The 65,557-nt window shown below is 42.1% G+C and overlaps 3 protein-coding genes across 4 annotated transcripts; all 3 read left to right on the top strand.

Annotated features, from left to right (window-relative positions):
• Positions 1-12,452: 12,452 nt before the first annotated feature.
• Positions 12,453-17,977, top strand: LOC121714170 (potassium voltage-gated channel subfamily A member 3). Its single transcript, XM_042099372.1, has 2 exons — positions 12,453-15,404; positions 17,725-17,977. The coding sequence occupies exon 1, from the start codon at positions 12,570-12,572 to the stop codon at positions 14,124-14,126; it is 1,557 nt and encodes a 518-aa protein (XP_041955306.1). The 5' UTR covers positions 12,453-12,569; the 3' UTR covers positions 14,127-15,404; positions 17,725-17,977.
• Positions 17,978-25,339: 7,362 nt separating this feature from the next.
• Positions 25,340-31,405, top strand: kcna2b (potassium voltage-gated channel, shaker-related subfamily, member 2b). Its single transcript, XM_042099369.1, has 3 exons — positions 25,340-25,494; positions 26,169-26,639; positions 27,423-31,405. Exon 3 carries the CDS (start codon positions 27,577-27,579, stop codon positions 29,062-29,064), a length of 1,488 nt encoding a protein of 495 aa, XP_041955303.1. The 5' UTR covers positions 25,340-25,494; positions 26,169-26,639; positions 27,423-27,576; the 3' UTR covers positions 29,065-31,405.
• Positions 31,406-41,671: 10,266 nt separating this feature from the next.
• LOC121714183 (potassium voltage-gated channel subfamily A member 10) lies at positions 41,672-57,007 on the top strand. 2 transcript variants are annotated; one of them, XM_042099392.1, is made up of 4 exons: positions 41,672-41,712; positions 50,606-50,712; positions 54,697-56,604; positions 56,857-57,007. In XM_042099392.1, the coding sequence occupies exon 3, from the start codon at positions 54,848-54,850 to the stop codon at positions 56,558-56,560; it is 1,713 nt and encodes a 570-aa protein (XP_041955326.1). In that variant the 5' UTR covers positions 41,672-41,712; positions 50,606-50,712; positions 54,697-54,847; the 3' UTR covers positions 56,561-56,604; positions 56,857-57,007. The 2 variants fall into 2 exon arrangements, with proteins under 2 accessions (XP_041955326.1, XP_041955325.1); XM_042099391.1 differs by having other exon boundaries at positions 54,697-57,007.
• The last annotated feature ends 8,550 nt before the right edge of the window (positions 57,008-65,557 follow it).

Below are 65,557 nucleotides of genomic sequence, written 5' to 3' on the forward strand. Positions count from 1 at the left end.
TCTTACTGGAAGAGTCTGAAGTTTTGAAATGCATCTGTAATCAATTCCATTGGCATGTTTTGCAATAATAAGGTTGCGAAGGTCGTGGGAGAGCTCTTTGCTTTTACCCATCATGAAATGTTTCTTGTGTGACACCTTGGTAACAAAAAACCTTTTTCATAGCCCATATGTACTAATCCAGGTTATATTAATTTGCACAGATAAAAAGGATAATTAGTCTCTTACTACTAATAGATTCCAGCTTGTTCCTTGCCATTCCTTGCCTTGGTGTACTGCTTTTTCTTAGCTTGTTCAATATGTTTTTCCTGGGTCATTCCACTTTATTACACATAACTCTACTTATTTGTTACTTTAATGTTTGGATTGTTTTATATGTGTGGATTACCTGAGTTAATACTATTGTCTGGTGAACATTTCATGCAAATAGCCTCACTGGAAGTGTGCTTACTGAAAAAAACGTAGGGCCCAAGAGGACACTAGCTGCTGGCTGCCTTGTGTGATTTGCTACTTTAATTCTCTCTGTTTGTGTATGATAGAGACTTATTGTGTTTCTTTTCTCAGACAGGTAACACTGTCTGAAATCTCTAGCAAGATGAATTTTAGTATAGAAATCCTTCCTGGATTTCAGGATGCATGGCTTTATGTTGGCTATGGATTGATAGATAGATAGACCGGGACTGGCCTGTAGTTCTGTGTGCATGGTAAGGTACTCAAGAGAGTGAGTGTCATGGTGAAGGTGCAAAAATTAGTGCAAAAATTATTACTTAAGTGAAGCATTGAACAGTTCAATGGCCCTGGGGACAAATGACTTCCACAGTCTGTCTGTTGTGCAAGGCAGTGAGCGAAATATCCAGCTGATCAGGCTCTTCTGCTTTACAATAGTGGATGACACTCATTGTCCAAAATGTTGATCAGTTTGTTCAGGGTCCTTTTGTCAGATATTGAAGTGATGCACTCCAGTTCAGCTCCCACTACAGAGCCAGCTTTCCTTACCAGCCTGTCAAGTCGCCCAGCATCCTTCTTCTTTGTGCTTCATCCCCAGCATACCACACAGCATAAGAGGGCGCTGGCAACTGGAAGATCAGACAGACTGGTAGAACATCCTGAGGAGCTTGCTGCACACATTGAAGGACCGCAGCCTCCTCAGGAAGTACAGCCTGCTCTGCCCTTTCTTGTAGAGTGCGTCAGTGTTGGCTGACCAGTCCAGTTTATTGTCCAGGTGGAGACCCAGTAGGTGCTTACCACCTCCACATTGACCTCATCAATGGAGACGTAGCAGAGCGGGCTTAGACCTGCGGAAATCCACCACCATCTCCTTGGTCTTTGAAGTGTTGAGTTGAAGGTGATTGAGTTTGCACCATTGCACAAAGTCCTCCACCAGGCTCCTGTACTCCTCCTCTTGCTCGTCCCTGATACACCCCATAATTGCAGTATCGTCAGAAAACTTCTGCATGTGGCATGACTCGGTGTTGTAGCAGAAGTCAGATGTGTACAGGGTGAACAGGACTGGAGAGAGCACAGTTCCCTGTTGGATGGATGGTTTAATGAGTATATGGATGGATGAATGTGCAGATGGACAGATGCACATATGGCATTCATGCATACATACATACATACAGTACATACATACAGTACATACCTACAGTACATATCTGCTTCCTTTCATTCAGATGTGTGGTTACCTCCATGCATCTGAACTGATAAGCGTGTGTGGAGGATGCAGTCCAGTGCCATACAGACCAGTCTGCACTGTTCCACTTGCCTGGTCTCTGTGTGCCCTGCAGGGCAGGCCCTGCTGCACCCCTCCCACCCCCTGGTGTCATTATTCAAATCAGGACACAAAGAAATGATTGTCATAATTACTGACGGCCAGCCTCCGTTCTGTCTAAAATTAAATCCTGGGAACAATTATGCGAGCTGAACATTGCCTGCCTTCCTGTGGCAGTGATTTGGATTCGTTGCATTAGTTTTTTTTTTTTTTTTTTTGAATATCGCAAAAGAGTAGGGGCCTGTTGGAGGATTTGGAGCCTGACTCGGAGCAGCAGCCAAGTGGAGGGAATCAATCTGCTGGTGCTGACAGAGACAGAGACAGAGACAGGTTAGCAGTGCTATCTGTTGTCTCTCTTGATTAGTTCTTCTCTTCTTCTCTCCTCTATCTACTGTACGCTTCTCTGTTCATGAGCATAATGCTCCTGTGTGTGTGTGTGTGTGAGAGAGAGAGAGAGAGAGAAGGAAGTCTACAATGTTTGTTGTCCTGCAAGTACTGCAAGTAGAGAGAAAGATGTTGGGACCTAAAAAAAGCTGGAATTTGCTGTCATCATCACTTTTTTCTGAAATTGTTGGGGGATCACCACCAATGTGGTTACATTTTTCCTTTTCCTGTGCGTGATATAGGGAGTATACAACAGTATCCGTGAGCACACTGAGCATAACCTACAGGAAAGGTCTGCCAAGCATCACTGGTATGACATGGCACGTGTTTGACTTGTGTGTAGATGTGTGGCAGTGGCCTTGCAGGACAATGTTTTGGTTGCCAGAGATAACAAAACTCTCACTCTCAGGTATGTCATTGTACTGCAAGAGTTAGTCACCAGCCTGGCACCATTTTAGCTAACTAAGAGTTATCTCTGTAGAGTGTCCTGATGGTTGTTTTCAGACTGAAATAGAACAGAACAAATGATGCATTATATAGCACACATTATCACGCTTTGAACAATAGCCATTGCTGGAGTATGTTGCTAGACATATAAAATGTGAAGTTGAATAGTGTTGCAAGGATGCAAGTACGCTGTGCAGGCATTACATTTCCTTTTATATAATGCACGTACACACAATAGTCAATTTGTGTATATTTACTATGCTATGGTACTGATAATAAATGACTAAATTAATAAATAAAGGTCTCATTTTGAGCTTTGAAAGGTCAACTCAACAGGAGACACGTTTGGTTGCTCGATTCTTGTCCAGGCCAACCAGAGAGACAGTTATGGCTTTTGTGAGGCAGTGCTCTTTGGGTGTCCATTGGGATAGCCACTTAAACTTGTTTCATTTCCAACCTGGAAGAGGGGTTTGGAGGGTGATGAGGCGGGAGACACCACAGGGGAGGCTAGAGGTGTGCTATAGACAGACTCTGACTCACCACTCTCCACTGCGCAAGACACAGCTAAATTGTAGGCCACTGTTGGAGTGCGCACAATGTGGCTTAAAGTATAAGCTCTTACATATAAAAGCAATGTGTTGCTGTTATGTCTTCACATCCTTCAACACACAAAACAAGTACATAGCTGAATGTGATGGTGGGGGAAAAGAGAGATGTGCTGTTGCCAGCTGTATCTTTCATAATAGAAAGTTAATAGAGCAAATTAATTTACTGGGGGAAATTGCTGTATCATCAAATGACTTCAATAATCTATTTTTCTAATTAACACAGGCATAGTCTGGTTTTATCTGCTACTCTGCTGTAATCCTCTGATAAGGATGTTACTTTTCAGAAATGTTGAAAACCATTGAAATATTTTGTGTATAGAGTGTAGAGATTACGGAGACAGAAGTTAATTAATGAACAGTAATCTTCAAATATGAACACTAGAAAAGTAGAAGCTTTTACATGGCATTTGAAAATGGAGAATGGGCCTCTTTTTCATATGCCTCCAAGTGGGCAGCCGTGGCCTACTGGTTAGCGCTTCGGACTTGTAACCGGAGGGTTGCTGGTTCGAACCCTGACTGGTAGGCCACGGCTGAAGTGCCCTTGAGCAAGGCACCTAACCCCTCACTGCTCCCTGAGCGCTGCTGTTGTTGCAGGCAGCTCACTGCGCCGGGATTAGTGTGTGCTTCACCGCAGTGTGTTTCACTAATTCACAGATTGGGATAAATGCAGAGACCAAATTTCGCTCGTGGGATCAAAAGAGTATATAGACTTATATATATAAGTTCTAAAATGACAGAACAGCCAGAGATGGTAATGACTTGTTTAAAGATTATCTTTCATCTGATATGTCACCTGTAACTAAATTAGATTCTTTGTGAGCAGCGCTTACCAAGGCCATTATTTTTTGAGCGTTTTCAATCAACAGCAGATCATGCCTTTGACCCCCAGGAAGACGCCTGCCAAACAGGAGAGGAGGAGGGGGATGGTGTGACCGGGAACACATGAGCCGTGTGACAAAGCTGAGAAGTCTGAGGGCAATTGGTAATGTAATTTCTGAATTATTCATCACCTAACACCTTCATGACAGATAGACACACACACACAAACACACGCACGCACACACACACGCATACACAGACTGAGAAAGGGAGAGAGAGAGTGAGAGAGAGAAAGAAAGAGGGAGTGATAAATCAAGAAAGGGAGAGAGAGGAAGACAGAGACAAAGAAAGAGAGAAAGGTAGAGAGGGAGAGAGAGAGAGAGAGAGAGGAGCAGTCAATCCTTAGGCCACCTGTACTGGCATCTCAACAGATCCGTGGTATTTATTATGGCTGAGGGTATTAATTCTGAAATCCCACATGCGTTTTAATCAGTGCAAACAGACCATGGACACACAGGGACAGTGTGAGGGCGAATAACAATATCCATTTTCAGTTCTTTTTACATAGTCAGCCTGTCACTCAAATAGCATGTGTAGTTCATGAGTTTATAATTCATGAACAATGCAGTAAAATATGCACATTACATGTATTTGTCTGACATTTGTCTAGAACCTTCAGTGGAAAGCTGACACAAAACTTAGACCACAGAAGACCAGTTAGCATGTGTGTGTGTTCCTCCAAAGGTCAAAGTCAAATTAAATGGATTGAATCTATTTATAATCCCATAATAACACTGTATAAATAAATGCTAAGTAAAGATGATGCTCTGACTTTGACGCTGACGTTGCCTGGATTATCGTCACAGTCAGGAGAACTGGCTTTGTCATGACATCTTGCGTCTTATATGCTGATGACTTGTCATCACTGGGGCTTTACTTCCCTTGCACTTTATGTGATTAGAAATTGATGCAGCATTTGACTTTAATGGGACTCATTGACTTGCCAATAAATACAGGACATGCACAATTAATTAACAAGCTATATTTATGGTGCATATGGTTTTATTGCCATAAAACAAACAACTAAGCTACTTAAAAGGAAACAATGTGTCCCTTTAGACGACTACATGTGTAAAGGCAGTTTCTGTGCTTTCCTTCTGCAGCAGTATGCTGTCAGGGGTAACGACTACAACTGAAAAGACCAATAAATGACGTAGTTGTGACGTAGGAGGTGATTTGTCACATATTTTGTCAGATGTGGTAAGTAAATGTGGGCAGCATTACACTATGGGGTAGAATGAATCTGTGAGCTGTGCAGTAGTGAAACATGATGTTTTATCTTTTACCATCCACTGTCAAATCTAATTTCATGGCTTGGTCAATAGGTTATTTTTCTCTTTCTCCCTGAAAACACAGTTTGAAACCTACCACTCTCACAAATGACTATAAGTCTTTGGCATCTATCTAATATTTGAATATGTATCAGTGAGAAAGACATTATAATCTGTCGCTGTCTGGAACATTTATGCCCTGTTTTGTGCCCACTTCTCACCTGACCTGTGCACAGAGAGCCACTGGACGTTTGAAGTCCTTTTATTTCACACTGGGGGATTTCGGACGGAGAGATGCAAAGTGGGTCTGTTCTGAGGGTTGCTGCTGGCAAAGACAGCCTGACCCAGTTACTAAACACGGATGCCCTAAGACAGCCGGGCTGAAGGGCAGAGGGGCCACCCAGGCGATGGAGCCGCGCTTGGCCGACATAAATGAGTTATTAGCGCGCTGCGCTGGAATGAGCTAACCGAGGCCTAAGCCACACCTCACAGGAGAGGGGGTTCGGAGATAATCATCACCTGCTGACCCACAGTCAACAGAGTCTCCTCCTTTCTAACCTTCAAGCCCCCCTTCCAAAACAGTTGTTTTTAATGCCCTGCAGAGAGTGTGCGTCGGGAAGATAATGACGACGCACTTCCTGAAACTGTCTGGTTAATGAGCCCCGCTTGAGGCTCTTACGGCTAGTGTTTACTTTGTCACATGGATTGTCTCTGTTTAAAATACTTAACTGTCATTGCCTGTGTGTTTATCTTTCCACAGTGTTAATTGTTTACAGGAAAGCCTACATAGGTGTTTATTTGGAATAGAGGAATGGCTAATGGATGTAGGCCAAGTTTACATCGAAAGTGATCAGATGAGATTGTAGCATCACATGAATAAGCATGAGGATTAATGATAAGGATAATGGCCCCCTTGTTTGGTTGTTTTAATTCCTCTCAACATGTTTGCTCTCACTGGTGAGGACAGATAGATCTGTGCATGAAGAAAGAGGATCTGTGCGAGTACGAGAGAGGACTAGAGAGAGATGCTTGTCCACATCTGCTCTTCGGATCCATCTGGCAAAGCTGTTTTCCGAGCAAAGGTGCAGCGCTGTGCTTTGGGGCTCTAATGTTGTCTGCACGCCACCAGTTGTCTCTCCATAACTCAGTTGTTGTGTTTTTTATTTTATTGCAGTCTGCCAAGATTGACTGAGTCGTTAGAGAACGAGCATGCAGACATATTCTTGACCCATGTCTGTGTTACGCTTGCGGAGGGAAAATAGACCTCATTATCTCTGCATGGGGTGATGGAAGGGATCTTTCAGCTCAGGGAGATGCCAACTATGTAATTCAGTATACTGGGCTTGGTTTATTAAAAAGTAGTCAATCAGCTTTTCCAAAAAGTAGTCCATTTAAAGATTTCGGTATGTTTTTTTCTTGGGTTTTATACTGTGTTGATTGGGTTGTGAAATGCATTGTGCCAATATTACATCAGATATCCAAGAAATGCCTATGTTGTTTTGTTTTTCTGATATATTTTTTAGTTCTTTCCAGGATTACCCAATTCTAACAAGCAATACGTTGCCAGATGGCAACATTGCAAATCTCTCTCTCGCTCTCTCTCTTAGAATATGCATATATGCATGATTTTTTTTTTTTTGTGTGTGTGTGTTTGTGTGTGTGTGTGTGTGTGTGTGTGTGTGTGTGTGCCGGTGGTCCAGCAAAACAGGAAGCATTTCCAACATTTCATTCAGCAGAGCACAGGAAGGGCTTGTAAAAGAATTGATTAAAATCATCTGTGTTGCCATGGTGGTGAGGCAGGAAATAGTAGGGTCTGAATTAATGAAGGTGACTGGATCAAATGGGGGCAGGCAAAGAGAAAGAAAGAAAGAAAGAAAGAAAGAAAGAAAGAAAGAAAGAAAGGGGGAGAAAGAGAGAGAGAAAGCAAGAACGAAAGACTTGACTTTCGATATACACTTTTAATGGAGCAAGCATTACACACAGACAGAAAGAGGAGAGGAGAGAAAAAAGAAAGAAAGACAAACAGCATTAATAGAGATACAAATCTTATGAAACTAGTCCAGCCAGCCATCTTATTCCTTCTGTGTGTGCAAAAGAGGAGGGTTACCTTTTGCCTTCCATGTGAATGCGGTGCTCGAGCCTGTGGGAGAGTGGGAAATCCGCTCCACTGCAAGCTGCCTAGTTGTTTATAACACTGACAGCTGTATATGGGCTTCCCCCTCTCTCTGCCCATGGAAAATTCATGTCATCCATGCCCAAGGGCTCACAAATCATATGGCATCCACTTAAAAGCTGGTGGGCGTGGGACCAGCAGCTAAAGCTCTGGTTTTGTCCTTGTGCAAGGGGGCTAAAGTGGTAAATTGAATGTTCTTGTGATGTTTTTTACTCATCAATCATATGTTTGAATTATTATTTAATGCAATTAGGATAATTGCATCTTTACTTCTTTGCAAATAGTACAATGATCCTATCTGGGACTCTTCTCCATGTGATCTGTACTGTGATCTTGCTTAGAGAAAAGGCAATGATGACAGTTTTAATGTGATATGTAAAGAATAAACAGCAAAAATAAACTTTTATCTTGTATGTTTATTGAACCAGATGGAAGAGAGAGGCAGAGAAAGGGAGAGAATCACAAAGGTTGTTTCATCCTCAATTAATATTCACGTTATGATTGATCAGTCAAACAGAATTATTAGGTAAACATTGTAACACGTATGCAGATATTCTGCACTAAGTGCAAACATGTGCCCAAAACAACAATTCCTTTCATAGCTTTCACAAATCCACCAATCACAACGTCCTTGGAGAGACATCCATCAAACCACAGGCAATACGCGTCACATTCTTGGAGTCTAACATTCCACGGGGATGTCCTGCGAGCAAACATGATCCCTCCCAGTTATTAGTGCAGGGGTACAGGGTGAATGTACGTGTGTGTTTGTGTGTGTTTTGGGAGGGCGGGTGCATAAGACAAGGTCACCTTGACAACCCTTTTCCCCCTGTCACCCCCCGAACTGAAACCTTGACCTCAAGCTCCAGCAGTTTGGAACGACAGACAGGGTGTGTAGCCAGCCTCCCCTCTGTGCCTGGGGAGTGTTTTGTATCTAACACACACACAAAAACACACACACACGTACAGACACACACACACACACTTAAGTCTCAATGTGAAACTGTTGTTAAACAGCATATTTTTGATGCCATGTGGAATTTGGTTTCATAGCTGAACCGCCTAACAGCTAAAAGCTGCTTCACCAAGTTTGGTTTTGACAATAGGTCTCCTTTGATCTGAGAGGTCTGGAAGGTGTACATATTGTTGAAACATATCTGATAGGTAGTTTTGTCCCATCCCATTTAGTGACTTTTAAATAAGCGCTATGGCAGGAGCCATAGTTCATCATGTGGCACAGACCTTTTTTGACAAAAAACAAAATGTCTTGATATATCTTTACTTACCTCTTAATGCATCTGCATACAAACCAACAGAAAATCAGTATGTAAACTATAATATTTATAACAGTGTGAGTAGATGGATATTCTGAGAATGAACTGCCTCTACAAAGCTGTACACCGGCTGTTTACTGTGTATGCTATGTGTCTTTTAAAATGGGATCATCATTAGGAACGTTATGGAAAACAGTAGAGCACAAATGTGAGGTCTAGGCATGCCTATTGACTTACCCATTGGCTTTTAAAAGACTCACATTCCCTAATGAATCTATATTTAGCAAAATACATACAACATAAAAACATCTTTGCATGTGTTGTGATGGTTGCAACTAATAATACTTTTTGTGATATAGAAGTACTGTTTGAACTGATTGAAGTGGATAAAAAGAACCCTCAGATTACAACGCACAAGGTAGCCTAATTTTGTAGGTTAATAAGGGACTTTGGACCATACTATATATAGTCGCACAAGTGGAAACCACATTAAAAAACCCTTCGGCTGTCCCTGAGCTGTGGTCCCAGTAGGACGTGTCGCTCTTTTTTCATACGTGCCCTGGATAGGAAGACAGATTTAGAAAATGTTTAAAGAGTGGCACTCACATATGTTAGGCAGGCATGGGTATGTTCTGCTTATATCTCCATGACTTATGATAAAGCTTCATCATGTAATAGATGCTACTGTATATGTACCTTTAGACTATTTATGTCTCCTCGTATGGGGATGTATAAACAATGCAACAACAGACTCGTGAATAACAATTATGCATGCAGAAGATGGCTTGACACCAGTACTTAGTTGTGAAGAAACTACTTTCTCTCATTTCCAGTGAACAAGTGCAAATGAGCAAAGTTTTTTTTTCTTTTTATAAAAAGGGCTCTTCAGATCTGGCAGAGAACATTAAACGCCAGCCCCCAACCCCCTTTTTCTGATTAATCCCAGTTTACAATGTGAGCGAAACCAAATCAAAAGGGAAGTAGATGCCCTGCAAATAGCATCAAAGTCCTTCCTGCACTGCAATTAAAGGCTGGGCTAAACGAATCTTGTTTTGGCCCCAGCAACCCCCCCCCCCCCTCTCTCTTTCTCCCCCTCTTTGTTTTTCTTTGTCGCTCAGCTCCTCATGATGGTTGTGTGAGTAAAGCAGAAGAGGTGGGCCAGCAAAGGTGCCTGAGGACATCCAATCCCAGAACACTCACAAGGACGCACAGCAGTCACACAAACACACACACACACACACACACACACACACACACACACACACACACACAAAGACAAAGACAAAGACATCTGAAGAGAAGGGAGCACACAAAATGCTTCCACCACTTCCACCACTGACGCCAATATAGATAAACAAGGAACCTGAGAATGTCTCTGGATTCTGTTGCCATTGAAAGAATCGCCTGAAAGCAGCGCTTCAGTGCCACGCGGACGCGGTCGGTACAGACTGCAATGTAGCCCATCTGTTTCCTGCTAATTAGGAGGGAGGCGGAGGGAGCAACAGGCCACCAGGAGCAGGTCAGACATTATGCAAATAATGAGAAAAAGACATCAGTAAACAACAGTTTTATTTCATCTCTGTCAGATTAAACAGAAAACAGAACTGATCCTTCACAGGCCTACTGCGAGCAGTGTGTTGATGAAACAAGCTGTTGTGGATTTCTACTGCCTATGATATTCATCATTAAAGATGAAAAACATGACTTCTAATATCTTTTTGTCACCCTGTAACCAATGTACAAGTCAAATTCCTGGAACTGTCAATACTGCTGTCTGTGTTAATTCAGGAGGGAAAATCGCATGTCACCACCATTACATATAAGGATAAACACTGCACTGTTGTATGCACAATAACCAACAGTGTGGGAATTCAGATAACATTGTAGCAAATAGTTTTGCAATAACTAGACCTGCTGAGAACAGATAGACATAATGGCTGCTGATGGCAGGGAGTTGATGGTAAATTATTTCTCTTCACTTTAATCACATCACCAATAGCAAACTTGGAGCCAACTGGCTGAAGACAGCACTGAGAGGGTAACCACATTAGCCACATGCAGCTGGTCTTGCCAGCCCCAACGTGTCTCCGAATATCAAGATAACGCTGGCTCAGCCAGCTTTAATTATTCACGCAGAGAACCAGGCCTCCATGTGTGCCTCTGTGTGGCAAGGAGGTTGTCTTTTGGGATGACAAGCTGGAGAGAAGAAAAGCCTGTCTTGACGAGAGGGACGTCTCCATAAAGCTCAAGCTTTTTCTGGTGTGATACAGAGGAGGCTTCCAGCAACAATGCAGCGGGAAGACACAGTCAGACAAAGTCAGACAAACCCATTGCAATTACAGAGCAAGAAAGACATACCAGGACGTTACATGGAGAACCATTATAACAAAAAAAGCCAATCAGATGCCAGCTGCTGCTGTATTGTCAGCTGATGAATAACTACTGCAGTGAAAGAAAGACATGATTGTCCCAAGCTAACTGACTATTTAATTAACTGCTTCTTGATCTGTATTTGTCAGCTACTGCTATAAATGTGCTCAGGGAATAAACCTCACAATCTGGTTCAGCTTTGCATTGTGGAGTTCTTTGCCTCCATTAATTCTGTACTGTACATCGAGACACCTTGGCGGCCGTTATCCCTTATATAGTTATTTACATGACATGTAAAATTTAAATATGCACTATCCATCACTTGTGCTCTATGTTATGGATAGCCTTAATTTACCTTCACCCCCTTATCTATACATTATAGATATAGTGGTTTCCTGTGAGGATCTTTTTCTAAGATAGGTGCACTGGAGGAGAAAATTGGATTAAAAGCAGAAGGTCATCTGATGCACATGAGACACAGAACTAAATGTCTTAGTCAAATTCAAATTTGCTTCAGCACAATGGACAGTTCCAATATGTAATAGTCGTTGACGTTCTTCTTTCTTTCTTTCTTTCTTCCCTCTCTCTGCAACACACACACACACACACACACACACACACACACACACATGCATGTATATATACACATGGACAAAGAAAGAGGGTGAGACAGAGTATTCCTTGCCATTCACTCTACCTGACAATGTGACGTCAGTACCACGCACATCAGTTTTTCTTTTTGTCAAGACATGTATCAGATGGCCACGTGCGCGACTTAATTTACATTTGATATATGCACTTGAGTAATTATTTTCACTTATGATGCTGAATGGAACTTTAAACAAATGCATAGCTTCGGTAGTATTTCCATGCATCAGCTATATGCATATATAAAAATATATGTATTGTTTCATAAAGCAGTTTTTGTTCTATCAGTGTGATAAAATGTATTTAAAAAATCATTACAGCAGTATATTGACACTCTTTGCATAATGCTTATAGACTATTAAGGCATGAGTGAGGATGCATGCAATAGGTGTGGAGGACCCTCTGATGCCCTTTTCATTCAAGGTGAGCGCGCATAAAGGGTGGCATATCTTTTGAGGTCCGGTGACGCGCGTCTGGGGGTCTGTGTTTTTGTCTTTTTGTCTTCCGATTGGGCGAGGGGTAGATGTGCACTGTGCATGTGCGCTCCGTGGGCGGGAATAGTCATGTTTATAAACCCCAGTGCGCGCGCCGTGGGCGGGAGGACTAGATTGAGAAAGTACAGGACGCGGGACAGAAGAGAGAGAGGAGAGAGGACGCGCGCGCGGCAGCAGCGGCTGTGGCTGTGGCTGGCAGACTGGAGCTCGTGGAGGAGGCGCGGCTCCCCTGCCCCTCCATCCAAACACCTGTATGGACGACCACCTCAGTCTCCTTCAATCGCCTCCGCCTTCCTCGACCAAACACCGGAGCAACAACCTCGTGAACCACGGATACACCGAAACCGAAACGGACATCATGACAATTGTTGCTTGTGACAACATGTTGGAGGAGACGGCGGCGCTGCCCGGGCACCACTCTTTAGAACGTTACGCACCTGACCACGAGTGTTGTGAGAGAGTGGTCATCAACATTTCGGGCTTACGATTTGAGACGCAACTTAAAACCCTTTCTCAATTTCCAGAAACCTTACTCGGGGACCCTAAGAAGCGAATGCGTTACTTTGACCCCTTAAGAAATGAATACTTCTTTGACAGAAATCGCCCCAGCTTCGATGCCATATTATACTATTACCAATCAGGGGGGCGTATCCGACGACCTGTCAACGTTCCCATAGACATTTTCTCAGAGGAGATCCGATTCTATGAACTAGGGGAGGAGGCCATGGAGAAATTCAGGGAGGATGAGGGCTTTATCAAAGAAGAAGAGCGTCCTTTGCCCACCAATGAATTTCAGAGGCAGGTGTGGCTGCTATTTGAGTATCCCGAAAGCTCAGGTCCAGCGAGAGGGATTGCTATTGTTTCAGTGTTGGTCATTTTAATTTCCATTGTTATATTCTGTCTAGAAACATTACCCGAATTTCGAGATGACAGGGACCCCATTACTGTGGCGCCCTTTATAAATGGAACTGTTCCTTACCTCGGAAGTCCTTTTTCCGACCCTTTCTTTGTAGTGGAGACTCTCTGCATAATTTGGTTCTCATTTGAACTGTTGGTCAGATTTTTTGCTTGTCCCAGCAAAGCCACATTTTCAAAAAACATCATGAATATTATTGACATTGTGGCAATTATCCCATACTTCATAACCCTCGGGACCGAACTTGCGGAGAGACAAGGCAATGGACAACAGGCGATGTCCTTGGCCATTCTTCGAGTGATAAGACTCGTGAGAGTATTTCGCATTTTTAAGCTCTCCAGACACTCCAAGGGACTCCAGATTCTGGGTCAAACTCTCAAAGCCAGCATGAGAGAACTTGGTCTGTTAATATTTTTCCTCTTTATTGGAGTGATCTTATTTTCAAGTGCCGTGTACTTCGCCGAGGCAGACGACCCCTCCTCTGGGTTCAACAGCATCCCTGATGCTTTCTGGTGGGCCGTAGTCACCATGACAACGGTGGGATACGGAGACATGCACCCAGTAACCATCGGGGGCAAAATTGTAGGATCCCTGTGCGCAATTGCTGGTGTGCTAACAATCGCCTTGCCAGTTCCCGTGATAGTTTCCAATTTCAACTATTTCTATCACAGAGAGACTGAGGGGGAAGAGCAGGCTCAGTATTTGCACGTCGCCAGCTGTCAGCCCCTGTCTTCATCGGAGGAGCTCAAAAAGACACGTAGCTCATCATCCCTGAGTAAATCGGAGTATATGGTGATAGAGGAGGGTATCAACAGTGCTTTTAAGCAGCCCAACTTCCCCGCTCAGAACAGCCAAAATTGTGTTAACATCAAAAAGATTTTCACGGACGTTTAAGCTTTTGACAGGGAACACCGCAAACAGTTTGGCCATTGCATTAGCTATTCTGTTTTCAGTCATTATGGTGTCTGTAGCCTACAAGTCAGTATGGAGGGCGCGCAGTGGGTAGGCTATATGTAGCCTATGTGCCATAACTGTCAGTATGAGATTGTAGCCTACACACCGTTTTCACACAGCTATTACGAATCAGCGTTCAAATGATCCATGTTCATTAATTCTATACAGACAATGCAGGGGTCATCAGTGTTAGTATTTTTTTGTTAAGAAAGGTAGAAATAGCCTAGGCTAGTTTATAGCACTATCATCAACGAATTGATGAGTATCAGTTTAGATTACATTATGGTTACTATAAATTCTTATAAATGAATATGGTTCAAACAGTATATTATAGCATCTAATATAGCCTGAAATTGTCCATTCATTAAAAACCGTTACCAAATTCATTTCAGTAGCTTTGTAAGATTTTATGAAGTTCAACGTACAGTTTATTACTCTATAAGTATAATTAAACTGATGGCAGCATAAATCAAAGGCAGCTTTTTATTATATGACAGGAGCTGCTATAGTAGGAGATATATTTGTGCTTGTGGATTTTTAAAAAATCAGATCAGATCGTCGGTCTTTATTTGCGGAAATTGCTGTTAAACAGGTAGCTAGGTGCTTGAAGCCTCTGAGGGATGTCTGCACATATAATCAGGGGTGCAAGACCACACAAAAAAAGAAAGGAAAAAAGCGATCTGAGAACACGGTTTCACTGGATGCCTTTAATCATGCCTGGAGTGATGCAGTCTCCATAGTGACCGTGGTTTCCTGGGTAACGCCCGCTATTGTTGCCATGGCATTGTTGCCTTTCTCTGTTTCCACAGTAACACTCCAGATGGTTTTGAAACCATGGCTTGAAAATCATAAAGATTAATTGAATAAAAGAACAGCTGACGCAATCTCGTTATAAACAGGAACAAGATTAGTAATGGATTACCTGGTCAACATATGGTTTGGTCCTCAAAGAGTAGATTGAATGACACTGTGGAAAAACAGCGCGCCCTGTCTTAGTGATGCGAAATCACACCACGACCTTTTTTGGATAAAGTGAAATTCAGGCAACACTCGTCCTTGACAAGGTGAAAATGTGAAAGTTGAGGGGAATAAAATAAAACACGGAGGCCTTCAACAGAGACTTTATGGACACGTGGACTGTGAATGGGTGTGGACCAGACTGTGTGCGTTACATCTTATACTCACAAGGGGATGCTCTTCTCACATCAAACAGGAGAGGTGAGTACGACTGCCCCGGCACTCTAGCTATTATGCTCTCGTGACTCGCTCGTGCGTCATGCGCAGGCTGCATTTGTTTTGAGATGAAAGAGTTATGGGCATGTGTGATGCCTGCTGCCTCATCGATGCCTCAAACGTGAATTCATTATGCTCTCCTCACTTCACCTAGTCGTGATTCCAGCTAAAAGCATTGTGAACTCCGCAACATTTTCCAGTATGAGCAAAAGTTCTCAGGAGTACAATTAGTATTTAAATAAGAAGAGGATTGAGATTACAGGACTAAAAATGGTTTTGAATTTACTGTATTTCAATATCAGAATTAGCTGGAGTAAACATATGTTGTTCATGCATTAAATAAGCAAACAGACAGAAGACACACCCTATTTGCACCCAAAACTACATGTTTTTGACATAATCTGATTTTGTTGAAAAATGTGTTGATAAACTCTAATCCTGGTCTTAAAATAATCTTGATGACAGAACAGTAGCTTTTGTTTGAAATATATTAATAAGAAAACATAGTGCATCACAGTGGTCTCATCCTAATCCATAATGCATCTTGTTTTACTTTATTTCCTAAGATTTGCAATTAAAACTGACAGCTATCAAACAAAATCTACATGACTGACTACTGAGAAACTGTGTTTCTTTATATCAACCATTTAGAATAAGGTCATTGTTAAATGTGCAATGGCAGAAATTACACTAAAAATGTAAACTTCACCTGACCAGCACAGTGAGTTTTGACCGATGAAGTGAAATACATTGTTTGCTCCTGTTTCAGGCTGAATGAATACAAAAGTTATATATATTTTTAATTATGCGTTTCCCACATTTCAGCGCCATTGTCTTCATTTATGAAGTTTCGAAAGTTATAGTGTTTCTGTAGTTTGTCCTGAGTTAGTTCACCTTGAGCTGACATTGGATTTATGGCCTGTTTAAAGGAATCAGTAAGTGCTGCCATCTTGTGTTATTAAATATATCAGACATTCTGCAGGTGACAGCAGACAATAAACCACATTCCAAACAGTTCCAGTCAGTTGATTATCCTGAACTCTCTCTCTGGGTCAGTGTATCACATCTAACTATTTTGCACATACTTTGCATGTTGCTTAAGTAGGTTGTAAGTGAACCATTTCATGTTGAATTGAGTTACCAGTAATTTACATGCTATAGTTACTGTGTAATCTCTGAATAATCTATTTGGTGAACGTCACAACTTGTGCTAAGTAACAACAGAGATATAGACAGTTAGGTCAGGGTGTTATCCCTGTAGATGGCAGTTTTTCCAAATATCACCCAGAAAGACTTGAGTATTGTGTTTAGAGCGATGAGGTAACTAGTGTGTCTTCATCATATTAGTAACAGACATGGTGAGCAGGTTCAACTGTCATACCAAATTAGTGATACCTAACCTAATGTCTGACACAAGCATAGAGTCTATTCATCTCTCACTCATGCTTTTGTTGTGGTGGGACTGCGCATTTCTTTTTTGACCAGTGCATTGCAGGCAAATCCAAAGTCAGATATTTATGAAGGGGTGGTAGGGGAGGGAGTTCTGTGTATCATGCAGAGCTTGTTAATTTGCTCTGTGCACCACTTGCATCTTCAAACTGCCCCCCACCCCACACACACACTGAAAAAGAACAGAAGCAGAGCCTGTTGATGTTGTTCATGAGAAACTGGGACATTGCGTATTTCTTGGGGAGCATTAGTAGGTAGGTTGCTCCATGTGCTTGACTGCACCCTCACCAGGCTGCTATTAACCCAGTAGCTGAGGCAGAGAGGCCCCGGGCTCTCTAATGCATCTCATGCCTTCCCGGGATCCCACCACCTGCATGCACTTTCATGCGTCTCCTTTTTATTGCCCCCCCCCCCCCCCCTCTGTCACACACACACACACACACACACACACACACACACACACACACACACAGACACATACACATTCACATACACATACACATACACATACACATACACATACACATACACACACACATCCCTAGACGTCTAGTCCCATACCATAACCACTTAAAGCCCCTTAAGGTATTTTTGTGTTGTATTTCTATACTCTTCTCCGGAGTTATGCAACCTGTCGTTTATGGGATTCAGTCTCAATCAGACACAACCACAGTCACCGTTTTTGTATACAAGGTTGTTTGCAGAAACAAATGAGTTCACTGGTCACTCTTCATGCTTTTTCTGATGAGAAAATGTAAGCCACTTTAGATAAAAGCCTCAGCTAAATCAATAAATGTAAATGAAATGTAAATGAGCATGCAGATGTCTGTAATGAACCATTGTTTTTATCCCACAGCATCACAGATGAGTAGATGGGTCGTCATGACCACAGTCCTGATGCATGACCTATGCCCACCTGCCAAATGGAACGGCACAGCAATGGGGGGGGGGGGGGGGGGGGGGGGGATCCGCCAACAGCCTTTCACTCCTCTTAGCCATACAGGCTTAATTGGTGCAAAAACCCAGAAGCTACAGCTATTTTACATGCCTTCATGCCTTTCTACTCAGCTTAGTGTGCCGCCGCCAGCATTACTGTCGACTCTGACAAACAAGGAAAAAAAACAAAAAAAACTCGGACACGTGTTGTTTTTTTTCCTGCAAATCTACTGTATGTTTTTGTGCCGGACACGAATCGAAACGACGAAGGGCTCGTGTGATGTATGTGCCCACCCCCTCTCTTTTTTGCCACGCTGTGTCTTCTTGTGACAGTGGAGGTAGATTGTCGCCATGCTATCTCTGTCATGTTCCATTGTGTTATGATCACAATGTGATGTCTTAGAGCTGACTGTATAAACGCATACAGATAAACTGTGTTTTGCCTCTTGGTCTGAATATTTCATTGTCTCTGTCCTACTCATTAGAAAGGCTTTTAGTGCACAACAAACAGTACATTAGAAGGGTACCAATTAGACATGTGGTGTATAACAAGAGCTCAATATCCATACTGTCCAGCATAAAATCATTTGCAGAGATCATTCATATCTGTGCATGTATATTAGATGTATTCAGTTTAGATTTGGTTTTGTACGGCAAGCATTTATGATAATAGGTATTGTTTCAAATATGCTTACCAGAAGCCCAACAGAAAGCCTGTAGAGCAGCAGACATATGTGCCAATTACAATGACCTTCCAGAGGACGGCGGTCCATCAGAGAAAGTCCAGCAGGAAGCTGAGTGCCCTTTAGGGATGGATCGCTCCTCAGAGGTCCTTGAGGCTGCAGCAGGACTTGGCACACTGACAGTTTTCTCCTCACATTTTCCTCTAGAAGCGCCATCATGTGTTTTGATCACAACGTATTACTGGGGGACGTGTGTGTGTGTCAAGAGAGAAAGGGGGGATAAATAATGAGTGAAAACACTCATGCATGCACACACACACACACACACACACACACACACACACACACACACACACACACATGTGAACATTTACTTGTCGGTAAGAGCTAAACATTTACACACCACGCATCTCATTGTTATGTTATGGAAAAAAAGAGATTATGTCCTTTGAGGATATCTTTCATCTGCTAGGCATTAAATAGCTGTATAAAAAGCTTTATGAATGGCTCACTCAAAATGTATATAAAGTGTAAGGTGACTAGTCATAAATCTAGTCATCACCATCTCTGTTATAAAGAGAAGGTATAGATGGGATAGTGCTGTTTGATACATGTAAGTGTGGTGATTCTTAGAGGACAAGCTAAATATGTAGTAATGGACACTGAAACACACTGCCACACACATGCACCTGTGTGCAGCATACACATGTGGTCAAAATTATTCCAAGACAACTGGTGTGAGACTGCAGCTTTATTCACGATACCGGGAGACTGTTACCCACAGAAAATGTCAAGTAACAATCCCACACATCTCTGGGTGAAGCCAGTTCTTATACTCCTAACACACACACACATGGAAAATCACTTCCCCCCAACAATGATCCATCCACCCAGTTAGTATTAACAAAGATAAGGATGTTACAAGACCCCTTAACCTTCTAATGGCCTAGGCTATGTTTGTGACCTTGGGGTGAAGTCAATCAGACACCCTACAGCAAACAATCTTCTCACTCTGGAAATTTCCACAGAGGGAGACTTTGGATGACACAGGGGTTATTTCTAAGTTAAAGGATGGTACCAGATGGTACCACACACACACACACACACACATACACACACACACACACACACACACACATCCATACTCAAAGAAGGCATAGAAAAGCTCTCCTTCATCCTTTACAGATGAGATCACGATTCAGTAACAAATAAAGTGGCTAGTCGTTATCTTTTTCTGTCGATGGCTGCTTCTTTGTCAGCGGTGACTCTGGCAGGTGACCTGGCCACAGATGTACTTGAGTTCAGCACCATCAGCGTGGACGCGGGGATGCAAACGGCAGGAAACGCCCTCCTGCCAGGAGACCAGATGGAGTCTGGAAACGAAGGGTCGTGTCTCTGGCTACCAGCAGCAGAGTCTTCGCTGAGAGATGCACTCGCTGCTCACATTACACTGATTTATCATCATCGTCCGCTGCTGAGCTGTGACCACAGAGGCGTATTTTATCCAAAGTGCCTCTCCGGAGAAAAAAAAAACAAAAACAAACGTGCAGAGTAAGTTCAACTACAAGGATGCACTTTCTCTTCTTTTGCAAGGTGAGTGCCATTTTGTAAGGAGTCTGGGACTTCTCTAGTTATTTTTTTGTCAGAAAAAAATATATATTTTGCTCAGGAGCACTTGACCAGATTCACTGTCTTTTATTACTGTGTTTTTTTTTACCCCTCATCTATAGTGGCACGTCTCACATGATTAACTGGTGGTGAGCCTCGCCATGGCCCTTTTGGCTATGTCCAAAATCCACACACAGAACAGATGGGCTTTCTCTTTTATTTCCTGCATGGCCTCACAACAGGTTTTAACTCTCCTCTTGGTTCCAACACGAGGAGGGGGAGTTGGAGAACTGAGAGACAGGAAACCCAAGGGTATCCCCTGCCCAACTGCTAGGGCTGGCCATGCCAAGTTAATCATGTCCCTTAGCCAGCGCCACTGATCTCCAAATCTGGGAAACACAGAATAAATTATCCATCACAGATATGGATGTTGGTATTTATTTTATAACACAATGTAAAACTGATTGAAGGAATTCAAACATTATTTTTTATTTGTGTGACGTGTTATGGCTCAAATTTCAGATAAACCTTGTGCATTGCTGAGTACAGATACCTAGCAAAAAATATATAACTTTAACTTTGTTTAGAAAATATACTCTATATATATATGCCCTAATATTTATTTGGACAGATAGGGTCTTCTTAGATCTTCTATATTCCCAAAATTCATTAAAAAAAATCTCAAAATTAAATTCATCTCATCTCTCTCTCTCTCTCTCTCTCTCTCTCTCTCTCTCACACACACACACACACACACACACACACACACACACACACACACACACACACACAAAATAACCCATCTAGCATAAATAGCAAACAAATCCTTGTTGTGGTCCACGTCCAAAACTACTAGTGACACAATGTTTTCCCTGATCACCAGCTCACCTGAGTTGTGTTCTCTTGCTGATGCCATAACTGTTTCGCAACCACATTCTTGGAAGTTGGGCAGCTGCTGAGAATACAGGCAGCAGTAGCATCTACGACACAACACCATCTAGCAACATAAGCCAAAGAAGAGCTATCATCTAGTGAATAGGGTCATTGTAAGTGGGAACAATTCACACATTTTTAGTTGAATCATCATTGCACTTGGGTTGTACTTCATAGACAGACAGAGAGAGAGAGAGAGAGAGAGAGAGAGAGAGAGAGAGAGAGAGAGAGAGAGAGTCTGTCTGTGTAAAGTTCAACTGCTTTTTAATTTTATGGGTAAATTTGGAGTGCAGGCATGCTGAGAGGCTGAGTGTGGGATGGGAGCACTCATGACAATGACCACTCCATCCACGTGCTGAGTGGCCATCGAAACTCTCCATGCCACCACTAAAACATGAATAGGTTAGTACAGAAGAAAAAATGAATGTGCAATAATTGGAAGTACTATTGTTGTAAAATATTTAGAGAAAACATTTATTCAATAATATGATTACAACATTATTATAATGATGATTATTATTAATTTATCAAATTATTTCAAGGAGATGCAAAATGTATTTTTTATGTATGTTTTAATGTATGAAGAATAATGAAATTCAAAAGAAAGTTCAAAAACAACTTCAGTCTACCGATCCCTAAGCGAAACTGCAACCACACCCCAATTCAAGCCACCTCTGCTGAGACAAGAACAAAAGTGGGTTTGTACTTGCACTTTTTATTTCTCTCCCAGCATATTCAGGAACTGCTTGTTAAGATGCTCCCCTGAGACATAACTATGTGTCCAATCCAGTCCAGACTGATGGCCGTGTTCCCAAGGACTGCTCGGGTTCAGGAGGCTTGCTGTCCGTGTTCCCCCCTGCACTCCAGCCCTACCTGTTTAGAGACGCCTCATTGCCCTGGTCATGGAGAGAGCAGCCGGGGGAAAACAGAGCCGGCTGCTCGACTGCTCGTTTGGTGTCTGAGCTCTCCTCGTCTCTGGCGTCGGCTCCTCTGGGCATAATTACTGCAGTGCAGTCAGCGAAGAGCGAGAGAGAGACAGACAGAGAGAGAGAGAGACACAGAGAGAGAGACACAGAGAGAGAGAACGACAAGGCTCACTTAACAAGCTCTATTTCCATTAGTGTTTTGTCATTTAGGAGATGCTCTCATCCAGTGAGAGTATAGTAAGACAATGAAGATAGAGATTTTCTGAGGAGAACACTTAAACATTTATGATTTTAACATTGCTACGACCACTGTTGATGGATACAGACATATACCACTTACAGTAATTCACTCTTGCATAGACATAAAGAATTATCTTGGATGTATTACAATGATACAGGAACACACAAAATTCCCCAGACAAATCTAATTTGTTTTCTCATTCAGGATAAAGATCACATATAAGACTGGCATATAAGCGTCTTTCCAAATGATCCTGTTAATCTATAGATGTGGTCTCAGGCTCTAATAAGTTTGTCAAAAAGACGCCGCATTTTTAATAAACATGCATAACAAACAACTTTATTCATGCAGACTGGCACTTTTAGTAAATAAACTATGATACATCTGTGTTTCTGCACTTAAGCACATATAGGGCTTACACATGCATGTTCACACATGCACAGTCATCTAAATGTTATCCGTGAGAGATCTCAGTTCAGGTACCTCCGGTGAATTCGAAAGATGAATGGTGATAAACATAACTGAACAATCTTCTATGCTGGTAGTGATTTTTAGTTTAAACTGTAAAATACCCGGTATTTTAGTCGTTGATTGTGATTACATAACAAGGGCCTTGTGTTCTTCCAAACCAAAATAGCAGTGCTAAAGCAGCACATTTTGGACATTAAGAGATCCATGACTCGATCAAAGGGGTCTCATATCACTGGTTCCTGGAACGTCTCCAGACTCCTGTCGTACTCGACAGCTCCGTGCCAAAGATTATTGGCGCACTGGAGCTCTGGGGCCACGTCCACGTGGGAAGGTGAGGAGAGGGCGTATGGATTTTTCCAGACGGTGGCACGAGAAAGGGAGCTGAAACTCCACCCTGAATCAATAGGGAGCATCCATCAGGATGGAGTAAACAAAACAGGAAACCCTTCTGGGCTGGAGCCCACTACTAAGTGTCTGGCCTGCGAGGAGCCCTTTCACTCCTCCGGTGCACTATATATCACCGTAAACACATACACAGCCTATAGCCTATAAATACCAGGACTCTTGAGGAGGGCAAGGTGAAGACCGTGTTGTCTCCAGTCACATTTATCCCAGATAAAGTCACGCGGTGTATGACTTATGGTCGCAGACAGTTGTTGAAAGTGCAAGTTTATGGCCTGTCAGGACGTGGATGGTTGGTCTACGGATGTCCAGGTGATGTTTTTGGAATCCCTAACCTCTCCAGGAAGTCCAAGGTTATTCTGCTGTGCTAAAGAAAGCCCCAGTGTTCATGTTCTAATCTAATATCTCTTCCTGTAAAGTACATGTGAATGACTTTTTTCCTTCAGCCCACTCACAGTGAAGCCAGGCAACAATGTGGAACGTGGGTCAAGGTAATTTCAGCGGAATAAGTGCAAGCAATTTGATACAGAGCCTGTATAAAAGTTATGTTAAGAAAAAACATCTAAAGCTTGATTTGTTACATAACTGAACACATGTACAGTATAAGAAAATAGTCCATTTTTAATTTCACCATTCATTTTGAGTTTGAAATAGAATATTACCGTTGATGATTTCGTATTATCTACAGGCACTACAGTCCATTTCATTACTATAATAAACAAAAATGAAGTTATGCGAAATATATATATATATATATATATATATATATATATATATATATATATATATATATATATTTATCAGTTGGACGTGTAAATTAGTAGTATTTTTATATACTAATGTACATGTCCAACCCCCCACACACACAAAACACACACAAGCAGAAAGTATGTTATCTACAGTAACTGAGCCTGGTCCATAACATGAAGGCTTTGGCTATGACATAGAAAATATGAGGGGCATGCACAACAGGGCTTCACTGCAGCAACTGCTGCCCCTGTTTATTTCTTAATTGCATAAAGCTATTTGTCTTCCAGACATGCAGGGTAAGAGCTCCATCGAGATCATGTGGGCTCCCCACAGAGTTGTTTAGCTGCTCCAAATCTACCCACACCCTGCCATACTCTTTCTTTTTCAATTCCACCCACCAATCAGCTTCTGGAATGGGTTCAGACCTCACTGAGCATACACAAAGCAGGTTATGATCTGGTCTGCAAGACTGATCAGCATCCTCCCCTTCCCCTAGACCCCCCCCCCCCTCCACACACACACACACACTTCCATCCCCATCCATACTCCCACATGCCTTCCTCCAGTGTACGTTCCATTAAGATCCTTGTCAAGAAAGCGATCAGTCCTCACTCATTTCAATGGGACAAAGTATGCAAAAACAGATAACTCTCCCAGACAAGCCCCTCCCTGGCACCTGGCACTGCAGGCTGTCCCTCCTAAGCCCTCCTTGGGAGAGATATTTAGGTCTGCTGCAGAGAGAGAGAGAGAGTGAGAGAGCGCTGGCTCTCTGAGCGCAGGGTAAACAACAGAAGGGTATGGCTTACTGGCAGCCGCCTCTCACTGGAGCGTCCACGGCCAGCTGAGAGCGCACTGCTGATGATGGCTCCATTATGGTCCAGTGATGGAGCTTCATTGGATTAGAGGACGACTCTGGGCAGCGGAGATCTCCAAGGCTTTTACAGGCACTTAAGGTCCTCTCCATGGTTGTCTCCCCCCTTCTCCACCTCCTCCACCTCCATTTATGTGATGGTATGGGAGGGTCTGTTGGCTGATGGAGTACAGCTATACATGAGACAGGGGAAAGTGAAACTGCTGTTAATTACATGCAGGCCATGAATCACTACCACGTTAAGGGGCTAAAATGAGAAGTGTTTAAGCATTTGCTCATAATAACCGACATGTTTTAAGGGTAGGCTATTCCCCATACCTTGCCTCACTCAAGGGATGTGTTAAGCCTACTGTACTTGTGAACAGGATCAAGCAGCATCCATGTGAATAATTAAATTACATCATAATTACCTTTTATGGATACCTTCTCATCTGTGAGTGCGTATGTTTTCTACTTAACACTTCACAACTATGTTATCTAATTAGTCTAACATTTCTAGGTTTCTTACAGACTGTGCCAAGCGCTCTAGGCAGCCGATGAAGTCATACGCGTCTCCTTTAATTTGCCCACGCTGTATATCGGTGAGGAGTGGTACAGCGCAGTGGGATCGGCACACTCCGAGGCTCTCTGAAGTCCCTTTGTATGCGCGGCATTGCCTAGCTGCAGCCTACACCGTTGATTCTAATAGTCATATCGTGTGAAATGATCAGCAAGTAGGCTAAAAGGAGAAAAACAGAGAGGCTACGATAATGACGATATTACATGGTGCCGCTTTGTTAAAAAGAAAACAATAACGGGGAAACAAGTAAGGGCATGGAGCATCCTTATCTATTTGATATTACACTATGAGGGTAGACATATATTTGCATCTTGCATACAAATAAATCTGCATGTAATGGTTTACACTTTGCGTTTTCTTTTGCATGGGCATGGTAATGCTTGGATCCACCCGAAAGTATTGCTTGAGCATGTCACTATGAAGAGACCTTTCATCTCACGGTACTTTCGGTGCTTGACTATGTGAAACAATTTAATTGGACACAAACAGTAGCCTAATTAAATTGGAGATTTTCCATTTAGCGGACTTATTAAAGCAAATCATCACAACGTGTATTTTTGCAGTAACTGTTATCACATTAGGCTACTTTTAAGACTTGTGCAGTGTGCAGTGTAGCCTAGTGTCATGAAAACAACATTTAACGCACCAGGCATAGGTGTTGCCAACAGGCTGAATTGTATTCTAAGAATGCTCTAGTGGCAAAAACTGAAAGAAAAAAAAAATGTAGTGAAACAAACAACCACGACTAGCCTACCTGAGATATTTATCAATTGTATCCTGGTAGGTTGTCAGTTAAAGAGAGTGGATAGACCATTATGGAACGCTTTGCTTTCATGTATTATTAAATGTGTTTTGCATTAGCCTAATTGATCTGCAATTCAATGCACTGTCTATAACACACCCATGTTATGCCTTTGCAGAGACCTGGAATTCTGCCAGGACTACCTAAGATGCTGTTGCAGACAGCGTTATTTCTCGTAGTGACACCGGGGGAGTCAGATTTTGCTGATCCCAGCATATCCGGATGACGATTTTAGGGGTGCTCTTGGAGGAATAAAAATACAGCTTGACAAGCTCAATACCTCCCGATTATTCATCACGCAGCATCCCCTCAAGCCACCATATTTTGGGTTCGAAGCCGCAAAGAGACCAGGAGCCTTCATCTTCTCGTGTGCGGTTCTTTCTTTACGCACCGCTGTGTTGTCGGAGCCTCCGGTTGCTGCAGAGCAGCTATACGATGAATAACTACAAGAAGTACAGTTGACCGTTGGGCGCCTAGATGTTTGGGGAAAGGAAAACAACACCGTTATGACAAAAAGTGACATCTATAAAGACCTGTAAATGTATCAAAGACCTGCAATTGTGACCGTTGGAAAATGTCTTATCTATAGGTACGTAAGTGAGCATGCTTTGAAAAAGGAAGAGGATTGGGCAGCGCTGCTAAGAGAATATGACTGTTTATAACAGAACATGTGTCAGTAATTGTTTGTTGATCATGATGAGATTGCAATTGTACTACAATAGTAATCTATCCACCCTGGTCATCATGTTTAAATACTGTTATTTCTAATTTGTGCCTTAGTAGAACTCTAAGGTGTATAACGATTGGTGCGCTTTGGAACTCATGGCGTGATTCTTTACATTATTGTGGCTCAGATGGTTGAAGTACATGCTAAAGCCATGGGTTTCATTCACATTGTCCACACTTATTGATAAAATGCTAATTTCTATTATGTCACACTGGATAACACATTGTGAATAACGTGTGGGTGGCTTAGTGTCTGCTCTCAGGTATGGTTTTAGAATGGCCATGATTGTATTTAGAGTGTATGATTCCACCACTACAGAAATCAGTGGAAATATTGATGTCCCAACCAGAAATAAATAAATATGTGCCTAATGGAGTAAGATAGTAAATACAGTTTATAATGTGTCTATATCCTTCCAATCATTCAGAATTAACTGATTTGTGGATTATAGGCTACCATTATAATGATATTGTTAGTACTAATCATCCAAATCATATTACATGTGAAGTTGAAACTGCTACTCAGAGGCATATTAGTATAATTCAGTGGGTCTTATGCTGAAATTATATATCTCTATACATCTCTTTACAATATCACTGTAATGGATTACATCTTGATTTTGATTGTTTCTGTTTTGCTTTGAAGATAACCTCTGGTGACCTGGAGTTTGAACGTGTGAACCGTGTCCCACTCCTTCACCTTGGTAGCATTCAACAGAGGTGCCATCCTCACCCCCACTCCTCCACCATCACCTCCACACTGTGCCTACTAAGAAAAGGCTCGGACAGGCACCCCAAGCATGACCGTGGCTACAGGCGACCCTGGGGACGAGGCGGCAGCTCTCCCCTGCCAGGCGCAGGACATGTATAACCTGGAGTCGGACCACGAGTGCTGCGAGCGTGTGGTCATTAATATCTCTGGCCTGCGCTTCGAGACGCAGCTCAAGACCCTCTCGCAGTTCCCTGAGACACTTTTGGGAGACCCCAAGAAGCGGATGCGCTACTTCGACCCACTGAGGAACGAGTACTTCTTTGACCGGAACCGACCCAGTTTCGACGCCATACTGTATTACTACCAATCGGGAGGAAGGTTACGGCGGCCGGTCAACGTGACGTTGGACGTCTTCTCCGAGGAGATCCGCTTCTATGAGCTTGGGGACGAGGCAATAGAGATATTCCGGGAGGACGAAGGCTTCATCAAGGAGGAGGAACGGCCACTGCCAGAAAATGAGTTCCAGCGACAGGTGTGGCTGCTCTTCGAGTACCCAGAGAGCTCAGGCCCTGCCCGCATCATCGCCATCATCTCGGTGATGGTCATTCTCATCTCAATCGTCAGCTTCTGCCTGGAGACCCTGCCTATATTCCGCAATGACGAAGATGACATGCACAAAGTCTATCCGACCAACTTCAATGGGACGTCGGCATACGCTTCGACCAGCTTCACCGACCCCTTTTTCATCCTCGAGACTCTTTGTATTATCTGGTTCTCGTTTGAGTTCCTCGTCAGATTCTTTGCCTGTCCCAGCAAAGCTGGGTTCTTTGTGAACATCATGAACATCATTGACATTGTGGCCATCATACCTTATTTCATCACCTTAGGGACCGAGCTGGCGGAAAAGCCAGAGGATGGTCAGCAGGGCCAGCAGGCCATGTCGTTGGCCATCCTGAGAGTTATCCGACTGGTGCGAGTATTCCGCATCTTCAAGCTCTCTCGACATTCCAAGGGCCTGCAGATTCTGGGCCAGACTCTCAAAGCCAGCATGAGGGAGCTGGGGCTGCTCATCTTCTTCCTCTTCATCGGAGTCATCCTCTTCTCCAGCGCCGTTTACTTCGCCGAGGCCGACGAACCCGACTCCCAGTTTGTCAGCATTCCAGATGCCTTCTGGTGGGCTGTGGTCTCCATGACGACCGTGGGATACGGGGACATGGTACCCACCACCATCGGCGGAAAGATCGTGGGATCGTTGTGCGCCATTGCTGGTGTGCTCACTATTGCCCTGCCAGTGCCTGTAATTGTGTCCAATTTCAACTATTTCTACCACCGTGAGACGGAGGGCGAGGAACAGGCCCAGTACCTGAACACCCCGAGTGTTCCCAAGGCCGACTCCAGCGAGGAGCTGAAAAAGAGCCGCAGTGGCTCCACAATCAGCAAGTCTGACTACATGGAGATACATGAAGCTGTGCGCAACAGCCACGAGGACTTCCGCGAAGACAACCTCAAGACGGGTAACTGCACCTTGGCCAACACCAACTATGTCAACACCACTAAAATGCTCACGGATGTATAACCGTCTGCGGATGTTTCTCATCAGGATTTTGGCACACAGATAGAAAGGCACTAATCACCCTTTTTGAGGGTGATTGCTTTAGAGGACTAATGCAAGTGTATCCTGAGAGAAGGCCAGGGACAGGAAGCAGGTGATATGCAGAGAGAATGAGAGAGAGTTGTCTTAATCTCTCTCTTCATGGACCCTTCCATTTGCTCTGCTCCTAGGCCAGCCTTCACAAAAGTTAACCTACTGAACAGGTCTGGCGTTTGCATGGAATTAATCTCACATGTGATTATTCTGTTGTCATGCTGCTCACCATCATAGCCAGATAGCTGAATAAGGATAGCATACTGCATAAGAGACTCGTGGGTGTCCCACGCGTAACATAACGCCCCAAACACACTGCCAGTATATTAAGGTTTTCCCTTGCTCTTACATCAAAGACAGGTGTTGTCGGTCCATTGCCTCAGAGCAAATCCAAATGGCTTAGCTCAGCCCTGTAAAGCTACATACCCTGAATAATACCAACAGGGTTTATGTAGGTGGAAAGAAAAACAGATAATTCACTGCCACCCCTGCCTACATGATGTCTCATGTAAGCACCAGAAGTATGTCACGTTCCACTTTATGTTTGGCACTTATAAAGGAACCTGTGCATGATTTACTGTTGCAGAAGGTAGACGATAGGTAGATGATATTTTTAGAGTGATATTATTAGTAGCACAAAGTTTTACCGTGTCTCTGCTTCCATAGTTCATGGGCCAATGGATGTAGAAAAAAAAGCCTATTTATTCTTTGTCAATATCAGGCTGACCAGCGAGCGACATCCTGTCAACACAAATGAGCAAATGTTTCTTAGGTGATACGTGATACTGTCCATTCCCACATATCACAGGTTCTTTATTTTAATGTACACAGCTGGCTCACATGGTGTTGTTTTTATTCACCGAGGCATGGAATGTTCTTGGGTACAGATTCATGTCAAACAAGAAAGAATCCAAGAGGTGAAAATTAACCATTTACAGAGGTAGCCGCAAGATGCTTTCATTCATTCCATTCCTCTCATACTGCATCACTACTAGTCACTGTCTAACCTATACACCTGTGTTATCCAGCAATGCCCCCCTAAAAACTTCATAGCATTCCACATTTTATACAAACAGTATTACTAGAGTCATTTTATGACGGTATAGGCATTCCAATAAGCAAATGTGCAATTGGGAAAGAAGTATGGTAGGGTCGGGTGGGTAGACATTTAACTGTGATATCGGCAGCCTAATAAGCAAATATTGTAGTTAGCTCGCTAGACAAGTCACCAAAGACAAAAAAAAATCACTGCCACTGTAGTTTTCCTGCATTTTTGAAGATTTTTCATTAATCGGTTTTATTAGCAATCATCTGTAGCTCCATTGATGTCATACAAAAACAAGCTATTGGTGCATGTTTTTCATTCCGTAATGCTGCAGACAATTTGGTGACACCTGTGTTCAAAATATGCTTCCTACAAACAGCTCTTTGTAAAATAAGATCTATACAATTACTCTAGTGCTGCATGCCATCTATACATTCCATATATAGCATGCATTTGGAATGAGTGGTACCTAAAACACTAGTAATATGTGTTTATATCTCAGAATAAACTTCTCTGTGAGACATTAATGCTATGTGCAATATGAGAGAGTGTAGAGTTGTGTATAATATGTTGAGGTTTTAATAAATTCCAAAATGTCATAGTTTAGTTCTACTCAGTTGCAGACAACCACATTGCTTCGCTCGAGTCACTAGGCCCCCTTACAACAGGTTTCACTCACGGGAAGGTTGCTCATTTTTTCCTCATGTCTGAATCGAAGGAAGCCAATGTTGCATTAGAAAGTGTTCAAAGCATCACTTTTGAGATGTCTGATTGACATGCCATAGTTTCTCAGTCATAACAGAAGATGTTCCCTTTCTGAATTCCAATGACAAATAAACGATAGATGACATCTCCACACCGGCATGTGAAAGTTGCCGCCAGAGTAGTGTACATATTACTGTAGTTCCAAATCCTGTTTATGCTTCCTACATAGTTTTAGTCAGCATTCAACAGCACATTAGGTTAGACTAATGAACTAGATGAAGGTCTACGGGACTGTTGCATTGTATGCAGAATAAAGTCGTAGGAAGTTTAAGCAGTGTGCAGAATTACTTGTTGTTATATTAGACAGATACAAATGCTGGAGGCATTTCATAATCTAGGGAACAAAGTTACCACAGTTTATGCATGCAAAAGGGGAGATTAAGAAGGTTCTGAGTTTTTTTTAGTGCTGACTAAAACAGGGATATTTGTATTTTTTTACATGATGATTTTACATTTTTATGATATGACACTTTTATGATAGGAAACATTTTAGTATTGTATCTTGATTAAGATTATTTTTTAAATACAAATACATTGTTTTAATCTTTGTATTTTATTATGTCCAATACATTTGATGTCAAAATGTGTTCAAATATCCCATATCCTAAAGAATTTAAAGCTAAAGCTTTAAAACACCCTCAAAAGAGTCTCTCAGTTAATATTCAGGCACACTATGGACGAAATATTCAGCTTGGTACCACTGCCACATATAGTAAGGACCCCACTATTTTGTTCCAACTACATGCACCTTGCATTATGTAATTTTATGAACGGGACTCTCTTCCAGTTAGCCTCAATGAAAAACCTGTGTCAGGCAATTTACACAAGAGCGGCTGGCAGTTTAGATCGACTGCCATCTCTAAGATCTCTAAGATGTTTTTTTTTACTTCCATGAATGTGGTGCTCTGTAAACTCTACCCAAATATGCTGCCCTACTTCAGCCATGGAATACAGTATCTGAACATAATCTGAACAGCTGGACATCAAAAGCTGTGCTCTAAGAAAAGAAGCCCCATCTACAGATATAACACACAAAAATAATGGAGCATTTTTGAGAAAAAAATTGCAACCTTCCTATAGAAAAAAAAATCCCATGTCAAGACAAGCACAGGATTTGTTTGTTAGTTATCTTATTATGAGGTAGACATGGCCAAGACATGTTCCAGGTTTTTACCTTTATTTATACTGATACTAATTATCTTCAGTCTTCTTTTTCATATACTTACAGTATCAAAACCCCATGCTCATTTCTATCACTTCATGTACATTTCTGTAGTTTTGTTTTTCATTGCTTTTCTTAAGTCTTTAGGTGTTCATTTAAGTGTGAATGTACTGTTTGCATGCAAGTGCCACTATGTGAATGTGGGTGATGCCATGATTGCTTGGTTACCAAGTGTTTAAATGCAGAAAATCCCTCCTGCACTGTCCCCTGCTATGGACATGGAGAGATGGATAATGTCTAAAGGAACAGTGCATTTGATGGACCTCAATTGTAGCAAATGCACTTATGGACAATGGCACCCTTTTGTTGACTGCATACTTTTCACAGTTGCCTCATTCCGAAAACAAAGCATTAACGTATATTTTCAAATGTATTCCTATATACGTTATATATAATAGAAAAAAGTCAGTTTTGGATGTACAATACCATTAGGCCTAGTGTATGTACAACCACTATCATTATAGATAAAGCCAGGTAACTACTGTCTAAAATACAGCTGCTTTCCTAATTGTCTTGCAATGCAATATTTAGCTTTAAAAGAGCCTCTGCCATATATAGCAGCAACTGGATATGCACAGCTGCCATTATATATAGTTTTGATCTCCAACTGGAATTCAAAGTATTATAGTATTACTATAACATTTTGTATATTGCAAATGTATGAGATGTTTGAAAAAAGAAAACCATAAAGAAGACATGAAATGTTATTGTAGGTTTGCCTTTGATTGTAAATTTGTCAGCATGTACTCCACATATAAAGGCTTTATTTTTCTCTGAAATATAGGCTATTAATGTATAACTATGATTAAGCTTCTTCGCTAACTGGCATGTTTCATAGGTTCTGTAAATATGTACTGTAATTACAGATATATAGATAGATAGATAGATAGATAGATATATAGATAGATAGATAGATAGATAGATAGATAGATAGATAGATAGATAGGCTTATGGGGGCAGATCAGCTAGCCTGTTTCAAGATTGTATTGATCAAGGGAGAGCTCTGATGCACCATTGTTCACGCCATCTTGCTCTTTCCATATCAATCAATGTCTCTGTCTCTCCTTTACTTCCTGTGCCTCACTCACCACATCTCTCTCTTTTCCCTCTTTCATTTAATTTTTCTCTCTCTCTCTCCCTCCCTCTCAAACTCATTTTATTCCCACCACACCAGCCATAAGACAGGCTAGACATAGAACCTTCATACCTTCATCGCCATAATAATTAGCCAAGGGTTTGCTTTTCTTGCTTTTTTAATTTCAGCTAATGTCGCTTGTTTGTCCATGGATGTGGGTTTATATGTGTTTGACTGAACTGACAAACTGGCTGGATCTCTGACTTTCTGCTGAAAGCAGATTTTCCTTACAAGGAGGAAATCATGGAAACGCTAAACTTGGAACACAAGAAAGAAAATGACTGAGGAAATCGTCAAATGCACACACACACACACACACACACACACACACACACACACACACACACACCCACACACACACACAAACAGATGGTGCTCTGGATATATGTCATGCACTTTAAAAGGACCTCCAAATACCCGAATACTCTGTATGGTATACCAGAAAAACAAGGGAAAAGACACCTCCACCAGAGACCAACATTTATTCAAATCGGTATCTAATAATATCAACAATGATGATGTTGAAAACAACAATACAGTAATATCAGCATCAAAATCAGTACTGCTTATTTGACTCTTTTTTGTGCTTTTTTTCTTTCCCTGCATTTTATATCCGATGCGGAGGAATCCAGATTAAGCCGTTGCATTTCAACACAAATCACTGCTTGATTGATTCCTATGATTTTGGTATATTACTTTAGGTTAACACAAGGTACAGAAAAGTGGCTTTTGTCAATATCCAACACTGGGTGGTTATCCTCTAGATACAGTATTTTTGTCTTTATGAAAAGAATAAGACATCTACTGTACTGTAAGCTTTGCATAATGACAATAAACCAACACGAGCAGAGGAGGGTAGGTGACAAAGCGTTAAGTTGCGTTGGCCTTGAAAAGAGGCCATTATGCTCATTGTCTTCATGTTGTAGAAGGGAGTGTACGTAGAGGAGAAAGGGTTAGGGTGAAAAAAGCGCTTCTCAAATCTATTGTGCTGTTTTCCTCTTAAGTGGATAAAATGCACTTAGTGGTTAAGTGAGAAAGCAAAGCAATCTATTTATACCCACCACCATGCTATGGAGGAGAGGATGCACAGGCCCCTATGGGAGAATACACAACTTTCATTTTCCATCAAGGCAAAGGGGCCTGATATCCACTGATGTTTCTTATCTTCTGTAAGTTTGTTGCTTGTTTCAGGCTTTAGTTTCCCCCTCTGTTCTGATAGAAAACTGATGTTTCATCTTGTCGTCACACTTTCAATACTGCAAAGCGTTATTGGTGAAAGTGATTCTGTGCTTGTTTTATCAGCTCATTGGCAATATGATTGGGAGGAGACAGTCTGGATGTTGTCCGAATATGAAGCAGCTGAAAGATATTGATTGAGCACAGATTGCTTTTCCATGACTCAAGCGAAGAGTGAATTGGCTGTATTTCAAGAAAGAATGCTGGGTACAAAAGCTGATGTCTTCAAATGCTTATACATACAGTACTGTGTTCTAACTTTCGACTTGAATACATAAAACATTATAGAAAATTATACGTATAGCAAATTAGAATTATCGTTTATCAAGTTGGCTGTCAAGTCATGGATAAAAACAAAATCTCTTCGTCGATATAGGCTGTAATAAGTTCGATTTCTGATTTTGCTGAGAAATACTACATGTACAAGTGATACTGCTGTGATATGGTGCAATTAGAAACAAAATCATAGTGGAGGTACCAGTGTTTTATTTCCCTATTGAAGACATGAAGTTAGATCAAGACTGGAACAATCTGACCATCTTTAACAGCCATCACACTATATTCATCATACGGCCCAGACCATATTTGTACGTCTTACTGTGCAACCATTTGGGCATTTGTTCAAAATCTTGGACAAAAAAGGCCTGGAGAGCTTCTTCAGAGATTCCGACCTTTTCAGAGTGATTAATACCATGTGAGCCACCAAACGTCTGCTCAGTATGGAGACCTGTTGGTTATGCAGTTTGTAAAGGAATTCTAACACGTAATACACACCTACAGTAAGTCCTTTCTCTATGATAAATGTGCTTTCAACAGGTTCTTAACATCCGGACAAGGTATAATATAAGGTTGATAATGACACAAATCTAATGGCTGACGCAATGTCTTAAAGCAGAAAAGGCAATAAATCATTCTAATAGGTGGTGACATAACCAGCCCCTAATGTTCAACCATACTTCCAGTCCTCCCTTGCTGGGTTACAGTAGGTCTATAGCAGGTTTGTGTGACTTGTCAATTGTCAGTAAAATCGTCTCTGCCCTATCAGATGTCAGGTAAAACAATACAGTTCAGAATTACAAGGTGCATTTCATCCCCATGGACCTTCAAAGGCTAATGTCAGATCAATTGTTCAGTACTGTAGATCACTATACAGTCTGACATGATACACAAAACATTTCCAAAGGTTTATGTCTGGTAAATCCTCACTCAGTTGCAGACAGGTACCTTTGCTGACCAGATGTGGACGAAGAACACAATTCCTTTACTTAAGTGAAAGTATGGATACTCTGTGTCAAATATTACTCCAATACAAGTGAAAGTTGCAAGTGTTAGTCAGATTTTTACTTATGTTGAATTATAGAAGTACTTGCTTTTAAAAATACTTAGGTATTCAAAATTACAAGTATTTTTCCTTTTTAATGTATTGTAATGTAATGTTTATTTGGTCATTAATAGGGTATACACCCTTGGATTGGTCATAGGACTTGAACAGACCTTTAGTTCCTTACATCCAACAAAAAATATTTGACCTATTTTTTATAACTTTACAACTGTTCAAATGGATGCAATAACCTAATTTAAATCATTATTCATTCTCTACTAAAACATTTTCATCGCCACATACAAAACCAGATAACTCCATTTAGTAGCTTATTTATCGTTTAATGATGTAGGCTAAAAGCTATGTGGTAAATGTCCAGTGATTGTTTAATTTCATTCCAACTTCACAATGATCATGGAGGATAGCCTGGTTAACACCAGACCACTTCTCAAATCTCAATTTCTAACAGGTTCGTCTGGGTTCTCCCAGGCTATGGAGGATGTTTTTTCTGAAGAATCTGCTGTCACCATCATTATCAGAGCCAAGATCAAATTGAACTACTGAAAAAATGAACTTCAAGATGGTCTGTCACAATATTGCATTTAAAGAATCACTTCAAACCTGGTTAATAGTGATGAGTACATCATGCTCATATTTCAAATGTAGTGGAGTCAAAAGTACAGTATTTGTCTTTAAAATGTAGAGGAGTTAAAAGTCATAATTTCCAAAAGATGTTAATATAAAGTACAGATACTCAAAAATCATACTTAAAGGAGAAATCCGGCAAGTTTTCACATAGATCTCTGTTTCTCAAGGTCACTGAGTACTGTCAAAAAATGAAAACAATCGGTTTTACCTACAGTAGCTCGAGTTGCTACAGCAGTAGCTAACACAAACAGGAAGCTATACAGCGCTACACTCTGGGGGCATGTCCGTGAGCTCCCATTTACAGCGTATAGCGCTGTAGCTGCCTGGCTGCATTAGCTCCTGGTTGTAACAACTCGAGCTAGGTAAATTTTTCGTACTGACAGTACTCGGTGAACTCGAGGAGCTGAGATCTATGCGAAAACTCGCCAGATTTCTCCTTTAAAGGAACCATATGTAAGATTGTGGCCAAAACTGGTACTGCAATCACTTTCAAATTACTGTAGATCGGTGTATGCCCTCCCCCTCCCCCCTGACTCGAGGTTGCCAACCCGGATGCCGAAACACTACTGACTTTGTGATTAGTAGATAGGTGGAGGGTGGCGCATCAGGCCAAAACACAACATGATATGACAAAACACAGCATCAACATCAGTTGAGGGCTGCAACTTCACTTTTTAAATGACAATATCCTGGCCGGACTAGTGTTGTCAGTGATATAAGTATTTGAAATTAACATGATTTCTTAATGTCTAGTGACATATCAGGGCCATTTTATGATTAATTGAAATACATTTCTTACATATGGTTCCTTTAAGTACAGTAATCAATTAAATGTACTTAGTTACTGTCCACCCTTGTTGCTGACCCTGAAGGAAGGACAGGGACAGAAGACTGAGAGGGAATGGTGTCACAGACTATGAGAAAAAAAGACTTAGCTCAGCCAGACCTCTCTAAAAACAGTTGAAAGCAAATAACAAACAAGTTGTCTCTCTTTTTCAATGTTTACCACCACAGTTACCACCGATTAAGCTACAAATGTGATGTCAAAGAGATGTCAAAGCGGTCTCTGTGAGGCCAGTCTACACATTGCACACTTGACCTTCATGGGTAATTGAACATGGCAAGATCAAAGCCACTTCAATCATAACAAGGAGACAGCGTGGAAGTACATGTGATTGCTTCTGATGGTGATGGCCAGGGCTACTGGTCCACTCTACTCTGATTTTCAGTGTGGAAGAAGACTTGAATTTTCCAAGTGCAATCATTGACAGCCAATGGATCTCCCATAAGGCCATACTGCTTTGTGAAGTGCATTTGTATGTGTGAATGAAAGTTTGAGGGGAAAAGACTATTGTAAGGTTATCATTATGTCCTAACATATACATTTGAATTAGGATATCAACTTATTAGTATGTTGGCTGGTTAGTTATCTACTTGGTTAGATGATAACTAAACTATAGGCTATTCTAATATAAAGAATTTTGTTAGGCAGACAGATAGGTGGCAAGAGAATCACAGTGATTTTAACAGAAACAAAAGTCGATGCCTCAACAAAACAAAAAAAGTCCATGGATCAGACATGCAGTTCATGTAAGACACATAATGGCAACGGTAAATGGATATCATTGGTCTGTTGGTGAAGGCTGGAGAGGTTTGTAGCACAAAATACTCAAAGTGCTGCTATTTAGATTTGGCCAGGTAAAATAATGAATCTCAAATCATTATTCATTGTACTCCAGCTTCATTCCCTCTGGTTTCATTCTATTAAATATTTAATAATGAGCTTAATCAAATCTCGCGTCATACTCTTCCTTGCCTGCATATCATCTCAGTGATGTGACTCCTTGGGAACTATAGGCTACTACTGTATGTGTCCTCTGAGCAACATTCATAGAACAATTCCAAGTACATGGAAGCATCCATTTTTCAAATGGTTTCCTGTTGTTCTCTGTTAGGGTGCTCTTGAATTCACGATTCGTGGACATGCTTGTTTTGGCCCCACAACCTGTGCCATGACTGGAGCCCTAGTCAGCGAGGTTTTACTGTCTGACAGCTTCCTCTACACTCCACCACCCCAACCCTGGTTATTTACAGTCTGTGAAATGGGTGAGTTGATCAGACGTATGTGTGTTTCTGTGTGTGTGTGTGGCGGACCTGGACACTTTGAGGCCCAAGGCAAAGGATCCCGAGGCCCCTCCGAGCACAGGGCTTTTTTTTAACGATTTCAACTCGCTCTGCATCTCTTACGGTGTCTGGCCATAACCCAGGGTCGTCACTGATAACTGTAGGCTAGTGCTAGGTATTGTGTTAGAGCTACTCACGTTACTGGTTTCGTTTGCACCCAAAGCTTCTGCTACTGAAATGGTGTCCGTAGCAGCACCACCAGCACCAGTGCGGACTTCGGCAGTGACAGTGATCTTGTCCCTCACGACTGTTTCACTTAGATCAACATCATAATCATCATCATCATCATCAGTAGAAGAATATGTAGTGCAAGTTTGAGTTGCCGGTGGTGGTGCATCGCTGCTGTTGTAGCTAGCATTAGCTACACCACCCAGCTTAGCAGATGTTGTTGCATCACTATCCAAATTACTTTCTTCCGTGGAAGAATTCTTCGACTGGAAGAAGTTGGTTAATTTAGGCAATATCTTTCTAAATTCTTCCTCCTCCCTTTTTCTTTTATCACTTCCACTCTGGAAACGTTTCATGGCTGCTGTCAATCGCTCAACTCCACACCTCACCAAGACCTCATTCAGACTAGCTAGTTGCTGCTATGGTGACAGAAAGCGGACCTGCAGTCATTTGATTTTATGATGAGTTTATGAGCAATCATGAGGCAATTTTTAAAAAAATCTTTATTATGGATTAGAATATATTGTTTGGATGCGGTGATCATTTATTTAAAAAACAAAACAAAACAACAACAAAAAAACGAAATACGATACGGGGATGACGAGGCCCCCTGGTGGCCGAGGCCCCAGGCAATTGCCTGACCATGCCTAATGGCAGGTCCGCCCCTGTGTGTGTGTGAGCGTGTGTGTGTAGGTGCATACATGCATGCTAGAACCCCTTCCGCCCTTCTTGTCTCAAACTGCACATTCAACGCACTTGGGAGAATGCAGCAACAGATACACTCTCCACAGCAAACGACTGGGACACAAGGAACTCACAGCAGGAAAACATGTGCTGTGAAAGTCAGTAGCCAGAGAAGCCATCTCAGAAGATGGAGAAGGCTCTGGTGAAATATTAATGGAGCTGGGATATTTTAAGCCCTCTGTATCCTGTCTGCTGGAATGATATTAGAATGTAACATGTTCAATAACTGTCGCCTGTTCTCGCCTTCTTTTGTGTTGAGACTTGGAGACGGTTCTATATTCATTACAGGCTGCTGCAGGAGAGAAAAGGTCCTATAGAGTGTCCCAGTGACGCCACTTCCATTTGCCTCCATGTCTTTCAAAACATTTTGATGACATTTTGAACATCTTTCAAAACATTTTGAACGCCAGTCTATGGCGAAAAAGAAATTATTTTCTGGTCCCGGTTGACTTGTGCCTTGAATTACCCATATGATGTTTGTCAATTTTAAAGATAATTTTTCATGTAAAGACATTTGCAGTTTGTTTTGTAACTATGTTCTTTATAGATCAGTGTTCGAGACGAGAGATGTAGTCCACTGAGCGGATTCGCACAAAACCAACATAACTTTTGAAGTCTATCGAACAACAGTACTTTCTTGACGTGAAAAATTATCTTTTAAATTCACACACATCATATGTAAAATTCGTGGCACAATTCAAACTGGACCAAAAAATAATTGTTATCTCTCCATTAACTCCCGTTCATATTTTTTTGAAAGACTCTATACTCTGTGTAATGCGATTCTGTGAAGTTTGAACTTTTTCCACACAAAGAATGGCTGATTACTGCAATAAGTTGTAGGTATGTATTGCATTGTATAGTAATTATATGCATATATTCTATTACATATCAAATTTGGAAGATAGAAAAGTAAAGCATTTTTTTAACTGTGATGGCACTGTATAATATTACAATACAACACCCAAACAATCATCTGCTTCCTATCTAAGCAACAGCAATTCACAAAATAAAAATGGAAAAGAAATACACTTTATTACCAGAAATCTGCAAGATTACACCCCCTCTAGTAACCTAATTACAGTTAGAAAGTTAAAGTTAGAAAGTCTTTGTTTGAAGATGTTTTTATTTGCCCCGAATGATTGAAATGACTTTAAACAGCATTTGCCAGTGGAGGGCGATATATTACAGGGACAATTTGAATGCCAGACCATGTGGCCCTGTTTCAGTTTCATTTATTTTTATTAATATAATTGTTTTCACTATCGCGTATTGTGTGCATGTCCACTATTTTAAAGTATTGATATCATTGGCCTCTGGTAAATAATTCGCTCACTGCCTTGCACAACAGACAGACTGAGGAAGTCATTCATCCCCAGGGCCATTGAACTGTTCAATGCATCACTTAAGGGACTTACCTTACCTATGCACAGAGGACCACAGTCTCAGTCCCTGCTTCAGTCATTGCAAGCGCACCTGATTGATTAATCACCCACTATGTGGATACTGTTTTTTAGAATTGATTTAGATTAAGTTTTATTTAGTATAATTTGTATTTTAGTATATTAGTATATTCTTTATCTTCTACAGTCCTTATTGCTTAGTTGTGTTTTTTTATATCATACATTTTAATTACTTTTTCTGCTGTTAGTGAATGTGTGTGTGTATGTTGTCTGTATGCTACTGTGACCTTGAAAGTTTTCTCAGCCTACTCCAGTTTTCATTTCTTCCAGTAGGCTATATACAGTATCTCCAGTAGCCTACAGTAGCCTACGTGGCACTAGCTGATGTCGTGCATCTCTCCTGTAAACCGAAATATTCTGGCTGCACTTCAATCTACCTACTCATATTTATTTATTTTTCTCATGTTTGTTTACTCCTCCAGTCCGAGAATTAGCCAAATAAACGAAACGAGCTGTCACTGTTATATCACAGCCACATCTGGCCTCCCCTGTGTTAAACAGTTCGCTTAGCCTTCTGTGCCGCTGTCCCTTGGTTTACTGATAACCCTTGTCCTTTCGTGGGTTCTCCAAGACAGCCATGGAGGGGAGCTGAAAACTTTGACGGACAGTGCAAGGCACTTCTCAAGGATATTCCGCCTGAGCAAAGAGGTATTACGTTACTTTTACACTCGTGTGTTTTACTGGGTTTCCACTTTTAGTTAAAATGTCTTGCGCTCCTCAGCTCGACCACTGCCTTCCTAGTTAGCAGCGGTTGCACAGTTGTCAGCGGAGAGTCAACTCTTGTGCACTCTATCAATTATTCAGAGAGCATTTCATACATGTGATTCATTTGACATGTATGAAACTGTTAATATGAATTCGAGCATAGATTCGCGTAGGTTTGTGTGGCCAGAGATTGGTAGATGCTTACCCAGAGCATAGGCTATGTCTGTCATTTAGGCATACAGTAAGATGCAGTGATCACCGCCGTATTCGAGGGTTCAATTTCGTAGCCGCCCTTGAAATCGGCAAATGGAGGGTATTTTAACATAAACAAATAAACATAATGACAATTATGTAGTTTGATGGTGTAGATGTACATGTGACTTAATCCCTTTCAAATGTAAATTTGACGTCAAGGAGACAGATTACACATACAACATCAGACGAAACAGTGAAATTTCTTTTTATAGACTTCCAGAAATATCTGCCAATGTTTTTATGGCAGAATCACTATTTTTTCTCTCCATCATAGTATTATAGGTAGTTAGTAATGCACATAATTTCTACATGAAGTAACCAATTTGAATTCAGGGTGTTTTCGTTGAACTGTAAAAATCTGATGCAGTAAGATGAGTGATTTTTGATTATTAATGAATTATTAATAGAATTAAGGCTATTGGATCTGTGTACTTTAATTGAATCAAGATGCATGGTTTATAGTTGTAATCACATGCAACAGGTATCACCAACTGAGCGCACGTTTTCACCAAATTACAGAATTAAATCAGCTATCAAAACTGCAGAATAATTTAAAAGGGCCAGTGGTAGCCAGTCTACTTTTGAAGAATTGCACAGCACCTGAGAATTGGTGATGGACAAACACTAGGATGAGGAAGAGAAAGAATATTGAAGACAAGTTTCAGATGAAATTCATTGTCACCTTTCATGTGTTCAATCAGGCGCGCCTGCAGGTGTACGTCCGCACTGTGCGTACCATCAGGCTACTCACCACCAAGAGAAAATTTCCCGTGTGTGTGTATATTCACATCAAATTGGCCCACCATACCTTCCCAACTATGGACAGTATCTCCCATTAGCTGCATGCCATCAGGCTACAATTTACAATTTTCTATTGAAGTTAATGAATACCTTATCAAAATTAACACGCACACATTTTGTTTGAGCAGGAGAGAGAGAATACGCACGCAGGCACGCAACTAGGCTACTTGTTGTTTTCTTTTACTCGGCTATCTATATATGGTTATCAGCACACATTGTTGAGTTAATTCACTAACTCAATACTCATCATGGATATCACAAGTTTAAATAACGAAAACAGAAAGGATGGATGCAGCAAAGCTAGAGGAGTTATTCCAGATGGGCAAGAACAAGGTAGGCAATTGCTTGTCAGAACGTTAGACTGCATTAGACAGCTGTTTAAAGCCAGACGTCACGGTAAGCTAGAACAAAACTAAAGGTAACTTTAGCCTGTATACAGTAGGGCTGGATCAAGTTATCCAAATGAATAGGTCATTGAAGACGTTGTTGTTGTATTATTGCATGTGAATGTTGCTATGCTACTTTTTTGCTGACCAATGCACGGACCTAAAACCGGGAAACGGACAAATATTGTCCACGCACGCGTGAAATGTTTTTTTCGGGTGGGGGGGGTCAGTGATGGGTGTGCGTACCATAGCATTAATTCCTGCAGGCGCCCCTGTGTTCAATCATACATAGGATGAACAAACATTAAAGTGAGCCATTTCACTGCATCACTGCAGCAGGTTGTAAACATAATTTGCTTCAATATGATGTTTGTACTGTTTAGATGCACGCAGAGCATCTAAAGACAGTATCTAAATGTTGACCTTGTTCTTACGGTAAGTTTTCTATGCAATCCCATAGCAATAATTGGTGACTTCACCCTAACCCTTCAGTCACTTTTGTAACTGTAAGGACTTATGTTGAGCAACAAACTGCTCTTCAGTCAGTCTTCATCATACTTCTGTGGTTTAGCCTGCGACCGTGACCTTGAAGTTGGATGTTGTATATGAGAGTCACTTTGATAATTGTGGGGATGAAAATTGGGAATTGCACCAGGTGCGCTAGCAATCAGGGGAAAAAACTGTAATGGCTTTGCTGTTAAAATGGATTAAAAAAAAAAAACTTTTCTGTGAAACATTCAAGTAGAGAAAACTGTGGCCATGAGCACATAGTACCGGGTCCTGGTATTGTTATCACAATACAGTAATACTCAAAGCGGAGACAGTATGGCTCTCCACAAACAGATGGTCGCATTTTCTGCTCTCGTAAAAAACATGAAGCTCTCAGAAAATGTCATATTTTCAGTAAATAAGAAGCGCTTAATCTCTTATGCCTGGAGAGAGGAACAGAGGCTGAGTTGAGGCAATACAGGGTGTATGGGAGTGGGAGTGGGGTGGAGAGCAGAAATAAGTATATATGTGTGTGTGTGTGTTTCTGTGTGTGTGTGTGTGTGTGAGTGTGAGTGTGTGTAGGGGAGGGGGGGAGGGGGGTGTTATGGGATCAATGCCCGCTCTCTGTTCCCGGAGCGCGCTGGGTGGTGAGGGATTACGACGCATTACGCGTGGGCATCAGAGGCCACTGCTCCCCAGCGTCTGTGGTGAGTTTTTGCCCGTGCCCGCCGACTCCACTGCCCTGTCCTTGCCCAGGCTGCCGCACAGATGGACACTAGGTGGGGGCTGGGCTATTTATAGACAGGGGATGGGGGTGATGGTGGTGGTGATGACAGGGTTTGGGGATGGAGGAGGTAGTTGGAAGGACTCTCTCTCTCTACCCCAATACAGCTCCACCCGACTCCACCCTCCCACATTCACAACACAACAACTGCCCCAGGAAATGAGTTTCTGAACCCAGCGGGGCATCACAGGGCTGGTCAGGGTAAAGCTCAGGGCAGTGATCCGAGAGGGGCTTACCTGTGTAGGAATTCCCTGAGTGGGCACATTTCCCTTGGTTGTGGGCATATGTTTTTTTGTGTGTCATTTTGTGTATTATGTGTGTGCATATGTGTGCCTGTGTATGTGTAGGTGGGTATGTACATGCAATCTTGTAGTTATGTTCTTCTGTTTGTGCTTTTCCAATGTCCTTTGTACTCTAGTGAAGGTTGGTAGAGAGGAAGGGTTAGGCACCCACAAGTTCAAAAGTGAAAGGTCTTAAGTTTGAAATGTTACATGTAACTTGCAAAAATGTTCTAATGTTACAATGTCCGACCTCTTTCTTCTTAGCTGCTATTAACTGAATGCAATTTTACAAGTCATTGTATGCTCCAAGGCCTTTAATACTGTCGACTGTTCTATCCTTGTCATGTATCTGATGTGAAAACCACCCAACTACTGCTGTGAATAAGCTGGTCAAATTACACTTTTTTGTTATTATTTTCCATCCTCAAATAGCACAGATTTGTCACTGTTGCCTGGGATCTGTCCAGTCTCATCTCGGCATGCATCATCTCCCTTGGTAATTGCTGGCTTTTACAATCCAACAGATAAATTGCCAGCCTCTATTTTTTTTATCAAATATATATATACATATACTGTATATAATTCTTTTTTGTGCCTTCTATGATTGGATGCAAATTAAGAGCGGGGGGAGATGGGAGATTTATGCAGACCCCCCCCCCCCCCCCGCCCCAAACACACACACACACACACACACACACACACACACACACACACACACACACACACACCATCCCTTCTACTAATTGCTGGCCGTCTTGACGCCTGGTGATTAAGCTGCAGGAGGGTCTTCCCATCGGCTGGCCCAAGGAGGGTTTTTAATCACAGCTGTGAGAGCCAGGGAGCCATCGCAAGCGCCCCAGCAGCAGCTGGCAGCCTGAGGAGTGGCCTCATCTGGGCAGGGTAGGAGTAGGAGGAAGGAGGGAGGGAGGAGGATGAAGGAGAGATGGAGGAGGATGAGAGCATCCTCTCTGCTCCATCTCTCCAAATCTTCCCAGTGCCACTTTAACCCTGTCCAGACATGCTGGACGTAGTCCCACACCGAATCCCCATCTGGGTTCTTACAGTCAAGGTTTTTTTTTTTGGCTTTTGCCTTTATGTAGATAGGACAGTTGAAAGTGACAGGAAACAAGTGGGAGAGAGAGATGGGGTGTTGGACCGCAGGTCAGACTCAGAACTCGAGTCCCGATGGGCACTTGGACCTTAATGTGATCCAGATGCTGCTACTTCCACTGAAACTCTCCCACAGTAAACATTTTAATGCCAATGAGAGATATGAGGCCCAATTGACTAATTTAGTCAGTCTGAGCTTCTGATAAATGAAGACTGTATAGTCAGACAGGCTTAGAGAATCCTTTGAGGATGCACAGCATTCTTACTTTGCTGTGTGTATGTGTGAACTATTAAGCTATTTATAGTGTTTGTATAATGCACGGTTGTGGCAAGTAATGTGCAACATAATTGCATATGATTGTTTATCGGTGAAGGATTGTTCTGATATTTGCATGAAACAAGAAAAAAACAAATACTGCATGGATTATTATTCAAATATGTGTACTTGGAGTGTCTACTTCTCCGTAAGTAAGGACATATTGTAGTATCTTGGGACCTCTTACATTGCCAAGGAAAACTCAGTAACATTTTAGGAATACTTCCATGGTGAAAGTGTTGTGAATCAGCCTCATTTCTGTAAATGTACATACTGCGTACTTCTTATGGTCATCTGTGATTTTTGCACCCATGTGTACCCTGTGTGTGTCTTTGGTCTGTATGCAAGCATCCTTTGTTTATCCTTGAATTCAATGAAAGCCAGTCTAGGCCTTTTGCCTAGGTGTGAAATGTTAATGTTTGTAGAACAGCATGTGTCCAGGCCTCTGAGGCAGGCTTGTGCAAAATTCCAGAATTTAATTGAAACTGGCTCTTAAATTCCAATTCAAGTCTTGAATTTCACTTGCATTTCAATTGAGGTAGCAAACAGGAAGCAGAATTGCAATTCGAATTGTGCACAACCCTGCTCTGAGGAACTTCCCAGGAAAGGGGGTAGTTTTAAGACAATAGAAGCTGACCAGACCTGATGAGGCCTAATCCTCATCCTCCCTTTCTATTGCATATTCAAACTGGGTTGGTTCCTTCTTTTGTTTGTAACATAAAGTTAGTACACTGTTTCAGAGAAGTCAGAGAATACTGAGAATCTGGTGAAATCCATGATGGGGTGAAACAAACATGTACTTCTCTCCCTTGAGGGCCACTGGCCCCTCATTGAAAAGAATAAAGCCTGGATCCTGATCTTGCATCGTCCTGATTGAGTCTTAAGAGAAATATGGTAGTAAAAATATACTATCAATGGCCATCTGCCCTCTCCTCAAAGGTCTGTTGGGTTGTGTGCATGTGTGTGTGTGTGTGTGTGTGTGTGTGTGTGTGTGCATACTGGCACAGGTGTTTTTGTATGTTGCCTGTGGTATATATATATTTTCTTCATGACCTTGGATTCTTGTAGCACCCAGATGTCTATGCGGGCCCCAGGAGGTGTGTGTGTGTGTGTGTGTGTGTGTGTGTGTGTGTGTGTGTGTGTGTGTGTGTGTGTACGTGTGTGTTTGTGTTTGTGTCATGTGTGTTTGTGTATGTGTGTGTTTGTGTAATAGTTTAAACATCTAAGCACTTGCATTCCTCACCCATACAGTAGCAGCATGCCTGCCTGTTTGTGTGCGTGTGTGTGTATGTGTGCGTGTGTGTGCGCGCGCGCGCGCGCGCGTGTGTGTGTGTGTGTGTGTGTGTGTGTGTGTGTGTGTGTGTGTGTGTGTGTGTGTGCATTCGTACAGGCGCGTGTGTTTATGGATGTGCATTCGTAAAACAACACTCCTTGGGGTCAGACTGTTAATTTGTCATCCAGGCGCCTTCTGCCCTTAAGCCCTTCCTCTTTATTGTAAACATCTGAGCCATGGCCAAGGAAGAGCTATCTCAAGCCAGCACGAATTCTCAGGAAGCCCAAGGCAGCCGCGGGCATCTCTGCCTGGTAGCAGAAACAAACACCACACTCCCACGTCATTCTATCCTCACACTGTCTGCTCTGCTCACCACCACCACAGAAACACTCAAATGGGGCCTGCCTTTCTCTCTCTCACTCTCTCTCTCTCTCTCTCTCTCTCTCTCTGGAAGGCCTAAGTCCAATAGAAATGCTCTTTTCAAAATTGTTCATTGATTGCATTGATCGCATTGACAGCTTATCTGGAGAGCAAAAAGTGCCATGTCAACCCCCAGGCACCAGTTAACACACTACCCTCCCAGTCTGGTCTCCAATCCTTGCAGAATGATTTTAAAGTCCTTGATCAATATCTGCCCATTTCTCTTATGAAATGCAACCGGTGACTGGCTATGTCCCCGCAAGCCAATTGGCTGTCTGCCATTAGGGGGCATGAGCTATGTCATTCTCATGTCATGTTCACTTTGAGGAGTCTTGTATTTGCCCTCTCCAATGCAGCAATGACCACACGCCATGGACTCCAGGGAATATGGCCCCGAGATGAAGAGGGAGAGAGAGAGAGAGTCTGGGTCACATGTCCCCGTGTGTCGCAGAAACTCTCTCTCTCTCTCTCTCTCTCTCTCTCTCTCTCTCTCTCTCTCTCTCTCTCTCTCTCTCTCTCTCTCTCTCTCTCCATCCACTCACTCCCCACCCCTGGACATGGACACCTGGTGTGTTAGGAGCATTAGAGAAATGGGGCGAGTCGTGTACGGTGTCACTTTTTGTGACAACTTCCTTCCCAGCTGTGCATAGTTGGAATAGCTGGAGAGATGACACCAAGTGTCATGCTGGGCTGTATTTCACTGAGAGCGTCAAAAGGTATAGAGACCATTCTTTCCATCTTTGAGCAAGACAATGTAATGCATGTCCTTATAGTCCTTTTTACAAGTTTAATTTGATCTCCAATGCAGTCTCTACTATAGCTGGAAGTGTTACTTCCCCTCTCCAATGATAGCTGGTCTTGTGTATGTATGTGTGTGTGTGTGTGTGGGGGGGGGGGGGTATTGCTTTGGTATAGACTGTTTGAGAAGACAGTCTATGTGGTGAACTGATGTTTCTAATGTTTCTAAATAGAGTCTGGCTCCGTTCACTGAGTGCAGGGCTCCATAGCAGCTAGTGCTCATCTCTGGGAGGCGGTCCTCTCGGCTTATGCCATCGAGCCACCACAGGCAGATTAATCTTCTTAATAGGGTTATTCCGCCAGCCATTGGCCCAAAAACACCTGCTCTAGAACACACGGTTCCAAGGAGATATGATGTGTCTGAGTGTCTCTCTGGTCTCCAGAGAATTTCAGACCTTATAGAGACTTCTGGAATTCCAAGCGACAAAAACATGAGGGAATGGAAGGCATGGGGAAAGCCCTACTGTGGGCTAAAGTGGGACAGCTGGTCTGGGGTACTTAATCTTGTAGTTCATTTGGGGGAAAATTATGAGGGTTTACAAACACTGGTCAGGCTCAATGACAAGCATTTGGGGTGAACCAATGCAGAATTGCTAAGCTGAAGTCTGAACGTAACTAAATACAGCATGTTGTCACCATCCACATTGCCTCATTCTGAGAGGAAATTCCTGTCAATTCATCACTGATTAATGCCCCTGTATGGCAAATAATGTGTCATATCATCAACAATTTGTCAAATCACTCTTGATTATGTTGTATAATATGTAATAAACTGTAATGTAAAAGCTGCATACCTTTATATAACATAAACATAACAGTTTTTCTGCAGTGTTAACAGAAATGAGGCAGTTAGTCCCTGCCATTTGTGATGTACGTGATGAAACACGTATACCAATGCCCTTTGACACTGCTGCAGAAAGTCCATTATAGCAGCTGCTCTTTTCCATTAACGATACTTATATTGTTACAGGTTGCCCAACTCACAGCCCCAGGATATAAATAGAGCAAGCTCAGTAGAGGACAGAGGTTGCTCTGTTTTATGGCAGGTCAACCAAAACCCTGCTGTTGGACATTACAGTGCCATTATGCAAGCTTTTCCTACTTATCATTGTTTAGTTTTATTCATTTGGGTTGTACATGGTCACATTAAGAAGAGATAAACATATTTATCATCTCCATCTCCATCTGCTCAGGCCATTTGTAATCTAATTTGAAACCTCACAAAAATGTAAATCCAATGGCAAAATACAATAGTTAGCTAGTGTAGAATGTTCTATTTAGAAAAAGTAAAAAGTAAGACAACCATCTAATATGAAATATTATGAAAGTTTGGGGTCGTGCCACATGTGTTAAGAATGTAGGGCACCGTTTTAGACAGAGGGCCTGGATTGAGTGACTGTGCTTCTCATAGTATCCCCAAGGCTTGAATTTCTCAGTTCTTTTATTTACAGGGCAACAACGTCTATTCCCCTCCTTGCATAAAAAGAAAAGCAGTTCACCAATAGTTCCCTGTGGTGTTTGCTGTCATCTTCGCTCCCAGTCTCCTCTCAAACCACTTATCACCGCTGATTTAATCATCTTGTTAAAACATTAAGAATTTAGAATGAATTCGTTAGCAATTCAGGCGGTGCAACCTGTAAGTAAGTGGTTCCAGTCTGCAAGGTTTTGTGTACAATGTAACCGATCAGGTAGGTTTTGGTGTTGCAGGAGCTAGGATACTTGCTCACTGTAGCCTCATTAAAACACACACAATTATTTAGACTTCAGTGCCCTTCCCTGGCACTGTGCCCAGGCAAAATATAGACTTTCCAAGCTGGGGAGATATGTTTTTTTTGTTGTTGTGTCCTGATTATTGATGCGCTTTATTTTCCAAGGTGAGAACAAAGCATGTTGATGTGCATGCATATTGATATGTTTCTTCAGGTGTGGAGATATCGGGCTGCTGTGTAAATCCTAGACCTCGGAAAGTCATCAAATGATCAAGAGCACTGAAATGGGTACCCTGCATCTCAGCCCAGCCAACGTGCCAGGTGAGACCCAAACTTTCTCCACGCCAGGAAAATATGTGTGATGTCCTTGATATGTGCGCATGATTTTGTGTGTGTGTGTGTGTCCAAGTGTGTGTTGAGACGGGAGTTTCTTTGTTTGCGTGTACGTACTTGTTTGTGTGTGCATGTGCTAATGAGTGTGTGCCAGTGAGTGCAAGTGTGTGTGTGTGTGTGTGTGTGTGTGTGTGTGTGTGTGTGTGTGTGTGTGTGTGTGTGTGTTGCCAGCTCCTCAGCTCTGGTTTCCCCTCAGCGTAGAGTTACCCAATGGTGGCTTTAATAGATTAAGCCAAACTGAGCCCAAATAAAGAGATAGGACACACATGTGGGATCAACCCTTGCACTTCAGGGCTCATCCCAGTGCCACTTGGGTCAGTCCCTTAGCCCAGGAACCCACTCCACTCAGGTGAGGAGGTGTTCGGGCTGAGCCCAGGGCTTTGGCAAGCACCAGGGTTAGGCTACACCATGTGAGTGTAAGTAATGCACCCTCATTCTTTTATTTACTGTACCGATGTGCGTGGTGTTTAGGCAGCTGCCTGTTGTGATTGTGAGCAGGTGTGAGAGAGAGGGTGATATGATTTTTTCCATGGGTAGTGTATGGGTGTGTGTGTGTGTGTGTGTGTGTGTGTGTGTGTGTGTGTGTGTGTGTGTGTGTGGGCAATTGGCGCTGAGAGCTAATGATTTTGCTGTAGTTGGGTGACAGTGTGTGGTGTGTTGATTGGCAGGGCCATTGATGCAGATAAACATTGTAGGATTATTCATAAGTTTGAACTGAGAAACATTTACTGCTGACCCGCTGGCACGCATCCAATCGGAATAGTTTCATGGATTACGTTGCGCAGGTATCACTTTTGTATTACGTCAAAGGCTTTATTCAATCCGATAATGGAAACCGTTAAATTAGGACACTGTGGTCTAAGAGTGTGAAATGACTGTGAATATGGTATCAGATGAAAAGCATTTTTCTTTAAACAATCAAACTTTTTTAACCACCTATGTCATTTTTTTAGTTGAAAGCTAACAATTCTAAGTATAGTATAGACATTATCTGCTGTACTAATGCTGTAATATTTTGTCTCTTCCCACTATCTTCCCATGTCATCTCATTAAAACTTTCCTGTTGCTAAAAAAAACATTAGCCTGAGTTCCTTGTGACTTCTCTCCAAACAAGCGTGCGTCAGAGGTATCCTCTAAATACCTGTATCGTTTCCCTCGGTTTGTTCTCCCTCTCGCACTCTCTCTATCTCTCTCTCTTTCCCTCGAGTGTTTCCTTCTCTGTCTCCCACGCAGAGACTGTAACCCTCTAATCTCGTCCCCTCTGTCTGACCTACATGTTCCCCGTCCTCCCTTCCGGCATCGGAGCAATGGATGATGACTCATTTTTGGTGGCTTTAATTAAACATCTGTTGGCTTCTCTTTTTCTCACTGGCTCTATGCTACTGTCAGATTGGGTGCTGAGTTTAGCCATGTTGATGATGATCTCATAGGCTCTTTTCCCTGCTCTAATTGATATGAGAGAAAATTGTAATAGCCTAATCGTGTCACACAGTTCATTCTTCTGCAATACATACTTATAAGGGTTCAGCTGGACTGCTATTATTAGGGGCCGTTTATACGAGAACGATTACGAAGGAAGACGACAAAATATTTTATCATAAGTGCCTTTCGTTTACACGGCGACCCCGCCATCGGGGCTTGAAGACGCAAAAATCGGAAGACTCCTTCCAGAGTGTAGAGTTTTGAAGACGACCCGGGTTATGTCTCAATCTAAACAGCTAAACCAAAGATCCTTGATTACCTCTCTGGCTAAACTGTCAAATTAGAATGTTTGGGCGTGACGTACCGGGGTTCTATCACACCACCACCCAGCGGTCTGGAATGCATATCCAATCGAATATCACATAGTCTTGCGTCTTCATATAAACAAAGATTTCCCCCTGAGAATGCTCGTCTAAACTCGAATAAAAAAATGAAGACGAGACGCCACTTCTGCGTCTTCTCTTTTCATCGTCACCGTATAAACGTAGCCTAAGGGGTTGTTGCAGGATTGGCCCAGACCCTGGCAAAACAAGTATATTTCTAATCTACTAGGTGCTTGATAAACAAAGTGTGTGTAAATACACTTGAACTTCATCTGCACTTGTGCAAAACATGTGCTGCTGGTAGACAACAACTGTTAAACACAACAACCTGATGGTCCAACCCAAAAATGTAAGCAGCAAGCCTCTAGAAGCCTCTGGTTAGAAAACATATTTTTCTAAAAGCACAAATATTGATCTGAAGATATATATCTGAATACACGAATACAGTTTCATGACTGGTTTCATGTAAAGAAATGAGAAGTATGCCACTGTCTCAGTGAAGCCTAAATAACTAAATACAGAGAGGTGAGTGGAGATTATTCTCTGAAAAGTTTCTTTGAATCTCTTACTGTTGGTCAATTCAAAATACTTTACTTATAACAAATATAAACAGTAATTAGTGGATACTTTAGAAAAGCAAAAGGTGTACACGCAGGAAGAATCTATAGTCAGTAGGTCAGATCTCTAGGTCTCGGGCCACGTGTGTGCTCTTAAGTGGGTATCTGTGTGCAGACCACTTAAATATGTACAGTAATAATGTATTCAAGAGTCCTTAGAGAAAGAGTTCTACTAACCACAGTGTTCATGCATCAGTTTAGAGGAGAGTCATTGGAACAGTGAAAGAGGAGTAAATGGAAGCTCTTGAGCCTGTCATAGAGCCTGATGGAGAAACCAGGACTGTGGTGTCAAGTGAATGGCAGTGGCTGTGAAAAAAAGGAGGTTGGGAGTTCAGCTGATGGACGTGTCAGAAAAGTCATCGCCGGCTCTGCCGGCTCTCTGAAGTGCAAGATCTAAAGGCTGTTTCAACACACCTGCTCCTGTGTCAGCAGTCTGTGCTGGGGTAGGCCAAGGATGGGGTTTATGGCACTCTCAGATGTCTACGGTGATGGCAGCGTAGACTTTTACTGTCTCCAGCTCCAGGGCCAGACAGAGTAATAGAGAATGGACAGATACAGAAAAGAGGATCTATTTTTATCTATCTGTTTGAGATCTATTTGTCCTGCACGTTTTTTTTGTGTGCTTTTTCCAGAGGCATTCAACAATATGTGTAAACGGGTAGAATTTTGCAGAGCTATTAACAAATTAATATGAAGAGTGCTTTGAAGGATCAGAGAGAAATGAGTCTAATATCTGTACATTGCAATATACATTACTTTACATTTTTTCCAGATCTTCTCTTTGTTGTACTGAAACGCAGAAATGTGCAGATGCACTTCATTTCATATGTGTTGTTATTAAACCTACATCTAAAAATGTGCACACAATGCTGATGAAAAGGCATAACCCTTTTCACATGCTTTGCCTCGTAAGTCATTTTTGGAAATGCTGTCAGGCTCACACCTCCAGAAATATGTGTCCTCACCCTCTCCCAGCTGCCCTCCTCTGGTTTCCAGAGAGACAAGTATCCAAGGAACGAGTTATTGGCCTCATAAGTGCCTTCAGACGTCATGTTCCAGAGGCAGCTAATGACTCTCTAAGCCAAAAAGCCATGACTCGCTCATTCATCCACTCTCTTTCCCTTTCTCTCTCTCTCTCTCTCTCTCTCTCTCTCTCTCTCTCTCTCTCTCTCTCTCTCTCTCTCCTTTTATTCCTCTGTGTCTTGTTTTCACTCACTGGCTGTTTATCTTCATGGCTACTCACTCGTCTCCTTACTCTCACCCCCTTTTGTTTCTTTCTCTAACCCTGTCTTCCTAAAAAACTATTTTGGTCTTTAGTCTGTCCCTCTTTCTCACGATCTCACACACTGTCATCTTCTTTCTCTCACTCACTAACAAACAACACACACACACACACACACACACACACACACACACACACACACACACACACACACACACAGTCACAGACACATAGACTGTCTGATTTTTCCTTACCTCTCTCTTTACAGATTTTTAGAGAGGCAGTGCCAGCTGAACTGGTGACCATCTGAATGCTGTTGAACTACCTCTTTGCCCTGGTGGAGCGGTTTCTAATCCAGTTTGGGACTACTGAAATCCTACGGCTCTGCGATCCTGGGCCTGAAGAAGGCAACAGGTACCATGGAGGTTGCGCTGGTAGACTTTGAGAACGTGGACGATGTCGACTGCAACATGGAGGACCTCGATGACCCTGACTACCCAAATGAGAAGACGGCTCTGGCGGTGGACATGCCCGAGTGCAGTGTCGGCAGCAACCACCTGTGCTCCCAGCAGTCCTCACCCAAGGGGAAGCAGAGTCTGCACGGCCAGACCCTGGGGCTGCCCCCCTCGCCCACTCTGCCACCCTGTAACTCGAGGGGACGCGCCAGCTGTGCCAGTCTCATATCCAACTGGAAACTGCTCCTGAACAGCGAGGGCACCCAAAGCGAGACCATCTTCAGCAAGCTGGCCAAGGAGTGCTGCGAGGACCTGTTTGTGGACAAGCGGGGCATGGACCATGGAGAGCAGAAAGTGATCATCAACATCGCTGGCTTACGGTTCGAGACACAGCTAAAGACTTTAGACCAGTTTCCCGACACGCTACTCGGGGACCCAATGAAAAGAATGGACTACTTTGACCCTATGAGAAACGAATACTTTTTCGATCGCAACCGACCGAGCTTTGATGGCATTTTGTACTACTACCAGTCTGGAGGCAAGGTACGCAGACCTGCAAATGTACCCTTGGATGTGTTTGCAGATGAAATGATCTTCTACGAACTGGGGAACGAGGCAATGGAACAGTTCAGGGAGGACGAGGGTTTCATCAAAGAGGCAGAGGTGCCTTTGCCAAGCAATGAGTTCCACAGACAATTCTGGCTGCTCTTTGAGTACCCGGAGAGTTCCAACGCGGCTCGTGGAGTTGCACTGGTCTCTATCTTTGTCATCACCATCTCAATTGTCATTTTCTGCATGGAAACCCTGCCGGAGTTCCGAGATGACCTGGGCGTCCCGCCCACTACTGGTTTGCCCTTGAACCAATCCAAAGGCAACTTCCCCTCCCTGTCCCCACCAAGTGCCACACCCAAAACTATCACCGCCACCTTCTCGGACCCTTTCTTTATAGTTGAGACCGCCTGCGTCATCTGGTTCTTCTTTGAGCTTTTTGTGCGCTTCATCGTGTGCCCCAGCAAAAAGGAGTTCTTCAACAACATCATGAACATCATCGACATCATCTCCATCATCCCATACTTTGTGACGCTGATCACCGAGATAGTAAACAATCCGGACATTATTGCCAGTGCCCAGAACCAAAACATGTCACTCGCCATCCTGCGAATAGTCCGGCTGGTGCGAGTCTTCCGCATCTTCAAGCTCTCTCGACATTCCAAGGGCCTGCAGATTCTGGGCCAGACTCTCAAAGCCAGCATGAGGGAGCTGGGACTGCTCATCTTCTTCCTCTTCATCGGAGTCATCCTCTTTTCCAGCGCCATCTACTTTGCGGAGGTGGACGAGCCAGACACGCAGTTCACCAGCATACCGGACGGATTCTGGTGGGCTGTGGTGACCATGACGACTGTGGGCTATGGCGACATGTGCCCCATAACATTAGGTGGCAAGATGGTTGGGACTCTGTGTGCCATTGCTGGCGTGCTGACCATTGCTTTGCCTGTTCCCGTCATCGTCTCGAACTTCAACTACTTCTACCACCGGGAGACTGAACAAGAGGATAAGCAGCCCGTCGCCGAGGCGACAGACAAGAGCATGAAGTCAGGAGCGGCAGCCAAACTTGGCAGCAACACCTCTCTGAACAAAGCCAATGGTAACTGGCAGAATGATAAGGACAAGTACTGATGACTGAACTAGACATAAGGGGGGATTCACCACTGTATCTCAAGGTATTTAAAAAGGATCAGGCAATTTATTTATTGTTTGTATTTTATAAAGTTGTATACATGACACCAGCACATAAATTGTAGGTTAGACATGGATGTTTTTTTTTAGAGTTTAGAATTTCAAAGAAGTCTGCACGTGCTGTGACTGTTCTGTTATCGCTACTACATTAGTTCAATAATTTGTTTAATTATTCAGTATGGAAGCAACATTTGTAACTAGTTAAACTTATCACATGCTCTACCCAATATCAATAGCATAAGGACTTCATCCAGTGTCCTTGCAGAGTAAGAAGTCAGAAAAAGGAAAGATTCCTAAAATTTCAGTTTACGTCTGTCGGTCAAAATACAATACATTATTTGACAAAGTGGCAAGTATAATGATCTAACTACCTATCATTTGCGTTAATGTGTATAATTTATGTGCATTTAATAGTGATTTGATTTACAATAATGTATTGTTGCTTTAACAATGAGTGAAATTACATATCTCATTCATATAATTATTAATTGATTAAGTTAATCAGTTACAGTAATACATAAAGTGCTGTATTTCTTATGATGGTATTTTCTGATGTCATCTTGTTATAGAATCTTGATTTTTGTAATGGCATTCGGCTGTAAGTGGTAAAAGAACGACATTATACTGTTATTTTGGAAATGAACTGTCTCTGAAATGTTGAAAAAGCTTTTTGTTAATTTTCCTCTCGTTTTCTGTTCTTCCTCTATCTGAAGTGCCTTTCATTGTACATAAATATTAAGTACCGTGATGATCTCATTCCTTCACACAGACAAATAGCAAATTAAGGGTAGAAAGAAAGAACTGGATTCTATCTTCTATCATTTCTGTCATCTTAATTAGTTGGAAGGACTCTTATTGGATTGAAACTGACCACTGATCCTGTGGACTAATTCAGATGTCACATTGTCATAAACTGAAGGTTTGTTGTTGGACCTGAGAAAGGATTATATAAACAGAGAGAATCTGTCGTAATTACATGAATCTTTGATGAAAGTTCACTGTAACCCAGGGAGGTGATCCAGTTATGTGTCTGTCCACTATTGTGTTCATTTATTCATCCTTTAAGCAAACTATAACAGAAAACGAGAAAAGAAACTTAACACAATGGCTTCCTCTGACAAAATAAATAGTTCGCCACACAGATAGAACTTGACAGTTTCAGGTGTTCCGTGGCAACGTATTACTAGCTGACTTTTACTTTCAATTAACCCCCCCCAAAAAAAAACAAAATCCGTTGCCATTGACAGCGGTGATTATATACTTTGCCAGTGATTATATAGATTTAACAGACCTTTAAGCAAACTATAACAGAAAGAAAGCATACATTTTATCATTGCCTGCATGCTCCTTTTTAATTTGGAGATTTTCTTTTGTTGTGACAGCAGATTTCAATGGTGAGAATGGAAATGTTTTGAACCTTTGCCATGGGACATCATTTCTATGTTTTTTTTTTTTACTGGATTATCTCTCTCAACTTCACCACCGGAGATGGGATTACTGAGAACTATTTTGCTTGCATAACAGACATATGTGTTTGGAAGTAGTACTGTATATATCATATATATGCATTGTGTACTTGTTAAGATGCTGCTGCTGTGTCTGCGATAAAATGCAATACATGCTATTTTAAAAGTTTGCCACATTCCTGTGTTTTTATTATCTGTCTGTGGCTGGCTCAACATCTTAATAATATACTGTCTGCAATGCAGCCAATGCCAATACACTGGGGGGGACAGGGACATGGGAAAAATGTGGGTATTTCACTGTAGAAGGGGAGTGGAGCCCACAGACCCTGTGCTCCACTTTGCCGATATGCTGCGAGCCCTGAGAGCATAACAAAGTTATGTCACGAGGAGATGGGGACTGAGATCACAGGAAAAGGCCAAGTGCCAGTTACTCAGCCAACATAACAAAATGGGCCACAATTAGTCAGCAGGGGCTTTCATGTTGTGACACAGACCTTGACAAAAACACATGCTGTGGGGTTGGATTGTGGGACAGAGAGTCAGTGTGCAGAGCAGAGGTTTTTTTTTTTTTTACTGTTGTTGTCAGGTGGACATGGTCCTTGCATTGTCGTCCATATCTGAGCTCTGAAGAGGGCCTGCCCACAGAATTTAATGTGATCCAGTCGCGGGAGGAGAAGGCATTGATTGTTTCTAAGCAGAGAGAGAGGGGATTATGCAATGGGAGGGATCTTTAACCTGCTGTTTAATTGTTACTGTCAGTCCTCATGCTCCGACTATCTGTGGTTTATGACACCACTAATTGACATATGTATGAAGTGAACTGGCCATAGGCTAGTGACTACTGTCTGGAAGACGGAGATCCCCTTGGAACCCCCAGGTTGCTTGGAAACCCCATTAGCTCTTCATGTTAAGATGCCGTCATTACTATCGGTAACCATTCTCTGCTTTCACTGTAATCCGAGTGCCCCTTCATTTTCCCCTCCCGAGTAGGGAGTGTGCATGGAGTGGACCCAATGCTCTGCTACTTACACTCTCCCTCGTCATGCTTCCTGATGCATTGTGGGAGATGTGGCGCAGGCCCAGGTAGTGAAAGGGGATTTGCCCAGTTTGAAGGGGCACTATGTGACTGACAGGCTACCTGATCTAACCTACCTGACCGTCCCTTCGCCTTAGCACCACCAAACAATAGCCTTGCGTTGCATTAGCACACTCTGCCTGCCGACCGCATGGAAAAGATTGAGCTGTCATGCTCTGTAGCCCCCATTATGGGTTTTCATAATGCCCTTATGTGTGTGAGGTAATCTGACAAGGTGCCTGGAATCATGGGCATGATCAGTTAACCCAGTAACTTAAGCCCATATCAGCACACCAGGCTGCTAAGAGGCTAACAGGGTAGGGAACAATGGCCACTGGTGAAAGATAGAAGTAGACCAGTGTCCAGAGGATGTATGAAATATAGCATGACGCATGTGAGAGTGAAACAGAGCTTGTGGGTGTTAGGGGAGAGCTGTTGAATGATGTTGTCACTCCTGTGGATTGTGTGCTGTGTATTGTTGAACTGCGCTCACCTCAGCTTCAGGTCAAGGACAATATGTGTTATTATGGCGCCTGAGAAACATTACCACCATGACTGTATGGAATGATACAATGAAGGTTCCATTCCATTCTGTTCCACGTCTGTTGAGTAACACCGTGTACTTTTTTGAATATCACATTATATATATAGGCTATAGCCTAGGCCTATTTGTTACCGTTTCATCATGGCTTTTGCTGAGAAACAAATAGTTTGCAACAAAACACGCTGAACTTGAATCAAACATTCTTTAGAACACAGCTGATCAACCGTGTGCTTTCACTTTTGAATGAAGTTCCAATCCTGTTCCAAGTATCTGTTATACTTAGCAACGGTCTGTTATTCAGAATTAGCAGACCGCCGAACGTTGGGAAGGCCCATTCAAGTGAATGGAGCATTATGCAGCACTGAAGAGCCGTGTAATAAATAGATTTAACAGACCCCCACACGTTGGGAAGGCCCATTCATGTGAATGGGACTTTCTGCACCACTCTGAAGAGCCGTGTAATAATACAGTTATACTTAATTACCTGGCATCAAATTCAGTATGATTGTGATACTTGTGGGGAGATAGGGGCGTTGGCACAGGGCAGGGCCCTTGGAGCAGACCACACAGTGTAGAGTTTAAAAAAATATATATTTTGCACAAAGCAGTTGACATCAGGGGTTTCAGAATCTCTAAAAAAATGGTGTCACATTTACATATTATGCATCATAAAATACACACCAACTGATATCAGATCAGATGGCTAATCACACCAAGACACATACAAAGGAATTACAACACCCTTTGTCTCTCCTCTGAAAACACAAGGGGCTAATTAAAATTGCAACAGCCACTTAATGTTTTAAACCCATATCAATCTGGACTTGTGCAAGTCCTCATGGATGCACTCTGTCTCTTCTTTCTTCAGTGAGACTCAAACCTTTATTTTATTTACTTTTTTAGTCTTGTTTTATTTATCCTTTATTTAACCAATGTAGTCACATTCAGACAGAGGTCTCATCGTCTATGATGCACCGTAACGGAATACATACATGCCCCGAGCGGAATGTGTGAAGGTACCAGATTTCTGACACAGGAAGATAATCCAGTGTGTTTACAGGTATCATGCCGATGCGCTTGCACCTCCAAAACACAGGACATGACATTTCTGTGGGTGCAACTGTGTGCCCATGTAGTGCTGAAACGGCTCTGTATTCTTTCAGCTGTTGGAAATGATGCAACTCTCACTACATATAATTGTATGGTGGGAGCAGGCTTCACTCAGTCTCTTATTTGTGTTTTTAGAGTACTATGCCAAATTTATAACTGATAAGAAAGAAGGGAAAAGACTGCACTTTGCATACAAATGTGTTTATTGTACAGACGCTTTTCAGCGCAGCGCCTTCTTCAGTGTGCTCAAGTGAACTCTCACTACATAACATATCATAATAGAAAGTGAAAGATTGACAAAGATAAGGTCAACTACAAAATAAACAAAGGAATTAAGATATTCTGGATGAAAATAATCAAAGAATAATTAAAAACCTTTCATTATTTCTTCTGTTGAGAGACCCTACTGCCATTGTATTTTACTGTTGGAATCATGAGGCCAGCAAATCTGTCCTGCAGTATTTAAGCCTCACCTGAAGAGTAATCTATCAGCGGTGTTCATGTTCTGCCTGTGAATGGTTTGTCTTCACAGGCCAATAAAATACTCCCTCTGCTGGTTAGTGTGTTTTATGTGGAGAGATGGAGGACAGAATGTGCAGTGTCCTACCTCCTCCTCTCCATTCTCCTGTGCTGGAGAAGTCATATTAATCATCAAGAGGGGAGTCTTCCAACACCCCTGGGGGAAAAGAACAAAGGAGTTCACCTCCTCTTCTCACTTTCATCTCTCTCTCTCTCTCTCTCTCTCTCTCTCTCCCTCCCTCTCTCACACACACACTACACTGTGTCTGTCACTTCCAACAGTGTTATAATCTTAAAGCCTGTGGTGCAGGTTAAACAAGTCGGTGTTATAATCTTAAGTCTTTCACCGACTTGTTAAACTGCTTCACAGAGATTGTATTCTTTAATTCAAACAAGCATTCTAAGCTAAGCGACCTGTTGTTGATGATGCAGAGCCATTAGGGATCACTCAGAATCAGCACTTGAGCAATTTCCCCAACCAAAAGTCAACCAAATGGCTGAATAGACCACTTAACTAAATCACTATAGAGCAGGATTACAAAACTGGGTTCATGAACAGCAATCAATTCATACAACAATAAAGCTTTTATAAGCATTTCTTGCCTTTTTATGTGTTTCTTTTTAGCCACGTTTTTCATTCCTCTGACATCTTGGCAGACACTATAAATGAGGATTACTCTTGCTGGCAAATCACACGGCAGATATTGCCAAGTGGTGAGTTGAACAAGACATCATGTAGATTTCTTGACCTGTGAAATACTATGTTCATCTTAGTGAAAGAGCCAAGACTGTAATGAGGTTGTGGTTTCTGCTTTCTAATTATTTTTTTAAAGTGTACAGGCTGGGTTTGTGCTTTTTTTACACAACTTGGTGTAACCACCATTTTCATCATTTGGATTTAGCGAAATCCATGTAGAGCCCATGGACAATTTTAAGATAGCCTCTTAAAAAATAATGTGTTGTCTGGACACAAAGATGTGTTCAACGCAAGTTGTGTTGTTTTTAATGCAAGTTACGTTATTATGTTATTACAACACATATTGTGTAACAAAATAAAAAAGGAAACAACACAAACTATGTTGTCCCTATCTGGACACAGAGATATGTTACAGTAAACACATTCGTTTTAAGAGTGTAAAACTGTAAAGTACAGAAAGGCTAACCCTGGACTGGTGCAGATCCTTTGTTTTGTTCCTTTTAACAGTAGAGTTTCCTCCTGCTGACTCCTGCTGACTTTCAGCTTCTCACTTAGGGGTTTCTTTACCATTGTATTTGAATGAATATGGTCTGGTTTTCTCAAGTGACTGGGACACATAGTAGATAAATCAAAGTCCATCACAGTATACTCTGCCTCTGAATTGAGGATGGTATTAAAGAGAATGTGAAAAGGGGGCAGGTTTGGGACTGAGCCCCTCAGAAAACTTTTGATGCCATTTTACTACAGCAGGGACAGTGGAGGAGTTATTGGCAAATCTCTGTGAGAGCTGGATCAGTACACACAGAGCCAATAAGGGTGTTATGGGTAAAAACATAATTCATTTCTTTCATATAGAACAGACACTGTATACTCATAATACCTCATGGAAAGTTTACTGATAATAAGCTCTTCCCAAAATCATTATACTGAAATCCTACACTTTCGGAAATCATAATGATCAGAGGCCTGTTGATCATAGTTTACTTTATGAGTAAACGCCTGAGTGTTTAAATGACCTTTCAAAATGTTTGGATCGTCATGTCCTGACGACGTGACACGCCTGTGCATCGCCCAGTGACCTTTTTCTAGACAGAAGGCCGCCATTACTCTATCGAACACTGGCATCAAAGCTGAATCTGGATGGTGTCTTGTCATTACACAGTCGGCAGATCACGCACACTGTGCGTCAGTCTGAATTATTGATCGGGACTCATGTGCGGGTAATCAAATCAAGCCTCCTGGCATCTCCGCGGCTCTACAATGAGATCCGCGAGATGCCAAAAATAACCTCTAGTCACCAGCCTCCCCTCTTCAAAACAAACACATTCTCAACTGCCCTCTACAGCCGCACTGGAACTTTCCATCAAAGTCGCCTCGTTAAAGATGGATTGATGTCATGCATTTTTAATCATTCAACAAGAGCCTTCCATGGCCCTTTGTCAGCCATGCTGCCCAGCTAACCCAGAATCTATCATAAAAGTAATATTTTTTGAAAGTCTTGTATATGGCAAATGGGAACATCGAGATCATCTTTGAAGATCATTTTAACAGCAAATTAAGTTTTCAGAGAATATAAATGGAAATACTCCTCCTCCCTTCCCCCTATCTCTCTCTCTCTCTCTATCTCTCTCTCTCATACACACATACACTTTTGAAGGCAAGTGAAGGCTGGAGGTTGCTGTGAAATCTAGGCCATCGTCATATGTTGAATATGAGTGATGGCCACAGTTAAGCCCACTCCGAGGCTGAATTAAACGAGTGGTGTGCCCTGAGATTAGCTACTGGCTACACACTCTCTGCACTTCTATATTTCAATAGGCTTGGATGTCCCTCAAGAATGCCTCATGGGTATTTGCTGTACTGTGTCCCCCACTGCCTGTTTCCCCAGGTACTGTAAAAACATTTGAAAAGAGAAGCCTTGATACAACTCAAATACAATGAAACAAATATTACCACTAGCAAACAATAAAACATCATGCATACTTTCTGCCTGAGTGCAGACATAAGGTTAATCTTATCTAGCCACTAGCCACATGAGATTACTCTTCACTGGCTGGCATGCAACCAGACATTGAAACCAGTGAGGGTTATAGGATCAGGGTTTCTGATTTATAATCATAAAAAAAATGCATGAGTGTTTCTTTATAGAGCATTAACAAAACAGTGCATTCGAGGGATTGTCTAAAAAAAGTAACACTACTTATGCCATGCCCTGCAGACAGATTGTCAGAGGCAGGCTGTATGCATCTGCTGCTATGAAAATAAAAGTGGCAAAGCAATACACAGCCCGGCATAGGACATAATAAGCAAGACAAGGTCATAAGGGAATTTGTTTAATTTGTTGCAAGTCTGTACTATTCTATAAAACTATATACTTGTATACGCCATTTGAAAGCTTGAACTCTTGGGACTCCATACATGACAACCTTATTCATGTACAATCTGTATAGTAATTAATCTTACTATGTCTCAATTAAATTTAATCAAAAATGCCTTCCTCCCCCTCTTTCGCCTGTGGTGCTTCCCTACCTTCTAGCTGCAGTGTATACTTAGCAATAATGCAGCATATTGGGTCCTGAAATACCCACAAGAATCCATAGAAATAGAATATTTAAGTTGTTTTATCCAATATAAGTTGTGCAAATGTATAGTCCATCTTATACACTGTCACGGTTGCAAGGAGAGAGCTTGACCCAAACGCAGAACGAGGTATGAGAAGGCAAGGCAATCTTAAAATTATAAGAATCTTTAATGTGACCTGAATAAACCTTTTGTATACTGCTACACAAGACAACTAATGACCGACACAGACTGAGGGGAGACAGAGGGTTTAAATACACAGGGGTAACAGGGCACAGGTGGACAAGGAACAAGGTAAAACAAGAGACAGGTGGAAACCATAATTAAACTAACAGACTAACAAGGATCAGGTGAGGGGCGGAGACACAGGCATAGGGAACAGAGACACATGGCAAAACAAACAAAGGAACACATGGAACAGGACACAGGAAGTAAACAAGAGGAGCAGACATGAAGGAAAACACTAAACAGGGAAAACAAAACAAGACAGGACCCTTACATACACACCAATTAAACCAACAAAAAAATGCAAAAATACTTTTGTGTCATTATTCCATATTTCGTGTAGTCATTCTATATCAGAACCCCTGGCATACTATCAAAATACTAATAATACAACTTCAGAGTGTTACCTTTCATTTGAGACCATGATTATGCTTCCACAGGGGTTCATATACAGTAAGCCTTTTTATTGTCAGTATGCATTTTGACTCAGTTGTGTTTCTCAAGTGACACAAGTGACTTAGAGGGCTGAAATTTGGTCAGTTCAAAAATGTTTGTAACCTAGTAGAAAGAAAAAACAATATTCTAGCCTCTGTAACTTTGTGCCAGTGCATCACACATTCATTTCTAAGAATGAATTGTAATTCCTAAGAAACTACAGGGTCTCTGTTTTCTAAAGAGGTCAAGCATTTGATGGTAGGCCAAAATAGGTGGGAACAGTGCC

Source organism: Alosa sapidissima, chromosome 7 (genome assembly GCF_018492685.1).
Source record: "Alosa sapidissima isolate fAloSap1 chromosome 7, fAloSap1.pri, whole genome shotgun sequence".
NCBI lineage: Eukaryota > Metazoa > Chordata > Actinopteri > Clupeiformes > Clupeidae > Alosa > Alosa sapidissima.

Coding starts and splice junctions, on each gene's coding strand:
- LOC121714170 (XM_042099372.1), top strand. CDS start 12,570: ATGGACGACCACCTCAGTCTCCTTCAATCGCCTCCGCCTTCCTCGACC.
- LOC121714183 (XM_042099391.1), top strand. CDS start 54,848: ATGGAGGTTGCGCTGGTAGACTTTGAGAACGTGGACGATGTCGACTGC.
- kcna2b (XM_042099369.1), top strand. CDS start 27,577: ATGACCGTGGCTACAGGCGACCCTGGGGACGAGGCGGCAGCTCTCCCC.